Genomic DNA, 72,089 nt, shown 5'->3' on the forward strand with positions numbered 1-72,089 from the left:
ACTATAGTAACTAATAAGTGAGGTAATATAGGTACTTATCTAAGAGTTTCTTACCAGGCCGTGTCTACTTAATATTTTTCGGGGAGATTAGAATATAGTCCCTTACCTTAAAACGCTATTAAGTCCGCCTAATATTATAAAACCTCCCATAGGACTCTTAAGCCCTCCGGATAAAAGGCTTTATTACTTAACGGTTAGCGATTAGGTGTTTTACCCGTTATTTAGCGGATACTGCCCTAATATCTAACTGTAACGAATAGAAAGTTTATAGACTTTAGTGAAGGAAAAGATATCACAGAAAAGGCTTAATAGCTTAGAATCGCAGAGTAGTCGCAGTATATTGAAAAATTAAGCGCTGACTTTAAACTAAGACTTTAACTTAAGGAATTAAACTATATCCCTTAACGTATATACAGGGATAGGTTCGGATCGGTGGTCCGTGCGCGGCTATTAGTCCGACTATATACCGACGGCTCTATAATCGTCTTATTATACTACCCCCTTTTAAACGAGTCTGTAACGAAAGGAAAGTCCGTAGACTTTAGTTAAGGAAAAGATATCATAGAAAAGGCTCGATAACTTAGTATCATAGAGTGATCGTAGTATATTCGTTAATTAAGCGCTGACTTTAAACTAAGACTTTAACTTAAGGGATTAAACTAATCCCTTAACGTACGCATAGAGATAGGTTCGGATCGGTGGTCCGTGCGCGGCCATCGGTCCGACTATATGCCGATAGGTCTGCGATTATCTCGTTATACTGCCCCCCCCCTAATAAGTCTGGTCCCGTAGACTTATATTATCGTGATGCCTTTAATTACGCGTTTATCGCGATTAATTGTCTTTATCTGGTTCTATACGAGCCCTCGTTAAAACCCGTAGGGAAAAAGAGTGGCCACTCCTTTATTTATTTCTTCGGCGTTCTATCGCCGACTATATACCTTATGATTTATCCGAATATTGCTATAGAAACTCCGCGATGCTTATTATTGTTGCCTGTGGTTATCTAACCTTTCGCGGATATTATGCCTAGCCTTAGGTAACCGTTCGGCGACGAGTATATAGTTCCTCGCGTGATTTTCCTTATAGTATTGATTTTCCTTCTATAACTATCTTTCTATTATTATAATCGCCGATTATTCGGCGATAATTTCTCCTCCCGCCTCTATTAATTAAATACGCCGTTTACTCGCCGCTATTATAACGGACGTTTTATTATAGGTGGTTATCGCTATAAGTAAGCGTTTATTTAATAAAGCTTAGGGATAGTTCGGCCTTATCGCCGATAAGGCGCCTTACTAGCGTTACGTTACTTAATTAGGTAGTTATATTAAGGTTAAATACCTTAATAAGTCTACCGACCGTGTAGGCGCTAGCCGCTGCGTTACTTACGCTTATAACTAGTAATAATACACCGCCGTATATTCGATAATCTTTCGGCGTTTTCTTATTTTTATACTAAATTTTTTTTATTAGATTCCGGAGTTCTTAATAGGTATAGCTTAGCTGCTTTAGAATTATAATAAGCGTATACTTAATAAGAACGACGATCTAACGCCGATCTAGCGTTAATATGCCCACGCCCGTATCTCTAATACCTATAAGTGGTTCCGGGCGGTCGTCCTACGCGGCGACCGTGAGCTTCCTATTAAAGCTATGAGTTTTTTATTTCCGCTAAGCGTTCGGCGACCCTATACTAATTATTAGTAGAATTAGCAGCTTCTTTTAGATAAGGTTATTTCTCTGCGCTCCGTTATAACGCTAGAGTTTATATATCGCCTTAGTCGTGTTACTAAAAACGACGCCGCGGTCCTCCTAGACTAGATTCGCCCTCCCCGCGAAGATAACTTATAGGATATTAATTCCTTCCGGCGTTACCTTACCGACCTCCGGGCGATATATCGCCGCCCTTATCCCGATAAGGATAATTAGGAAGGTATTAAGGCCTTCCCGGCCCTGCCTAGTCTCGCCGCTTTATTAGCGGCTATTAACGAGCCTCGCCGCCCCCTCCTCGGTTATCGTTTTGCCGGCCGTATAGCGACTCCTCGCCGTAGTTATACGCCCCGGGTTAGTCTGTTTATTAGCTAGCTTCCTGCTATCGAGTCGGCGCCTAAATCTTCTTATCCTCCTTATCGATATGCTCTCGTCTCCTTACCCGCTACTAATAATAACGATAAGGAGGAAGCGGTCCCCGGACCCTTCCGTTCTAACCGCCGTCGTTATTCGTCCGGCGCCACCTTAGGCGTAAAGACCGATTTCTATGGTTTTAACGATTAATTTCTTTTTTTTTGCCCGCTAAGCCTTTAACGGTATTAATCGCCCGTAATAGCGTTAAACTTTATACTAATAGTTTTAGGATTTAGGACTAGTCGGGGTTTAACCCTATTTATTTAGTTATTATAAGGAAAAGGTCCTTATAACCTATAATTAAGTTCTTATTTTTATATCTAATAACCCTTTAGCGCCTTCTACCCTCTTATAGTCGTCCTACTTTTTATATATATGCTTTTTATGCTTTTAGTACCTTTTCCGGATCCCTAGAGCGTTTTCTAGGTGGTCCTCTGGTTCCTAGGTATTATACTCTACCGGCTAGCCTACCCACTTTATAAGATAAAACGTTTTTCCTTATTCTTCTTTATAACTAACGATATCTTTTACCTCCTATTTATCTTACTCCTCCTTTAGAAGCGGGAGATCCTTCGCCGATAGCTCTACGGCCACTCGGTCTTTCTACGGTTCTAATAAGGATACCGGGAATATATTATATATCCTTATATACTATAAAGGAAGGCGAACCCTATACGCCCACTCGCCGATCCTCTTAGTTACCTATACTCGAATATATTATAGTGCTAGCTTCGACCCTTACCGGAATCGGAAGTTCCTTATAAATAGTCTAACGACATCGCCTATCTTATACTATTACGGTTAGTAGCGCTTATTATAGTACCGGGCCTAGTATTCCGTGGCACGCGCCTAATAATCGCGGACCTTCCGCTAAACCTCCGCTAACTTTTTAATACGTTCTTAAACGCCTTATACCCGGGTATTATCCCTAGGGCGAATATACTCTACTATATATAGATAGTACCCGTATAACGCTTTATACGGCGAAATACTAAGCGAGGAATACTCGCTATTATTATAGGCGAAACCTGCTTTTAATAACTAAATAGGCCACTATATTATCGTATCGCCGGCGATCGTTTATAGGTACTTAATTAGGAACTAATATATTCGTTCCGTCTAACTATGCGTCTACGGATAGTATACGGTGGATAGTCGCTAAGTATTCGCCCGCTTATAGTAGAACTCTATCTAAAACTAACTAGTAAATAGCTTATCCCGGTCTATTACTATACCCTTTAGCCTACCGAATTAATACTCGATTTCCTTATATAGTAGCGCCGCTAACTAGGGTGCTATTAGGTCTTTCCGTGTTAGAATAAATAAGGTATACTTTATATACCGGTTAACGACCACTAAAATAGCGTTATACGTTTACCTATTAGCCCCTTTTATAGGCGGTAGACCCGTAATATAATCTATACTAATCTCTTAGAACGGATATATAGGTAATAGCAGCGTTTATAGCTGGCTATACGGCTTATATCGCGGCACCTATACCCCTTAACACGCCGAATATACGGCGACGTAATCGCGGACGTCCGCCGCTAAGTCTACTTAGTGGAACTTTCTTAAAATCAGCTTAAGTGTTTTATTCGCTCCTATATACCTAGCTTCGGGGTTATCGTGATACTATTATAGGACCTCTGCCCTTAGGGCGCCTTATATAGGTAGTACTAACCGTCCCTTAAATAATAGCACGTCCTTATCTTTAAAAGAGTACCCCGCTCTTTTTCTGGTCCCTTAGCGAATATTCTTAATTAAGGATATATAATCCGGGTTAGTAGTCTATAGCCCCCTAACTAGATCTTCTAGTTCCTTACTAATAATACGCCGACCTGCCGTTTTATTCCTAGCTAGCTCTTTAGCCACGGAACGTAGGATATACTAATCCGGTATTATAATAACCCTAGCCTTAGCCTCGGGTATCGGCGATATCTTATCGGCGACCCTTCGCTAGGTAGTCGCCCTATACCCTATATCTTATATTTAGAAGCGGGTAATAGCAGTAATAATAATATACCGGGTACCGTCGATAGGACGCAGGGGTCGTAGCCCTCTTCTATCCTCGTATTCTCTTAAGCTAGGTAGGGCCCCCTCCTATAAAGTCTATACCTATTTACGTTTACTAAGCCTATATTCGGGTAGCGTTACCTAAGCGGCTTAAACGTATACGATCTTTACCGCGTTACTTATTAGGGTAAAATAAATACTCGCGATCCATTAGCGAACGCTTATTAGGAGGTCGCTAACTAGTTATAATCTTTATAATAGGGTAGGAAGCATATTATTATATAGCGTCTTATCTATTATATAATCCGGCTATCTTAATAGGCCGTTTACCGGGTTTATCGTACCCGGGCGGTATTAAACCTTAAAGTCGAATAACGATAATAGGTATACCTATTTAGTAAGCCTTCCGTGAAGGTCCCGCGCCGGCGCGTTCAGCACGCCCTTAAGCGCCTAATAGTCCGTTAACACCGTAAACGCCTATCCCGTGCCTTTAAGATAGTAGCGCTAATACTTAAGGCTCTCTACTATAGCTAATAGCTCCTGCTATCCTATACCCTATTATTACTCTGTTTCGGAAAGCTTCCGCGAGAAGTAGGCGACCGGTCGCTATCTAGTCTCGTACTTCTGACTTAGGATCCCGGAAATAGCCTTATTCGAGGCGTCCGTTTCGACCCTTATATCTAGCACTAGGTTCTAGTACCGTAGAATAGTCGCTAACCTAAAGGCGACCTTTAATAGTTTTAACGCCCGCTTAGCGTTATCCAGGAACTTAAAAGGTCCTTTCTTTTTACCCGCCTAACTACCTTTTAATAGCGTAGTTAGCAGCGTTATAACTCTAAAGTACCTTTCGATAAACCTCCTATAGAAATTAGTAAAACCGAGGAAAACTTAGATATCCCGGAATAACTTAGGCGCCGGCTACTCGGCGACCGTATATACACGTTCCGGATTTATCGTAATACCGTCGCGGGTTACTATAAACCCTAAGAAATCCACTTAGTCACGGTAAAATTCGCACTTTAATAGTTTCGTGTATAGCTAGGCCTTATAAAGCCGATCTAAAACCTTCTTTAGGTCCTTTGTATACTATTCCCTTAATATAGAATATATAAGGATATCGTTAAGGTAAGCGATATAATATATATCTAATAAACCGGCGAGTACTTAGTAAATATACGCCTAGAAGGTAGCCGGAGTACTTATTAGCCCGAATAGTATAACCGTATACTCGTAATAGCCGTATCGCGTTCTAAACGCCGTCTTCTAGCGGTCCTTCTTCTTAATCCGGATCCTATAATAGGTATCTCGGATATCCACCTTAGAAAAGTACTTTGCCCCGGCGAGCTTATCTAATAGCTCGCTAACTAGGGGTAGAGGGTACCTATTCTTAATCGTTATAGCGTTTAACCCTTAATAATTAATATAGAGTCGTAAGCTACCGTGCTTCTTAGGTATAAATAGCACCGGCGAGCCTATAAGGCTCGTTAACTATTAGATACGCCCGCTCGCTATCCCTTCGGCGATATACTTCTTTAGCTCCTTTAGCTAGGCTTAAGACAGGGGATATAACGGCCTAAACAGCGATTCCTTCCTGTCTTATAAGTTAATCGTGTATTCGGCGTCCTTTAGTAAGGGTGGCTCCTTTATAGCCCGCTCCGAAAACACATCCTAATAGTTAGCGATTTCCGGCGGTAATTTAACGATTAGTCCGTATATCACCTTATCGTTATCTATAGACGGAATAGTTATATCCGGTATCCCCGGTACGATAATAGTAGCGGTAGCGATATATATAATATACGCCTTTACTTGCTTTTCGATAACCTCGCGAGCCTATAGCTTAGGGTCTATAATTAAGATCGGCCCGTAAATAAATATTCGGCGAGCTATATTAATTAGAATACCTTCCTGACTTATACTATTATTTAAAAGCAGTAATTATCCGGTACCCTTAGGTCGATCCGTATATAGGAAGACCCTTTTTAATAGGTATGGCCATCCCTCTGCGTCTAGTAGATAAAAAGCTAGGCCGTACGCTCCGCGAACCCTTACCGGGCTATTATCGAAGCCTTTAATCTCCGGGGTCTCGACCTTTAAGAGTAGTATTATCCCTAGGCGTTCCACTAACGCCGGGCTAATAATATCTACCTATATATAGGTATCTAAATCCACGCTAAACTCAATCTCCTTTCCGTAACGGATTACTATCGCTATAGATCTCGCCACCTCGCTAACTACGATCGCCGGCCGGTTATTAGGTATAGGTTTAGCCTCCCCGTCTAAGCTAACTCGTTTCCCGATAAATAGAGTTTTCGGACCCGAATATCGTTATTAAGGTTATTATATATAGTATATACGTTACTAACGCGGGCGTGACTCTTCGCTGCCCTATTATCGGCTATTATCCGCTATTCCTTATTACTATAATAGTCCTTAAAACGGTAACCCTTTTTACCGTAGTTATAGCACTCGCCTATAAAGGTATACATACTAGGCTACGCTTATAAAGGCTTTAGGCCCGAGCCTAATACCTTTTAACCCGTTAAGGGCGCCCCCTTTAAGTCCGTTTTACCTAGCTCGGCGGGCGTACGCCGACTAGTCGCCGGGGTGCTTACCCGACTTAAGCGACCGTCCGAATACTGAAAGTTCGATAGGGTCCTTTTATAACCGGTATCCGATCGCTTACTGCTCGCCTTCTTAATAGGGCTTATATCCTAGAATAGCTACGCCTCTTAAGCTAGCGTCACGGCCTTATCTAGTTTAGTTCTCCGCTCTTATATCTTATCCTTAATACGTAAAGGCAGCCGACTAAAGTAGTTATAGGCACGCTTTTCGCTCCCGCTTATCTCCTGGCCTAATAGCCTATATAGGTTATCCTACTATTCGAATAGTTTTATCGGCGTTATATCGCCGGTTATTCGTAGCTTATAAAGTTCTTTACGATAATAGTACCGTTATATATCCTAGGATAGATACTCTCACCGAATAAACACCGTAAAGTCGTTCTAATTCGGGTTAGCGATCTTCCGGGTATAGTGCCTCTAGGACGTCTAGAAGGTATATTCGAGCTTCGTTAAAGCCTATTCGATCTGCTATAGCACTAGGGCACCAGGCCTAAACTAGTTCCTAGCCTCGATCGCTACTAACTAATCGTCGATCTCTATAACTATAGATAACTCTCTAATCAGCTTATAATTATATACCGGCGGTTTTTCGTAATCACGCCAGGGCGCCGGTTATTTAGCGAGCTTCTCTATAATTACTCGATTAATCTCGCTTTATTACTAAAGATACTACGAAAATATTATAATTAACGCCTCTTATATCGATATCGAGGGGCCGGTAACGGATCGTTAATCGACCTATGAACCACTATCCTTAGGACCGAGCGTAACCGGCGTATCCGTTAACCCCTTATTTTTATCCGGTCCCTGCTCGGGCACTATTATTATTAGTTTCGGTATAACGGGCGCCTACTCGGCGTCCGCCTTATTAGGTCCCCCCGGGGGAACGCTTATTCCTCGAGTCCTTCTTAGTGGTATCTTCGGCCTAACTACCTTAAAGGTATAGAAGTTAAAGAATTATAACGAAAGGAAAGTCCGTAGACTTTAGTTAAGGAAAAGATATTATAGAAAAGGCTTAATAACTTAGGATCGTAGAGTAATCGCAGTGTATTTATTAATTAAGCGCTGACTTTAAACTAAGACTTTAACTTAAGGGATTAAACTAATCCCTTAACGTACGCATAAAGATAGGTTCGGATCGGTGGTCCGTGCGCGGCTATCGGTCCGACTGCATGCCGATGGGTCTGCGATCATCTCGTTACAGAGTCTAGTCCCGTAGACTCGTATTATCGTGATATCTTTACTTACGCATTTATCGCGATTAATTATCTTTATATAATTCTATACGAGCCCTTATTAAAAACCCATAAAAAAAAGAAAGTAGTCGTTTCTTTATTTACCTCGGCGTTCTATCGCCGACTATGTATCTTATAATTTATCTATATATGATTATAGAAACTCCGCGATACTTATTATTATTAGCTATAGTTATCTAATCTTCCGTAGATATTATACCTAGCCTTAGGTAACCGTTTAGCGATAGGTATATAGTTCCTTCGCGTAATTCTTCTTATAGCTTCTAATCGTTCTCCTATAACTATCTTTTATTATTATAATCGCCTAATATATAGCGATTATTATATTATCTATTCCTTAATTCTATTATCCTTATTATTATTATTTTTATTATTATTATTATCGTTATTAATAACCGCTCACTGTTATATCATCGATTAATTCATAAGTTATTATAGCTCTCTAAGAGCTTAAATACAATACTAATAAAGGTTAGGAATCAGCTATTAGGGATAAGGCTCCTTATTTATTTTATATTTCCCGCTTAGATTCGTATATTAGTATTAATTATCTTAATAAGCCCGCCGATAGGGTCAGAGCTAGCCGTTATATAGCTTATAACTGCGGTTACTAGTAATATAGCACTATATATTCGCCGACTCTTAGGCGATTTCTATACTAATTAATAGTTAGATTCCTAACTTTATACTAGGTGCCACTTAGTTATTATAGAATAATAATAAGCTTATCCATATATCGGACGATACTTTAATGCGGATAGCTCGGCGTCGCGCTTAGAAGCGTATTTCTAAGGCCTATAAATAGTTCCGCGTAGTTATAGACTATAAGGAGAAGAAGTTTTCTCCTAAGAATATAAGTCGTTAATTTATCGCCGACCCTTCGGTTATATACTAATAGTTAATAAATTTAAACGCTTATTCTAGAGAAGATCTTATCCCTATACTCGATAATAACGGTTAATTTTATATATCGCCTAGGTCGCCTTAATAACGCCGAAGCTTTAGTGTTATTAGATTAGACTCGTCCACCCCCGTCCCCCCCCCCCCCCCCGGCGAGGGGGATCTCCGCGACGTTAAATCGCTTATTTTATCCGGTAAGGATTTAGCGATAAATAGTTATTAACTATTTAAACGGGAGGGCCGCCTTATAGGCCTCGAGGCTTTCCCTTCCCTTAATAGTCTAGCCGACCTTCTAGTAGCCGTTAATAACTCTTAACGCCCTATCCTAGCGCGTCGTTATACCGGGCAGTCCATAGCTACTCGCTATAGTTATACCGCTAAAAGCGTCGACAACCCCTTCGCCGATAATATAAATAATAAAGCCGCGCTTATACCCTGCCCTACGGTTTATCGTATACCTTATTATCCTATTTAATATACCCCCGCCACTTTATTAGCCAATAACCGCGTTACGCCAGCTAGCGATACCGATTATATACCGCCTAGCTAGGCTAATACCTCCTCCGATAAGGAAGATACCCCTTATCGTCGTATCCGTACGCCTTATTACTATCTATCCACTGTATAGTCGGCTTCCACTAATAATAACGCTGCTAACACCGATATCGATAACCTGCCTGGTTCTTTCCGGCCTAGTAACCGCTATATATCTGGTATATTATCCGGTAACGAAACCGACTTCCACGGTTTTAACAACTATTTTTTTTATTCGCCGAGTATTGGCCGGTAAATCCCCTAAAATAATATTAAACTTTGTACTAATAGTTTTATAGTTTTAGGATTAGTTAGGGCTTAACCCTATTTTATTTAGGTATTATTAAGAAAAAGATTATTATAAGCTATAAATTAAGTTCTTATTTTTATATCCGATAAGGCTTCGGCGCCTTATACTATCTTATAGTCATCCTACTTTTTATATATATATATATTTTAAACTTCTAGTACCTTTTCCGGATTCTTAAAGCGTTTTCTAGGTAGTCCTTTAGTTCCTAGGTATTATATTCTACTAGCCACCCCGCCCACTTTATAAAATACAACGTCTTGCCTTATTCTTCCTTATAATTCACGGTATCTTCTACCTCCTATTCATTTTACTCTTCCTTTAGGAGCGGGACATCCTTCGCCGATACCTCCGCGGCTACTCGCATTTTCTGTAGTTCTAATAAGGGTACTAGGAATATATTATATATCCTTATATACTACGCAGGAAGGCGAACCCTATACGCCTACTCGCCGATCCTCTTAGTCACCTATACCCGAATTTATTATAGTACTAGCTTTGACCCTTACCGGAATCGGAATTTCTTCGTGGATAGTCTAATAATATCGCCCACCTTATACTATTATAGCTAATAGTGTTTATTATAGTGCCGCGCCTAATGCTTTATAGTATAGGCCTAGTAGTCGCGAACCTTCAGCCGAACTTCCGCTACCTGTTTAATATATTCTCGGATATCCTATACCCGGGTATTATCCCTAGAGCGAATATACTCTACTATATATAGGTAGTACCTATATAACGCTTTATATAACGAGATACTAAGTAAGGAATACTCGCTATTATTATAAGCGAACCCTGCTTTTAATAACTAAATAAGCCACTATATTATCGTATTACTAGCGATTATGCATAGATACTTAATTAGGAACTAATACGTTTATTCCGTTTAACTATTTATCTACGGGTAGTATACGGTAAATAATCGCCGAGTATTCGCCTGCTCATAGTAAAACTCTATCTAAAACTAACTAATAAACAGCTTACTCCGGCCTATTACTATACCCTCCGGGCTACCGAATCGGTACTTAATCTCCTTATATAATAACGCTAGTAGCTTAGGTACTATTAAGTCCTTCCGTATAGGGATAAACAGAGTACATTTTATATACTAGTTAACCATTACTAGGATAGCATTAAATATTCTCCCGTTAGCCACTTTTATAGATAAGAAACCCGTAATAAAAACTATACTAATATCTTAGAACGGATAGATAGGTAATAGTAGCGTCTATAGCTAACTATACGGTTTATATTATAGCACCTAGGCCCCTTAACACGCCTAATACATAGCGATATAATCGCGAATATCCACCTCTAAGTCTACCTAATAGAACTTTCAGGAAACTAGCTTAAGCGTTTTATTGGCTCCTCTATACCCCGCCCTAGGGTTATCGTAGTACTGTTATAGGACCTCTGCCCTTAGCGAGCCCTATACAGATAATACTAACCATCCCTTACACAATAGTATATCCGTTTCTCCGAGAGAGTACCCCGCTGTGTTTCCGGTCCCTTAGGGAATATTTTTAAGTAAGGATATATATCCCGGGTTAATAGTCTATAACCCTCTAACCAGATCTTCTAATTACTCGCTAATAATATACTAACCTACTGTTTTATTACTAGCTAGCTCTTTAGCTATAGAATATAGAATATACTAATACAGTATTATAATACCCCTACCCTAGCCTTAGCCTCGGCCGTTATCGATACCTTATCGGCGACCCTTTACTAGGTAATCGCCCTACGCCCTATATCTTATATTCGGGAGTGGGTAATAGCAGCGATAATAATATACTGGGTATTATCGGTAGGACATAAGGCTTATAACCCTTTTCCGTCCTCGTCTCCTAAGCTAGGCAGGGCCCCCTCCTATAAAGTCTATACCCGTTTACGATTACTAGGCCTATATTCGGGTAGCGTTACCTAAGCGGCTTAAATATATACGATCTTTACCGTATTACTTACTAGGGTAATGTAAATACTCGCGATCTATTAATAAACACTTATTAGGAGGTCGCTAACTAATTATATTCTTTACGATAAGGTAGGAAGTATATTATTATATAGCTTCTCGTCCACTATATAATCCGGCTATCTTAATAAGCTATTTACCGGGTTTATGTTACCAAAGCAGTATTAAACCTCGAAGTTGAATAACGATAATCAGTATACCTATCTAGCGAGCCTTCCGCGAAGGTCCTACGCCGGCGCGTTCAGCACGCCCTTTAGCCCCTAATAGTCTATTAGTATTATAAACGCTTATCCTATACCTTCGAGATAATAACGCTAATACTTAAAGGCTCTCTATTACAGATAGTAGTTCCTATTACTATATACCCTATCATTACTTTATCTCGGAAAGCTTCCGCGAGAAATAAGCGACTAGTCGCTATTCTATCTTATATTTATAACTTAGAATTCCGGAAAAAGTCTTATTTAAGGCGTCTGTCTCGACCCTTATATCGAATATCAGATTCTAATACTATAGAATAATCGCCGACCCGAAGGCGACCTTTAACCACTTAATCGCCGGTTAGGGTTCTTAAGGAACTTAAACGGCCCTTTCTTCTTACCCGCTTAACTGTCTTTTAAAGGCATAGTTAATAGCGTTATAACCTTCGAGTACCCCTTAATAAATCATCTATATAAATTAGTAAAACTAAGAAAGACTTAGATATTATGGAATAACTCGGGCGCTAGCTATTCAGCGACTATATATACGCGTCTCGATCTATCGCGATACTCTCGCCGGTTTCTATAAACTCTAAAAAATCCACTTACTTATAATAAAATTCCTACTTTAATAGTATCGCGTATAGCTACGCCCTATAAAGCCAATCTAAGACCGTTTTTAGATCCTTTATATACTATTCCATCGATATAGAATATATAAGGATATTATTAAGGTAAGCATTTTAATATATATCCATTAAACTAATAAGCGCTTAGTCAATATATACCTAAAAGGTAGCCGGAGTATTTATTAGCCCGAATACTATAGCCGTATACTTATAGGAGCCGTACCGTACTCTAAACGCCGTCTTTTAATAGTCCTCGTTCTTAATCTGAATCCTATAATAATAGGTATCTTAGATCTCCACATTCAAAAAGCACTTTACCCTAGCGAGCCTATCTAATAGCTCGCCGACTAAGGGTAGAGGGTACCTATTCTTAATTATTACAGCGTTTAAACCTCGGTAATTAATATAAAGTTATAGGCTATTAGTCTTTTCAGGTATAAATAATACCGGTAAGCCTATAGGGCTTATCGACTATTAAATATAACCGCTCGTTATCCCTTCCGCGATATACTTCTTTAGCTCCTCTAGCTAAGCTTAAGATAGGGGATATAACGGCCCCAATAGCGGTTCCTTCGCGTCGTATGAGTTGATCGTCTATTTAGTATCCTTTCATAAGGGCGCCTCCTTCGCGGCCTATTCCGACAATATATCCTAATAGTCGGCGACTTCCAGTAGTAGTTCATTAACTAGTCCGTATATCACCTTATCGTTATTTATAGACAGAATAGTTATATCTAGTATACCTAGTATAATACCAATAGTAATAGCGATATATATTATATACGCCTTCGCTTATTTCTTAACGACCTCGCGAGCCCATAGCTCGGGGTCTATAATAAAAATCGGCCGATAAACGAATATTCGGCGGGCCATATCCATTATAATACCTTCCTAGTCTATATTATTATTTAGGAGTAGTAATTGTTAATGTTTCGAGATAATCCAAGAGGATATAATAGTTATCGTAGATAACTTTCGTGTATGTTAAGAATATAGTAAATATATTAACTAGCTTAGAAAAAAACAAAGAGAGGAAGAGAGAGGGAAGAAGCGGATATATATAGAAAAAGGAATAAAGAACAGAAGGACACCGTATTACGCAGTAGACTTAATATAAGCTTTCTGCATTACGCAGTAAACTGCGTTGCGTTACGCAATAGACTCTTATCTTCTCTTTCGTATTTCATATTACTAACTTTATATATTAATAATCAAGCCATAAATGCTTTATTAATATTATGAATATACATAGGTTAGTATAAAGATATATATATCTTTATGCTCCTTATTCGTCTGCCTATAACTATATAATGGTTATTAATAGCAGATATAAACACCCCCTCGTAAGCTAGACAATCTAGCTTAGATAGCAGTTATTGGTAAATTAATAGCTGCTAAAAAAGGTATTAAATTAAGCCTCTTCTTTTCTACTTTCTTTCTTTTATATAAAAAATAAGTCCATAGCATGTTATGCATACTATAGAAAGTATTTAAAAACCCCTTTTTGATTTAAAAAGTTCTCCGTAAAAGGCAGATAATTCTTTAACTTGGGCAAAAACCCTTATAATAGGGAGAAAATACCCTAAGTATAATAGTAGGAAAACCTATAGAAAAACACTATATAGGTAAGAAACCTATTTCTGAAGTAGCTCTCTTATAATCTAAGCAAGAGATCCTAGGACCTTTTAAGATAGGCAAAAAGTTTGAAAATCCTTACACCTAGGTAAAAACCCCATAATTTAGGTAAAAACCTTCTAGGTTAGAATGTGGGAAAATAATATAGTGAAAAACCCACTGAGCTTTTTATGATAGAAAAAAAGCTTGAAAATCCATATAGTGAGAAAACCTAGAAAGATGAAAAACCCACTACCCCTATAATACTAGCCTTTTTGATTTAATGACATAAGTTATTAATTAACGCTTATAACTCTGCGAGTTTAGTTAGAAATACTTATATACCAGTTATAGTCTTCTGTTATATAATTAAGAGCCCTGGTTATACTAATAATACTGTATTAAATATACAGTTATTATATTCCTATTGCAATATAAATACTAGTAGCGATTATATTATCTGTTAATATCTCTATGATTTTTAGGGATTATAAGTAAATCTGTTAGCCCCCTCGTTATCTTATAAGCTAATAGAGGGTTAATTGGCTTTTCTGTACCGGAATCTGAAATAGGATCCTCTTAAGTATAGATATTAAGAACTTCTTAGGCAGTAACTGAATATATATATACGTCTTATACAGACTATATCAGGATAGCATTTTGCCTTGGCCCTCTTTTTAAAGCCATAAGGTAGTCTTCTTAATGGGTCATTTTAATACCTAGTATATACATACCGTATAGACTGATATTAGTCTATTATGTAGTACTAGGTAAAGTAAGGCACCTATTTCCTGTTAATATATCTTATATCGGCCTTATATACTTTTTCTATAAATGAAAATAAAGTATTCTTTTGAGTAGTAATAGGAGTATATGCCGTTAAAGACTTTAGTTATAGACTACTATAGCTTTGGGTAGTATAGGCTTATACTTTCTTTTCGCAATTAATAGTAGTTTAATAGCCTGGACTAGTCTTTAAAACTCCTTATAGTTAGGGATATAAGCTTTAATAAGTATGTAACTAATTATTTAAGTCTTTTTATAGCAGGACTTATAATGTTATAGGCAGCTTTACTTTAGACGATATTATATTTCCTAGAATACTAGGAATTTTATCAGGTAATTATGCTAGTGATACGGGCTTTTATAGCCCGAATAATATCTTGTCTTTTAGCCTGTATTAACGGCTTTAAGCCTTATAATAGTCATAAAGATTATTAGGCCACATAGATAACTTAATATCCATTTTAGTATAAATATACTGTATCGCGTATATTAGTTGCTTTGTGTATACTCGCTGATTGAGTTTGCAGTAGATCATAGCTGAATAGTATCTAACTAAGATAAACTCTAAGGATATAGCTTACCCTATAGCTATATCCTTTGTAGGTAATTAATTATAGTCTTAAGATACTAAAGTGCCCGTTTTTAAAACCATATATAACCTACCGGGCCTTATATTAGCTTTCCGGTATAAACATATTTTTCATATCTTTTAGACCTACCCCCCCCCCCCCCCCTTTAAGTGTATAGGCAGCGTTATATTCTCTTTAGGAGATAGTATATATAATACGAGGTATTCCAAGTTTTTCTTAGAATCTTAGCTTCTATAGCCTATATTCTTTATGATTTATTCGGGCTTTTATAGGTTTTATTTTAGATAGCTGGTTCGTATATAATTGATAGTTAAGAGTAAATACTCTATAATAAAGTGCCAAAGACTTTCTGAAGGGTATCTTCTGATTAATATAGTAAGGCCTTACTATTTGGATCGTAATCAGATTTTTAGAACTTATAGATAAAGTTCTCATGGCGTCCCTTTTTATAAAAAGCTAAAAGAACCACTTCTGGATTAACTAGAGTGTCTCTGGAATTTACAAATACCTTTTTACCTCTTATATTTATAGATATATCGAGGAATCTTAACGATCCTATCAATACGACGGGTGTTTGTATAGGAGACTAAGTCTTAGTTAGAGCCCCTGAGACCGCTATAGGTTATAGCCCTTTGAATAACCTTTGTTATTATTATTATTCGTCTTCTTTGGATAGAGGAATTTTTCTTTTGCAGGATCACATTTACGGAGAAGTTATAGTCTGTTATTCCTAATTTAGAATAATTAAATTAGACTCTTCGCGCTGTGTTATACCCTTTCGGTGAATTACATAATAAATATAAACCGATTATTATTTATAAACGCTTTTAAGTTCGTTATTATTTCTTATGGCAATCGAACTCCGTATAGTTAAATCAGCCTGTTTATAGGCCACGTAAAAATCGTAGTTCTGATTTTATGAGATTAAGGTCCGTATAATGCTATACGTTATAGACCAGTAAAATCATTTTCTCTTAAATATCGTGCTTTTTAATTCAAAAGGCAGTTTATAGCCATATAATTGAATTAACAGGATATGCTTAATAGCTTTTACCCTAAAGGTATTTCTTACCTATATAAACAGTCAGGTCTTGCCCTTTATAACTATACTAACTATAGCTTATGACTTAAGCTATATAGTTAATGCGTATAGGGGACTTCTATAAGTTGGGATAAGCGTAATAGCTTTTACCCTAAAGGTATTTCTTAAACCTGTACAAAAAGTCAGGTCTTCACCTTTATAACTCTACTAACTATAGCAAATAACTTAAGCTATATGGTTAATGCGTATAAGGGACTGTTATAAGTATAACGTCCATAATAAGACGTCTTAGTAAAGGGAATACTTCGCTGCCCCCAATTGTTTTTAAGCAATATAGTTCTTATATTCTTAGCCTGTTCTGTTGATATAATTCATCCTTTAGTAAAGTACCGTAGTTTTAAGTAAACAGCTAAGGCCTTAGGCAAAATAACCTAACCCTTTATGCTTTAAGAATATAAAGTCCTTTCAATAAAATCTTTTCTTTGCTTCTATATTGCTGTTTTCTACCTGGTCTAATATTGGATATATAAGTCCTAGACCTTTTAAAGGGAGAATTAGATCTATTTATGGATATATAAATCCTAGCTCTTTAATACGTTCTTCGCTTAATTCCTTTTTAAGATATGGAAATCTTTGACTTTTAACGTGGATAGTTATAAGGTGTAATATGACCATTATAGGTATAAATATAGTATATATCTAAAGAGTTATAAAATAAAGATATTATTATTAAGTCTTTTATTCCTTATAAAAGGTAGGAAGGGTTCTAGGCCTTAGAAAGGAAATATATCTAAGCAGTTCTTTTTAAGAAGGCTATATTCTTAGTTGCTTAAGGCTATAAGCTCTTTATTGATATTTTAATACTATAAGCCTAGTATCCACTTCTGCTATTAATAGGATATAATAGATATAAATAATGCCTTTTTGGATTGGAGTAAAGTAACTTCACTATTAAAATAGTAACTCTGTTTAATATTATAAGGCCACGAAGATAATACTTCGTTTTATTTGATTTATTAACTAATTTTATAACCAGTTTAATATAAATAATAGAAGGTTTATACTTCTTCTATTTATTCCGTAATGACCATCACTTTTTAGATAGATATAGTAAATAGAATAAATATCCTAATACTGAAATAACTACTTATATTACTAGGATAATCTAGATGTTATAGTCTTTAAGCCAGTAAAGTTACAATATATTCCGAATTTATAGAGATAAGATTTATAATCTTTTTATCTCTTTTAAAAATTAAATTTCTTATTAGACCAAGATATAGAACCTTATTTATCTTCTTTTAGTAAGAGATATATATAAAGTCTTTATTACTTCTTTCTTTTATTGAGAAGATAAGAGTAAGGCCTAAAGATATAAAGTCTTTATTACCTCTTTTCTTTATAAAGAAAGATAGGAGCGAGGCTTAGAGCATTAATACTCTTTTAAAGGACGTTTCTTTTAAACTGTCTATAACTTAACTCTCCTTAACCTAATAGATATTAGGGTATTATATAGGGTACATAACCAAGCAGAGGCATCTTGCTTTAAAACAGTTATTATTATATTATTATATCGTTTCTTTTTAAGGATTTTAAGGCTTTATTTTAATAACTTCTTTAGATTAAGAAAGAAGTAGGGTGATAACTGTTAACTATTTCTTCTTATTAAGAAGTATAGTAATAACCAGACTTAATTCCACTTATCGATTAAATCGATATATAAAGTTGTAGACAGAGCATTAAAAAAATTACATTACAAATTTTATTACATTACATGTAATGTAATGTTTCTAAAATAAACTACATTACATATAATGTAATGTCTAATGTAATTTTGTAATATAAGGGGAAAAATTATACTTTTCTTAGTATAGTTTTTCTATATATTAGACGATATATACTAGTTAAATTAGTACGTCTTCTGTATCCTAAATAGGCTATAATATACTATATATATTTATAATTAGATATATATATATATAAGAATACATTTAATAGTATACATCCTATATAATACAGCTTAAGATACTCCTATAACTAGCTATTCTAATACTAGATACAATAAACACTCAATATAAAGCTAAAATATTAGCCGAGATATCTGTTAATATAACTTATACTAATCAGAATAGCTTAATAATAGCGCGGGATAGTATATATTCTAGGGAACTATACGTTATTAATAGTTTCCTAATTTAAATAAACTATCAAAATTCGTACATCTAGTATTATAATAGTTGCCTTTTTATCTTATTTATAGAATCACATTATACTTTCCCTAATTAGAACTATTAGTCCTATAGTCTCAAGTATAAATTTATAATCTTAAAATGATAATTTATATAGCGTAGCTATAGAATTAGTCTTATTACTATTCTTTATTAAACACTATATCTTTTCCCTGACGTATATAATATCCACTTAGCTTTAATCCTAATAGTTCTATAAAACGTATATTCACATAGTATAATATTCTTTTATAATATTATATATCCATTCCTGAAATATTATATACGCTAAGGCTATTAGGAGTTAGAAGAAAATAAGAATAAATAATATAGTTATAGATATAGAATAGCCTAATATATTAAGATTAAATAAAAATTAGTTTTAAGATATATATAAGTTTTTATACTATCTTAACTAACTAAGATAAAAATATATATAAAGAGATCTGATTGTTTTAGTTTATATAGGGACTCTCTAGGCAGACCTTATATTTCTATAAAGAGACCTTACACCTTACTTTTTATAGGGCTATAATAAAGCTATAAAGCTCCCTAAGTATCCTATATAATTTACATATGCCTCTATAGTATAGTAGTGGCACACCTAGCATATAGTCGAGGTGACTAGGTTGGTTCGAATCCGGCTAGAGGCGCACGCAAAAGAGAAACCCCTTTTTCCTTTGTTACGCTACTCGGATCCTCTTCTAGGGGGCCCTTATCTGCCTTAGCACGTATAATAGAGGTTAAATAGGGGGCCCGTTAGACCCACCTTCCGCCCTGCTTGGCTAGTCGATAATAGGTGCCACGGGGGAGTTAGTCGCCCTACTATAGAAATAAGAAGACGGTATCGCGCTGTCCCTAAGCGTATAAGTAAAGAGACCCGTTATTCCGACTATACCACTTAGTTATTCCGACTATAGTTTATATATACAGTATATAGATAGACCCTTCGGAATACTAATCGAGTACTTCGTAACTACGGTCTCTAACGTCCTTTAATAAGTTAATTAATTTAATCGCTCGGATAATTAATTGCGTTATATTACTGGATAAGCTTATCAGTTCGATCGAAGCTAATAGCAGCAGTAGTAGTAATGCCTCTTCTTCTTCCACATCCACGTCCATATCCACGCCGCCCACGCCCACGCCCACGGCTATGTTATTCCTATAATAAGACAACGAACGCGCCGCCTCCTATTCCATAGATTAATAACGACATAGATTAACGATATAGATTGACGACGTAGATTAACGACGTAGATTGACGACGTAGATTGACGACGTAGATTGACGACGTAGATTGACGACGTAGATTGACGACGTAGATTGACGACGTAGATTAACGACGTAGATTGATAACGTAGATTGACGACGTAGATTGACGACGTAGATTGACGACGTAGATTGACGACGTAGATTGACGACGTAGATTGACGACGTAGATTAACGACGTAGATTGATAACGTAGATTGACGACGTAGATTGACGACGTAGATTGACGACGTAGATTGACGACGTAGATTGACGACGTAGATTGACGACGTAGATTGATTATGAAGATTAAAGATATAGATCGATAAGGTAGTAGGAAGATTGGGTCTGATTGGAACTATAGTCTGAATAACCAAGTGGTATAGTCGGAATAACGGGCCTTATAAGTAAAATACGCGGCGTCTTTTCTACGATACGGAGGCAGCCTCTTACGCTATTATATAAGCGTTCTGCGTAGGCACGTAGTCTATATTAGCTCTACCTATAGCTATAGAAAGAGCAGGGAAGCTTAGGAGCTTTAAACCCTAGGAAGCGTATATAAGTCGCCTATAGTGGGCCCGTAGGGGTTAGCCCTAGGGCACACAGGAGGCGCATAAAATAAACAGAGACAACCACGCGCGCGCCGTTAATCGAGCACGTAGTCGGCTTTAAAGCCGCTACTAGCAACGTTATAGGCTTCCTAGTATCGAAGCCGCGAGTTTCGGATATATATCGAGTCACTACCGGGGCTATTAAAGTCCCGACGCGGCACTAATCCTTAAAAGAGGGGAGTATAGGGGTTTTTATCTAAGTCTTATACCAGTTCCCTAAGTTTTATACTATGGTTTTCCCCCTATAGGTATTAGAGAAGGACTATATAGTCATAATTCTGGCTCCTAGCTACTTAGGTAGGATAAGGATAGCAGAGTAAGTATAAATAAAATGAAAAAATACAAGTTTATATATATTGCTTAAGTAGATACCTATACTTAATATTTCTATTTACAGGGATATTTTTTAGATTATTCCCGCATTGCCTAGCTATAGTGCTTTAGTAGCTACGATTCGAATCTACTAGTAAGTACTATTATTCCTGTGTTCCTTTCCTTCCCTATACTAGATAACTTAAGGGCCAGTTTTAGGCTGCTTATACCTTAAAAAATCACTGATGCTAGGGAATATCGAGTAGTAGTGTAAGACCAGTATAGTATAAGGCGTGTATATAAAAAGAGGTGCGGTACTTAAGCGGCCTTATAGCTTTGTTATAGCCCTATAAAATCCCACGAAGAAGTCACGTGTGAGGTTTCTCTATAGAAATATAAGGTCTCCCTAGAGAGTCCCTTTATATATTAACGCCTCTATCGCTAATATAAACGGGCACCCTACTAATATCTCCAAGCTAACGGCTATAGGCAAGGCCGCCTACACCGAAGACTACCGTCGATATAAAGAGGATCATGAGGACTACGAGACCTATTAGAAGGGTATTAACGGTATACTTAAATAGGTAGAAGAGTTAATCGTAGCGAAGAGACGGAAGGCCCTAATAAAGGGCACGACTCCTAAAGAGATCTTTGTAATAGTATAAGCCGACGCCGCGCCCTATATCGCGACCCGTATAAAGGACTCCTAAAAGAACTATAACCTTTATAAGAATAAGCCGCTTATTAACCTAAGGAAGGTGGCCGCCTAGCTAAACGATTAGCAGGACCAGCTTTAGGACTATTATAACGTCAGGATATATAATAACCCCCGGGAGATTTAGATTAACGATTTCTTTAACGCTATACGACCGGCCCTAGGTAGCCAGGTGGATATAAAGGAAGTAGTGCTAGACCTTAAAACAGTAACGGCGATAACCCTTATCGAGGAAGGGAAGAAAGCGGCGGAATAACTTAACGGGCTGCCTACTCGAAGCCATAGAACTATAGCGTTCCCGGCCCTAAACCTAAGTAAAGATGACGATAATAACGGGCTATAATAGGCCGGGAGGGCTAACCGGAGCGGAGCCTAGCGGGGCCGTATCGCCTACCCTAAAGGAAAGTTAACTAACAGTATAAGCTCTAAACGCAGATAATCCCTTTGTAATAAGGATAAGTGCCCTGCGTATTACCGGTATAGCTATAATCTATAGGGCTGCTAGATACTATTCCCAGAGTTAGCGTCGGAGGGCTTTTAAGCCAATAACTCTATTAGGAGGCTCGTGGAGAAGTCCCTTAGGATAGCCCGGGACCTAAAAGGCGCCGTAGAGAAGATTAGGTCCCGAAATAAAAAGAAGAGGACCGCTACCGATAATAATAAAGAAGTCGGTGGTAATAATAAAGCCACCGATAATAATAATAAAATCACCGATAATAATAACGAAGTCTTAGAGGAGGCGTGACTATATACGGAGTCACGCCGGCTAGAAGCCCCGGCGGCCGCCCTCTCGGCCGCCGTATATCCTTTATAGTAGTCCGCTATATTAGACTTAGGTACCACCTCCTACGTTTTTAATAATAGAAGCAGATTCTCGGATTATGGACCGGCCCATCCTAGTAACGTTATAGTCGCCGGTATTATAACGGTGCCGATTTAAGGATATAGAGACGTTATTATTATAATAGAAGGAATAGCCGGCCCGATTAAGTTCCAGTTAAAAGACATAGCCTACTATAAAGATTTTATCTATAACTTAGTCTCTAATAAGAAGATATATTAGAACGGTTCCTAATAGGATCAGGAGCCGCTAAACGATTATATACGGCGCCGCAATTAATTAATCCTCTATAAGCTAAGTGTCTACTATAATTAAACCGTTATAGAGCTCTTTCTAGTCACCAACGCCCCCGCTACTACTCTTCCAGGTCTAACCCTACTAATCCGGAAACCGATTAAAAGAAAAGCCAGCTAAGCCGATAATAACCTATAGCACCTTCGGCTAGGGCACGCTAGCCCTGATATAATAAAGTAACTGGAAGAGTAGTTCTAGGACGTTAAACTAAAAGGACCAGGAACGGTGGATTACCTCGCCTACGTCTAATCGAAGATCCCGTATTAGATTAGCCGGCGGACCCGAACAGCTCTAAGCTACGCCAGCGAGAGGTGGGCGATCGATTTCACGGACTTCTAGCTAACTACCGAAGGCTATATACGGATTATATTCTTTATTCATCGATATAGCGGCTTCGTTACTTATTACGTTATAACGTCGAAGAAGGCCTCCGAAAGCTATATAGTTATAACTTAATATATCCGATAGGTTTAATACTAATTTAACCGCTGGGTACGGGTCTTAAGTATAATAACGAGCTAATATAATCGCACGAAAGACAGGGCTTAACTAAGGGATTTAGTAACTAACTAGAGTCCTCTTTAGCAGAGACCCCCGTATAGAACGGTGGTGCCGAAAGATCTAGAGCCGTTATTATACTAAAAGCATAAGCTGTACGAATCCACTCCCGATTATCTGATTTCTTATAGGTTAAGGTCGTCCTATCTACCGCTTATATATAAAACAGAACACCTAAGTAGTGCCTTGGTTAGAAGACCCTGTTCGAAGTGCTTTATTAACGTAAGCCGTAGCTAGATTATCTTCGGGCCTATGGTTATAAGACTTTCTTATACTCACTGTTCCTAGACCCGTAAAAGGCGGTTGCGCCAAGAGGTACCTTCACTATGCGCATGTCCCTTTTTGGTTGCTTTTCGCCCGCAAAGATAGTAGTCCATAGTATAGAAGTAACCTGCTGCCCTAATAAATAGTCTTTAATTGGCTTCATTTGTCGGACAGGTACTTCTATTTGTACAGGAACACACCCCTATTTAAATCTTAATCCCCGATAACGACCTGAACGTGCGCAACGCTTGCTACCATACTGTCCTGTTTATACTAATCCTGTTTATAATAATCCTGTTCGTGATAATCCTATTCGTAACTAATCCTATTAGTAACTATTATTAGAATTATACTTTAATTTTATAAGAATCTACTGTTAATTATAATTATATATTATACTTTAATAATAACCTAAATATATATATATAATACTTAATTATATTATATTATTAAAGTAAGTAAAGAGTATTAAGGAAATATATATATATTATTATTATTCTCTTACTCTGCTATCCTAACTAGTCTAGGAGCCCGGCTTAGGCTATACGGCCCTTCTTAGCTAGTTATAGGAGGGAAAAACCCGTTTGGGTAGAAAAACTCCTATACTCTCCTTAATAGGATTAGTGCCGCGTCGGGACCTTAGCGGTCCTAGTAATGACTCGATATATATCTGGATCATACCTCTAGTCTAGTGGCTAACAGGAAGGTAGCAGGCTAGGGATTTCGAGTTAGCCTAGGGTACGGTATACTATATAGGGGGCCGAAAGAAGTCCGCGGCGGTTCCGCGTACTAGGAATCCACCCTATATCGGGGTGGCCGGTTTTATTTATATCTTCCTTTTACGCGGGGGGTTTTAGCAGGGGCTCCTGCCTTTATTATATATACCTGCCGAATTCGGCAGCCTTCTATAGCTATAGCTAGGTTAATGGAAAATTTTAAGGGCCTCCGCCCTTCTTCTTGTTTTTCCTCCTTTAACCCTCCTATCGCGATATTGTAGGTTCCCCTTTAAGCCGCCCGCCCCTCCACTCCCGTCTCTATTCCCGGCCCTATGCCGCAGTTACTAAAGAAGCGTTAGGTGGTTTGTTAATAGATAGAGTCTCTTCTTTTTCGGGGTTATCGATTTATAAGTGGCAGCGCAGGTGGGAGGTCGGCGGTTTTGGGATTAAGGAAATATAATAAGGTAATATTAATATTAATAAGAATAAATAAACTTTATATTTTTAATAAAAAGGAAGTAAAATAATAATTTATATAGTAAAGTATATAAAGTAAATTCTAAGAATATATATAAGTATCTATATTATAAACAGTATAGGTAGATTAGTAATAAAGAAATTAATATATATTAGTTATATAATACTTTAGAATTAGCTAATATAAGACTTAGTATATAGTATAGTATATAGTAAAAGAATATATATTAAGATAGAAAATTAGCTATAGATACTATAAGACGTATTTATTTACTTTATTCTCTTATAAACATCTTATACATAACTATATAGCTTTAATAAAGTATTTAAACTTATAGTAAGATTGAAATATAAAAGAATTCTAATACTAATAATAATTATCTATAGTATATAACTATATATTTATATGTTATACATAGTTAAAAATATCTAACAAATTATAAATAATAGATAGCTATATAAAGCTAAAATAGTAATAAGAAGTATATTCTATAAATAAGTAATGAAATTTTAAACTAAGAACGATATTATAGTATATAAATACAGGGAATATAAATATAGTATATATATGGCTACTATATAAAAGGAGAGTAAATAGGGGGAGGGTAGATAGTATATAACGAGTTATATAACGAGTAATAGTATAAATAGCCGGGCTATAGTCTATACCTTAATCGAAATCTAAAGTCGCTACTTTATAATAGTAAGTAGTATTGAAACCCCCTTAAAACTATTAGAGTTATTATTAAATTTGCTTACGTATATAATAAAACTAATACTGAAAGTTTGATTTATTATGCGGAGTATAAGTATATTGAATTAGAAATAGAAGTAGGATTAGTAATAGAAATAGATATATCTTGGTTTTATAATAGCGTAGATATAGGTTATTATAGGTCTTAGTATTAGTATTATTAAAAATGTATATACGATAATAGAGAAAGTTACTTATAGTATTAAAGTATATATAAGTATAATATAATAACGCGGTAAAAAACTAATAAAGTAATTATTAGAGGTTTATACCAGTAAATAATAAAATCGAATCAGTATAAATCTAGTACTATTTAATCCAATTAATATTAATATAGTATAGTAAGTAGACAGGAAGTATATATAGGCTTTAGAATAGTTATTCTGTAATAATAATTTAGTAGTAATAAGACTATATTATAACTATTTAACTTCTTCCTATACTTATATACTTATAAAAATAGTATTATCTTTCAAGGTATTAATAACAGATTAATGAATTTAAACTAATATTAAGGATAAAGAAAATTAACTAATAGATAAAGTCGTATAATGTAAAATAATAAGACTAAATATATATATATATATATATAGATATATAGTAAAGAGCTTTACAGGTAAAAATTAAGTTTATTAGTATACGACCTTTATTTTAAATTTTAATAAGCTAATAATATATACTATATATTATAAATACTCTAATTACTTATTCAGCAAAACTAATTATAATAATATATTCGAATAATAATTTATTATATTAGGACCTTACTTATACCTGCTAAAGTAAATCGGACTATATATAGTTCAAAGTAGCTGTTCTATAATAGCAGTTAGTATTAAGACCTCTTTAGAGTTATTTGACTTATTTTTATGCTTATTTACTACTATAATAGTATTATTCTTTAAGTTATTAATAAGCATTTAATTATTATTAGTTAGTATTAAGAATAATAATAATTAATTAATGTATTAAGTCTTGTAACCTAAAAAAATACATAGGAGAAAATACTATTTAGCTTTATAATAAAAGGATAGGCTTGATTATTAGTATATACCCTTTATTTTCATAAGATAAAAATACTCACTATACATTAAAAATAATCCACTTAATTATAAGAATAACCAATTTACGGCTATACGGTCGCTTAATAATCTATTGTATTAGGAGCCCACTTAAAATTAACGTATAGGGAGCCAGCTAAAAATTGCAGCCGCGCCTGAAGGGCGAGATCTTCTCTCCTCCCCGTAGGGGGAGGGGAGAAATCTCGTTCCTATAACCAGAGCGGCCCTAATAAAATCTAGAAAGCTTTAAAATCGACTAGCGCCGCGGGCGTATATCGGCTACCTCGTAGGATACGATTTCACTAATATTTACCGTATCTAGGTCCCGGGCCTTAGGAGTAATCGTATCGTTCGCACAAATAACATTCTCTTTAATAAATAAGACTATTTTAACGGTAGTCTCGAAGCCCTAAAGGACGATTTACGTTAATTAACTGAAGAAGAGCTAGTAGATATTATTAATCAGACCCCCCTACTAGATATACACGTAATTAAATAAGGCGAGCCGTTATCGCCTAAGATATATCTAATAGTATACTTCGAGCCTATTCTCTAGTCGGGTAACGAGGTTAACGAACCTCTCCTAAGTACTGCGGCTGCCGGCCTCGAGGCTCGGGGGGTGTCACCGTTTATAGAGCCCGAGAGGCCGGAACGGTAGGAGGAGCTTATAGAGCCTACGAGGCCGGAGCTAGAAAAAGACTCTTCCACGGCCACGATTAATCACTAACGCCTAGATAATAGTCACCTTCTAACTCCACCAGAGACCCCTCCTTAGGCAGGGCTTACGGCCGCTATATTCACGGGCTATATGCCTATAGAGCAGGGGAGAGCCAAATTTCAAACCTATACCAGTAACCGCGTTTAGATCTCTGTGTTTAACGCACTAAGATATACCCTATTAGTCCGTAATTTAAAGCAAGCCGCTAATAAAGTTAAAAATCAGAAAGGCACTTAAAAGACCCCGTAAAATACACCGTAAATAACTGCCGGCCCGTCTAAGAAATCAATAAGACCTTAAAGGCCACCTATATAAGATCCTATTCCGATAAGCCTAAAGGGATCACCTTAAGAGTTATAAAGAGATAGGCTCGTGGATCACGGTGCCGAAGGATAGGGTAAAGGGGCACTAGGTACTTAGATATATATAGGTGATAACCTATAAGTTTAATAAGCACGGCTTTTGATAAAAATATAAGGCCAGACTAGTAGTCTGTGGAGATTAATAGTATTAGGACTCGTTAGAAGATATATATACGGCTACTCTTACCGGTCGCTCTTTTAGATCGTTAATAGCGATCGCCGCCCGCTTTAATCTATCCTTAATATAATACGACGTCGTTAACGCGTTTATACACGCCCCTCTGCTATACGATATATATATACAGTTCCCCCCCAGGACAGCAGTGCCGGGTTAATTATTATTACTAAAGAAGACGCTATACGGGCTACGGGAGTCTCTATTACTATAGCAAAAGCATATCATAGAAGTGCTATAAAGGGACGGATTCAAGATAGTGCCGTAAGAGCCTGCTGCTTTATACGCCGTGGGCTAATCCTATTCTTCTACGTAGACGATATAGTGATCGGCTTTAAGGAAGATTTTAAGACAAAGATAGAATAAGCTATCGCGACCCTCCAAGAGCACTACGCCCTATAAGGCGGGCAGCCACTATAGTGGTTCCTTAGTATTAAGGTTATTCGGGACCGTCCCTTAAGGAAGATATAGCTATTATAACGCGATTATGTCGTGAAGGTAGGATATCTATTATTAACGGTATCCAACTATCAGCCTATAAGCTCTATAAAGCCGGTAGAGCTGCTACCGTACGCAGGAAAGTCCACCACTATTAAAAGCTATTAGTATAAGATAAGATCCGTTCTATACGCCGTAGTAATATCACGTCCCGATATCGCGTTTATAGTATCTCGACTCTATATATTTAATATAAACCTAAGCTATTAGTATCACGAAGTAGCCTATTATTTAATCCGATATCTATTAGCCACGTAAACTTATGCCCTGGAATTAGGTAGAGGCGGGTCTATCGAGGTGTTTACCGGCGCGTCCTTCCCGGATAACTTAATTAATCGAAAGAGTAGTTAGGTATTTATAATACGCCTATATAGAGGCATAGTAGCTTAGCGAGCTAATAAGTAAGTAATGGTTATAATGTTAATAATAGAGGAGGAGCTGCTCTCGCTTATATGAGGTATAAAGGAAGGGATATTCACGAAGAGGTTATTAGAGGCGATAGGCATGATATTTAATAATCCATGATTAAGGATTCGATACGATAATAGCTAAACGATACGCCTACTAACGGCGGAGATCGCTTAATTAAGTACACGATTACAGCACGTGGATATATATAATAGCTAGTTACGAGAGGCGTAGCAGTATAGAAGGATTAAAGTCAGCTATATAGTAAGCGCTGATATAATCGCTAATAGGTTAACGAAGGCACTAGCTAAAGAAAAGTTTATCAGCTTTAGGAAATAGGTAGGAGTAATAGATATACAGGGACGTCTCTATATAAATAAGCTAAAGGAGATCTTACTAGAGTATTTAAAAGAGCTAGAAGAGAAAATCGATAGAAGCTATATAGACGTTGTAAAAGGGGATATAGCAAAAGAAGAAGCCTGTGAATAACTTTAACTAAATAACTGCCGAATAGTTATTTAGTTAGTGGGGTGTGTCGTATAGGCTGGCCTAAGGCAGGTTCGGAATGGGTTATTCTGGGCCTGAAAATGGGATTAGACCTGCCGCAGGAATAAGGGCAGGATTTTAGCACTACGATCAGAGATTTCCACAGAGTAAATGGAATCAACAGATCGATCGCTTATTTTTACGCAATTAAGTTATACGCTGTTTGCAACACTTTATATTTAGCTGGGTTTTATTAGCACCAAATAAAGCTATCGACTTTTCAATACCGATAATAGCTTTATAGTCAGTAAAGACTATGGTCAGGTTATAATAAGCGGACTAAATAATAGTACGGGTCTTATAAGCGGCCTATACTAAATAAGCGACCTTAAGTTCTGTAGGCTAGTACTTTTCTGCGGCGGTATTAAGCCCCTTATTAATATTGAGTATTACTCGAATATCGGTTTTCTTAAAGGTTCTTTTAGTAAGCTATTTAGTTATATCAGCTAGATAAAAGAGTATAGCGGAGAACCTATACCTTGTAGAGGCGTCTAGCTAGATAAAGACAATCTTAGTAGGGATATACTAAAATAGGTAAGTGTCTAAGGTAAAAGCGCTAGTAATATTATAGAATATAGCTAACTGTTTAGTAATAGCCTCGAATATTATACGTTTAGTATACGCTTTACGGGCCTATCCTTTATCTTTCCCGATCTAATACGCTTCGGCGAGAAAGGTTATTTTCTATTACTAGAAAGGAGCGATTCTATAAAAGAATCGGGGAATAGGATAGCGTAGCCACCCTATTATCCCGATCTAACGTTCTAAGGACCAAAGAAAAGTCGGAGGGCGAATGCTTTATAAAACCTCGGTATATTCTTTAGTATTCGATAGCCCGAGGGCGTTAACTTCGAATCCTAGTAGTTAAACTAACGGATATCCGGTAAAGGACTTATCGGGAGAGATACTAATCCAGTTTTTACTAAACAGTAAAACCATTTTATTTAAATACTTAGTATAGGTATTATCGGTATCCAATATAATAACGGTATTATTAATAAAAATTAAAATAAAGTCCTAGTATGGGCGAAGGAGCTGAGTTATATAGCGTTAGATTTACGCAGATAAGTTACGGAAGCCTATTAAGGTAACCTTTAGCAGTTCTTATCCCTATTAGTAAACGATACTAAACTGCTTACGGTACGGTTTATATACGGGGAACTAATAGAGGAAGGCCCGGGTATTAATAACGGAAATAAACCTTTTTCCGCGGAGTCGCTTAATAACTTTATCTTAAAGTAGTATCAGGTACGTATTAGGGATAATAGCCTTATTTAGAGCGCAGAGGCTAACTACTATACGGCCGTTACGTTTACCTTTTACCTTTTATTATATAATAAAAACTAGAGTACTAAAGCGCGTTAGCGCTAAGGTCTATTTTATACGGTCCTAGTCGTAAAGTCCGTCCGGGGTCTAGTCTAGGAAGGCTCGGTCCTTATAGCTAAGCGGGTATAGCTTCTAGCTAATCCTTTAGGTATACCACTTATCGATCAGGGGAACACGTATATAGTCCATTTTATCTATATCGATAACGTCCTAGTCGGTCTAAACCTTAGGATAATTATAGATAATCCTAGTAAAGCGTTATATAAAACAGGCTTTATAGTTATATATAGTACCCCTTGTAGAGTCACTTTAATCAGGGTATCCGGGCTTTTAGCGATACCGAGCTTTCCGTTAATAGATAAATAGACCTTAAAGATATCGCCTTATCTTTCCGGACTCAGAGACTTTATAAGTGCCTATAGTCGCTTTACTAGAATATCACGAGCATTATCCTACTCTATACTAAAGTATCCGTCCGCATAGAACGGATCCGTATATCCTAGCTTACTACTCCGGGAAATAAATAGCGGCCAGTCGTTACTATTATAGATTAGGATAGAGGTCCCTTCACGGATATAGTTTAGTAAACCCTAAATATGTAGTTAGAATACTATAGAATTTAAAGTTATATTCCGTTCCTTAACTAGCACGTATTTATACTAATATAGCGGGATAATACCTTTCTTAGAGGCTTTTAGTCGGTGTCTTACTGGTAAACGTTTTGCGAAGATATATACCGGGATAATAAGACCTTTGTAGGACCTAATCTGGGTAGCGTCTTACGAGTTAAGGATATCGACCTTATTCGAATAATTAAATCCAGCCGAAAAAGTAAACCGGCTTCTAGCTTAGATATCACCTAAGATCATATATATAGCCATCCGACTTAGGGCTGGCCGTGTATTAGGCCTTAAGCTAATAGGGTAAATACAGCCTATCCCAGGGTATCCAAGGTCCCCACGTTATAAAGTGTAGATCTCTTAGACGTATTAATGCAATGAAAGGAAAGTCTGTATACTTTAGTTAAGGAAAAGATATCATAGAAAAGGCTTAATAGCTTAGAATCGCAGAGTAGTTATAGTATATTGGTTAACTAAGCGCTGACTTTAAATTAAGACTTTACCTGAAGGGATTAAACTATATCCCTTAATGCACGTATAGAGCTAGATTCGGATCGATGGTCCGTGCGCGGCTATCAGTCCGACTATATGCCGACGACTCTACGATTATCTTATTATAATTAACTTATAAGCTAAGAAGGTAAAGGAGAATGTGCTAGCTTATAGCGCATAGTAAGGCACCTAAGTTAATATAAGCTTTAAAGGGAGCGCTATCTTAGCTTACTCGGACTTAGACCCTTATATATATATATAATCGTATAAGCCGACTACGAGGTCTATTATTTTCTATAAAGCGCCTTTAATTAATAAAGAGTCCTAACCGCCTTATTCCCTTATTAGAAATAAATAAGGATAAGAGTTTTTGCAGCGGAGGGCCTTATTATTAGATTTTGATAGTTATTTATACCTAGTATATTCTTATTATACCTAGTAAAGATCACGGTACTTAGGTATAAATCCGGGTTTATCGGTTACCTAGTATCGTTAATCACTACCTTTATCGGTCTCGGCTTTATTATCTTTAAGGTCCTCGGCACTCTTAGACTGCTTTTCGAAATAATATAGGTCCTCCGGTTCCTTATTGTTTTTACATCCTTTATCGGAAACCTTATTATCGGCGGTAGTATTTATAGGGTCCTAAGATTACTCTTAGCGAAAGTTCCTATCTTTATATATTAGTTAATCAGACCCGTTATTAGCTAAGAGACGTTAGCCACGTTTATTTCTATAGCGGTTTAGCGTTCCTAGGGCTAATAGGGTATAGTCGTTCCGGCGGAATTATCCCAGTCCTAGCGAGTAATATTCTAGTAATAGCAAATAACGGTCCAGTATTAAAGAATAGTAGTCGGGCTACGGCGAGCGGCGTGGAGATACGCTACTATGTTAATCCGGGTACCGAGTAAAAGGCAAATATACCTAGGGGGATTATTTTAACGTCGATATCCGTTCGATTTATAGTAGGGTTTATCGGGTACTAACCGCTTTCTGGGCTCTATTAATATAGTGCTAGTATTATCCCCGTATTATACTCGCTAGGCTATTTATATAGTCGGTCGCTATAGTTTCCGGTTCGGGGCGGGAAAAAGTATTCACTAGATTAGTATCTAAGCGGTCCTATATAAAAGCTAAATACTTACCTCTAGGTATATTAGCCGCCTTAGCTATTCGAATGACTTTATCTATAAAGACACTAATATCACGGCGGGTAACTACGTTATTTAGGGTATATCGCTTACGTCTTAGCTTATACTCGGCTTCTTTTTAAGGTAATCGGAACCTTTTTTATAAGGCTATCTTTTATTCCGTAACGGTTATTATTGTAATAAAATCTAAACGTCGCCCTTTATTAAGGCTTATAAACTATACTAAGGCCTTGCTTAAGAAATAGCGAGCTAGTACGCGAGGGAGGGATTCGTAATATTAAATACTTAGGCTAGTATTTTAATAAATTGAGCTACAAGTCGTAGGCTATTAGAGCAGAAGAGAGGAAAATCAAGCAAACAGCTGTTGAATTCGTAGAACCGTAGGATTACTGCTTCTTGCGCGTATGAAGCTGCGTGGGTAATTGTATATAAAGGACTGGCTTTCGGGATTTCTTCCTGGATCCGGGGCTAGCAAAAGACTCTAAAAGGTTGGGTGGCAACTATTACGTAAACAGCCTACGCGACGGTTATCAAGCTATGTTATTAGCTTGAGTAGTAACTAAGATATCGTATATATAATACTAAGTATATTTATATAATATATATTATAAGCTAAGTATATATACACGTATAATACGTATAGTATTATAGTATAGGTTAAGTTAGTTATAAAGTAGACGTCTAGTTATATAGCTATAACTATATACTATTTATTTTAGGGACTCTCTAGGGAGACCTTATATTTCCATAGAGAGACCTTACACGTGATATTTTTCTGGGGCCATAATAAAGCCATAAAGCCGCTTAAGTACCTCACCTCTTTTTATGTACACGCCTAACTGTACGTTATACACTACTACTCGATACTCCCTAAAGTTAGTGATTTTTTAATGTATAAGCAGCCTCAAACTGGCCCTTAAGTTATCTGATACAGGGAAGAAAAGGGGTATACCCTAAAGCAATTAGGTACTATGGCCAGGCACCGCGGGAATAATCTGAAAAAAGTCCCTGTAAATGGAAGAACTTAAATGGAAATATTAAGTATAGGTATCTACTTAAGCTATATATATAAATTGTATAGGATACTTGGGGAGCTTCACGGCTTTGTTATGGCCATATAAAATGCCACGAAGAAGTCATGTATAAAGTCTCTCTATAGAAATGTGAGGTCTCCCTAGAGAGTCCCTTATTTTAACCTAGATATTATACTTATTATTATTATAATTATTACTTATTATAATTATAATATTAACATAGTATACTAGTCTATTATATCTGTAAAGCGGAAGATATCTATATTAATTAGTTTAGTTCCCTTAGTCTTAAGATCCTAGTCGGCGGCGAAGTATAAGGCAGGCTTTAAGTAACCGAGATTATCGGCTATAAATGGGTATATCCGAGTATTATACTATAAGGGACTAACTAGAAGGCCTAGACGAATTAATATTCGGCCTACAATCATGGCTTTTTAGTAGGGTATAGCAAAGGCGCCAAGCTCCCTAAGTACGACACCTCCTGCGTACAATATATATCTTAGACAGTACTAGCAGGATCAGAACTCCGATTTTTTTAGCTGAGTTTAGGGGCAGAATTAATGCGTTAGTAAGGAGCGTTAAGACGATAAGGACAAGGTAGATGGATTAAATAAAGGGACTGACTAGAAGGCCTAGACGAATTGACATTCGGCCTATAATCGTGACTTTTTAGTGGTATGTAACAAAGCCGCTAAGCTCCCTAAGTACCACACTTCCTACGTATATACAACCTATGTACATACATCTTGAGCAGTACTCGCAGGATCATAACTCCGAGCCTTTTTAGCTACCTAGGTTAAGAGCAGAATTAATGCGTTAGTGAGGAGCGTCAAGACAATAAGGATAAGGCAGATAGATGGATTAAATGAATAAGAGATAGTAAACGCCTAAGTGATGGGTGATAAGGCTGGATGATATACATAGATAATAGGTGTGGTACTTGGGGCGCTTACTAACTTTGTTATAGCCCCACTAAAACGCCACGATTATAGGCCGAATATCAAAGTGTCTAGGTCTTCTAGACAATCCCTAAATAAATTAAAGGGGTAGTAAACGCCTAAGTAATAGGTAATACCTAAAGATATATAATATAGGTATATATAAAATAGGTATGCTACTTAGGGCGCTTAGTAATTTTGTCATAGCCCCACTAAAACGCCACGATTATAGGCCGAATATCAAAGTGTCTATGTCTTCTAGACAATCCCCACTATAAAGGGGCAGACCCGTGTTCAGGGTCAGGACGTTAGATATTATATAACTACTCGGTCCCAGGGATCTAGTCTTATATACGGCTAGTCTTCGGAATAGACCCACTCTATCTAGCTAGCTTTTCGTCTAATCTTTCACGATCGTCACCTATTACCTATCACCTGTTACCCACTATAATTATAATTTATATTATCCTTCCTTTTTTCGGATATCTAGACGATCCAGAAGAGCCGACTATAGGCCCGCCTGCCTATCTATAGCTATCCGTTCCCCTAATCAGACCACTGCCGACCCTTCTAAAGGCCCGGCGACCGTCTCCTGGGGACCCTTTAGCTCTAGATACGGACCCGTGACGAGCCTAACCCTCTCTTCGGCTAGCCTATTAGTTAGTTATTTGTTTTGGCCCTACGCGGAGCCATTCTGCACAGTAACGGCTTCGCCTTTTCTTAATACTAACTAAGGATAACGAGTAAATCCGATTAATATAGAGGTATAGTTCCGGGTTGCTACGCACTACTATCCGACACTACACTAGCACTAAAGCCCGTACGGCGCTAGACTGGTGCTAGTACTATACCGGCACTAAAGCCCGTATAGCGCTAGATTAGTGCTAGTACTATACCGGCACTAAAGCCCGTATAGCGCTAGATTAGTGCCAGCACTATACCGGCACTAAAGCCCGTATAGCGCTGGATTAGTGCCAGCACTATACCGGCACTAAAGCCCGTATAGTGCTAGAATAGTGCCAGCACTATCTAAGTCCTAGATAGACCGAGGTTTCCCCGTGGCTATATAGAGCGGGAACCTCGCCCTCTCCCTTAGATAATTTATCCTATTTATATATTATTTACTGCACCCTAAGGTTACCTAACTTAAATCCTTTTATAGGTCCTATAGTACTGGCTAGCCAGAGATATATACGGTTAGTATATATAAAATAGTAGTAACTAGAATAAGATTATTCGATCTTAGTAAGGTTCGCGTACCGATCCTATTAAATAACCGTAGAGACTATTCTAGTTATATAATTATAGGGTAAGTAACTATCCATCGTTAATAAAGTGCCTCCCCTTAAATAGGATTAGGCCATGAGTAGCGATTATTAAGCTATAGCCTAATAGCGCTAATAAGGAACTACTTACCTATACGCCCCTTACTACGTTTACTAGCTCTTTAGTATAAAGTGTAGAGGTCTATATACTAAACCCCTATTTAGTTAAATAGCTGTATATAGCGCCCTAAACGGACACGTAGCTAAAGCGGTACCGGTTACCCGTAGTCCACTAAGTAAAATACCTCCCCTTTATTAGGACTAGGCGAGTAAGCGATAAGTATAAGAGTCTACGAGTATTAGTTATCCGACGGGCCTATATCTAAAATAACCTATTAAACACTAAATAGCATTATCGTGGAACCCGCTTAGTAATAACCGACGCTCCTTACCCCGTTCTCCTAGACTCTCCCCCTATACTAAGGGATCTAAAAGGCGTATATCCCCTCGCCGTAATAGCGAACGCCTATCTAGATATAGCCGAAAAGGTTTTTACGCCCGAATATCGGCTACTCCTCTTTATAGCCGAGCGAGCAGGGAACCTCCCTGGTACTAATAGAGCTAGCTATACCACGACCTCTAGAGGAAGAGTCTCTAAAGCGGTCTTACCTCCTTAGCTAACCTATCCTACTAAGTAGGTTACCTGTTACGACTCTTTTATAAAGGTATTCTATAATTAGCTAAAAAAGGAACCCGAGTATATCGACCTTTATAAGTCTATAGTTATACCCCGTAGCAGCGTAATAAAGGGAAAGGAGCTAGCCCCCTTTACCGCTAGCTATAATTCTCCGCTAGTAGAACTAAAGATTAAGGTTAAGGGATAGGAATCGCTTTTAATCCGCCCGGCTATAAGTATAGTCGAACGGCTAGTTAGAAGTTTCCTTAAAGGTATAGCGGAAAGCCTTTCTTTAAAGTACGCTAAACCTTTTAAAGGAACGCCTAACTATACCCTAACGCCTAATAACCGTATACTATTCTCCGACTAGGAAAGTTATTAAGCCGATACTATAAGCCACCGCGATAAACGTATAAGCCCTACGCCCTCTAATATTATATACTACCCTCGCGATAAGATAAAGGATATTAGATCCGGGAATAGTAGGAACCCGGAACGCTAATAGCACCGGGTAGCCTCTCCGGGTAATAATACTCCTGGATATAATCCCCCCGGTATAGGTCCTCCCCTAGGGAACGCACCGGGTGCTAGCTATCCGGAACTATACCTATATATATAATAATCGGATTTACTTATTATCCTCGGCCAGCACGATAATCGGATATACCGGTTTAAGGCCAATAACCTAGACTATTTTAAGCCTCCCTTATACTTTACTACCGACTAGGATCTTAAGACTAAAGGAACTAAGCTAATCTATATAGACGTTTTCCGCTTTATTAACGTAATAGACTAATACGCTGGCCTAAGTGCCTAGCACCGCGAGTCCTTTCCCCGCGGACTAGCCCGCTATCTATTAGGCGAGGTATCCGTATAGTTTATAAGCCTCGATAAGAGACGACGTTCGTACCTTACTATAATAGCCACTATTATAGAATAGAAGACCGCCTTATAAGAAAGGTTCCGATTACCTTAAGAGGAAGCCGAGTATAAGCTAAGACGCGAGCGATATACCCTAGATAACGTAGTTACCCGCCGTAATATCCGTGTCTTTATAGATAAGGTAATCCGATTAGCGAAGGCGGCTAATAAACCTAGAGGTAAGTATTTAGCTTTTATATAGGATCGCCTAGACGCTAACTTAGCGAATACTATTCCCTATCCCGGACTAGAGACTATAGTAACCGACTTTATAAGCTAGCTAATATAATACTAGGATAGTACCGGAATTATATTAACGGAGCCTAGAAGGTACTTATTACCTAATAAACCCTACTATACCTTAAACGGATATCGACCTTAAACTAATCTTCCTAGGTATACTCGCCCTTTCCCTAGTACCCGGATCGATATAGTAGCCCGGCTCTACGCTACTTACCGTAGCCCGAATAACGTTCCTTAACGCTAGATCGTTATCTATTATTCCCGGAATATCGCTTACTAGGACTAGGACTAGGACTAGGATAATTTCGCCGGAACGACTATACCCTACTAGCCCTAGGAACGCTAAACCGCTATATAAATAAACGCGGATAACGGCTCTTAGCTAATAATATATCCGATTAACTAGCGCGCGGAAACCGGAACTTTCGCTAAGAATAATCTAGAGATCTAGTAAACACTATTATCGACGATAAGGTCTCCGATAAAGGATATAAGAATAATAAGAAACTAAAGGACCTATACTATTTCGAAAAAGAGTCTAATAGTTCCGAGGACCTTATAGATAATAAAGCCGAGACCGATAAAGGCAGTGATTAATTATACTAAGTCGCTAATAGACCCGGATTTATACCTAAGTACCGTGATCTCTATTAGGTATAACGATAATATACTAAGTATAAATAGCTAAGATCTAATAATAAGGCCCTCCGCTATAAGAAGTCCTGTTCCTACCTATTTTTAATAAAGGAATAAGGCGGTTAGGACTCCCCGCTAATTAAAGGCGCTCTATAGGAAGTAATAGACCTAGTAGCCGGCCTGTGCGGTTATATATATATAAGGGTCTAAGTTCGTATAACCCTACATAGCGCTCCCTTTAAAGCTTATATTAATTTAGGTACCTCGCGATACGTTATAAGCTAGCACCTCCTCCCTTACCTCCCCGATATAGAAGTCGATATATCTAAGAGATCTATGCTCCGTGGCGTAGGTACCTTAGATATTATCGGATAGGCTTTATTTACCCTGCTAGTATAAGGCATAGTGGACGACTAGCCCTAAGTCGGATAGCTATACGTGAAGGCTTAGGTGGTTCCTAAGCTAGAAGCCGGTCTACTCCTTGGGCAGGAATTTAATTATCCGAATAAGGTCGATATCCTTAACTCGCGGGACGCTATCTAGATTAGGTCCTACGAAGGTCTTATCGTCCCGGCACGTATCTTCGCTAAACGTTCGGTAGTTAGGCGCCGATTAAAAGCCGCTAAGAAGGTTATTATCCCGCTATATTAACATAGATTCGTCTTATTTAAGGAACGGAATATAACCTTAGACTTTATAGAATTCTAACCGGATATTAAGGGTTTACTAAACTATATCCTTAGCGAAGGGATATCCGTTCTAATCTATAACACTAGCGACCGGCCGCTACTTATCTCCCGGGGTAGTAAGCTAGGGTATATAGATCCCTTCTACGCGGACGGATACTTTAATATAAAGCAGGATAACGTCCGCGATATTCTAATAAAACGGCTAAAGGCCGCCGAGAAGTCCCTAAATCCGGAAGGATAAGGCGATATCTTTAAAGGGTATTTACCTATTAAAGGGAAGCTTTGAATTACTAAGAGCCTAGATACCCCGACTAAAGCGGCTCTAGAAGGCGTGACTATCTATAACCACGGACCCCGCTTTATATAGCGCTTTACTAGGATTATTAGTAACTACCCTAAGGTTTAGACGGACTAAGGCGTTATCGATATAGATAAGAAGGACTATATACGTGTTCCCCTAATTAACGGGTAGTATACCTAAAGGATTAGCTAGAAGCTATATCCGCTTAGCTATAAGGACTAAGCCTTTCTAGACTAGACCCTGGACGGACTCTATAACTAGGACCGTATAGAATAGACGTTAGTATTAACGCCCTTTAGTACTCCGGTTTTTATTATATAGCGAGAGGTAAAAGGTAAACGTAAAGGCCGTATAATAGTTAACCTTTATACCCTAAATAAGGTTACTATCCTAGATATATACCCGATACCGCTTTAGGATAAGGTTATTAAGCGACTCTAAGGGAAAAAGTTTATCTCCGTTATTAACGCCTAGGCTTTCTTCTATTAGTTCCTTATATACGAACCGTACTATAAGCGGTTTACTATTATTTTTTAACGGGGAAAGGAATAACTAAAGATCGCCCTAATAGGCTTCCGTAACTCGCCCGCGCACGTCTAATACTATATAGATTAGCTCCTTTACCCGTACTAGGACTTTATCTCCGCCTTTATCGATAATATCGTTATTATATTAGATACTAAGGACGATTATACTAAGCACTTAAACACCATACTCTCCCTATTTAGTAAAAAAAGGATTAGTATCTCTCCTAATAAGTCCTTTATTAGATATCTATTAGTTTAACTGCTAGGATTTAAGGTCGAGGCCCTAGGGCTATCGAATACTAAAGAATATACCCAGGCTTTATAAAAGATTCGCCCTCCGACTTCTTTTTAGTCCTTAGAATGTTAGATCGGGATAATAGGGTGGCTTCGCTATCTTATTCCCCGATTCTCTTATCGAATCGCTCCCCTTTAATAACAGAAAATAACCCTTCTCGCTAAGGCTCGTTAAATCAGGAAAGATAAGGGATAGGCCTATAAGGCGTATACTAAACGCATAACGTTTAAAGCCACTACTAAAGAGTTAGCTATATTTTATAATATTACTAGCGCACTTACCTTAGACGCTTACTTATTCCACTATATCCCTACTAAGATCCTCTTTATCTAGCTAAACGCCTCTAAAGAGTATAGGTTCTCCGCTATACTCTTTTAGTTAGTCGATAAGACTGAATAGCTTATTAAAGGAACCTTTAAGAAAACCGATATTCGACTAGTGCTTGATATTAGTAAGGGGCTTAATACCGCCGAAGAAAAGTACTAGCCCACGGAACTTAAGGTCGCCTGCCTAGTATAGGCTGTTTATAAGACCCGTACTATTATTTAGTCTGCTTATCGTAACCCGACTATAGTCCTTATAGACCACGTAGCTATTATCGGTATTATAAAGTCGACTATCCTATCTAGTATAGATAAGACTAGGCTAAATATAAAGCTTACCCTTTCCTCCGAGTTTCTTAGCTAATTCTAGTTAGATTATCGATATATCCTAGGTAAGACGAATATAGTAGCCGACGCTTTATCTTAGCTGCCTATTACCGATAGCCCCTTAGCCGAAGGCCTAGGCGAATTAGACCGAATTTAGGAAAATAAGGCTATATACTATATTAGCGAAATCTAAATAAAGGACGATATACGATAAAGGTTTATTAAGGGATACGCTAACGATTCGAAGTAGGCACCTATCCTTACCTAAACCAACGACTATAAGTTACTAGTTAAGATCCCTTTTAAGGTAGATAATAGTCTCCTATACTAAGTGGATTTAAATAGGAGAAAACGCCTTTATATCCCCTTCTCCCTGCGTAAGGAATTCCTTTAGGCCGCCCACGACAACTAGTACTATTTCGGAGCTAAACGGATATAGTACGATTTAGTTAGCCGCGTTATAATCCCGCGACTCTATAAGGAGGTCGACTTATATATCGCTTAATATAAGATATATTATACCCACTAAACGGATTAGCAGGCTCCCCTTAGCGAGATATAGCCTATCCTAACGCCCCCTATCCCTTTCTATACTATCGCTATAGACTTTATTATCGGGCTACCCGAAATACCCTCTATAAGGACACTATAGCAGCGCGAAGGCTTCCCTTTATTCGATACCCTCCTAACCGTCACGGATAAGTTCTTAAAGGCCTCCCTGCTTATCCCTGGCTATAGCACCTATACCACGGAGGACTAGGCGTCCGTGCTTTTTTAAGCCCTCTAGATAGGTAACTAGGGTATCCCCTACGCTATTATCTCGGACTAAGACCCTAAGTTCTTATTAGACTGCTAGATAACTCTATAAAAGGTAGCCGGAACTAAGCTAAAGTTCTTAATAGCCTAGTATCCCTAAACCGATAGTATTTCCGAGAGGAAGAACTAAACCGTTAAGATCGGGATACGTATATACTTAGCGGATAACCTAAACGCCTTATAGCCGAAGATAATTATACCTTTATAGTTTAACCTAAATAATGCCTTTAATAAGACGCTTAGCTATATACTAAACGAAATACTATACGGTACTAAAATAAATAGCCCGCTTAACCTAATCGGTAATATTAACCCTAAGTTTATACACGAGATATTCTAGGAGGATACGAAACTTATTATCGTAATAGTATAGATATATATAAAGCGCTTATATAATAAGAAACGGCGTAATATTCGGTTTTAGCCCGGTAACCGCGTATATATCCGCCTTAGCCGCGGATACTCGCTCCTAGGCAAAGCTAGCCCTAAGCTCGGTGCTTAACGGATAGGCCCCTTTAAGGTCCTTAAGTAAGTATCGCCGCTAGCGTACCGATTAGATCTGCCTAAGACCCTTAATATACACCCCGTTATTAGTATTACCTAACTCTAAACGGTTAGATTCGCGGAGACACCTAAGACCAGAGGACCCGTCGACGTATAAGATAGGGACTAAGAGTAATAGCGAGATCTATACGAGCACTACGAGATTAAAGCTATCCTAGATAAACGGATTACTTATAAGGAAAAAGGTAAGCTACGCACTGAGTACCTTATTCGATAAAAAGACTAGCCGGACTAGTGGAACGTCTAGATACTAGTAGATGTAATAGAAGCTACGGATTTAATAAAGGAATTCGAAGAACGTTAAAGAGCTTTAAAGGTGCTTTATTTAGTATTAAAGGGAATAAAAGAAGTTAAAAGGCTAAAGCCCGGCGAGCTTTAAAGAACTAAAGGGACCTATTTAGCCTCGTAGCGGAGCCAGGCTAGAGCTAAAGAACCGTCCCCCTTAATAACGGAAACACCTTTAGAAGGTATAACCGATATAAAAAGAATAATACTATCTAATCTCGAACTAGTAAGAATAAAAGCCCTACCGGCTATATAGCCCTAGCGTATACGTAAATTAGTATAGCTAGCTCGAAAATAAAAGATTTCTCCCCGCTACCTATAGCCTTACTATTTCCCTTTATCCTTTACTATAATCGAGCGATTATAATAACTATCTTAACTATAATCCGCTTAGCTATTTTTTTATAACTATTCCCTATCACGATTAGTATATCCCTTATAATTAATCCCGCCCTAGCTTTATCTACCTATTGTACCTTATTTTCCTTATTTTAATCCGCCCCTACCACCGCTAGCGCCCGATCTATAGCTAATAACCGCTAACGTCTTATATTTCGTGGCAGCTTACCTATTTAATATTCACCGGTTAAAGGACTAGACCCTATAAGACTCGTTTAACCGTTACTTTAGAAATAGTAAGGATAGCCAAGGACTCCCCTTTACCGGCTATTTTCGGGCTATCTCCCTTTTCGGGGATAAGAACGGGGTTAAGACCTAACTATAAGCTATCGGTCTAGCCTTTGCCGACTAAAAGAATAATAATAGCGGTACTATTACCTGATATAGGTAAGAAGCTATATCCAAAGGTTACGATTACCCTAAAGATAGAGGGACTAACCGAATAATCTTTACCCTAAGCAATATTACTAACCGTATAGTAAATAAGGAAGAAGGCAGAGACATAGTGCTTAACTATCCGTAGCCCTAATTCTTATTAGATTATAGCCGTATTATCTCGTAGTGGACCTAAGCCGAATAGAGCTTTAAGTAATATCTCGTAATAGCCAGGTATAATACCCCGTAAGGCCCTAATAGGTAATTTCTCTAGGGTAGCGCCTCTAGAGTAACGCCTAGCACTATAACCGCCACGGGTTCGCCTATACTAAGGCCCTCTGCTATTATAAACCCCCGCTAGTAAACCACTAACCCGCGCGTTACTAGTTTCGATAAGAATATAGTTAAGATAATTAACTAAGTAAATAAGCTTAATTTAAAGATAATTACTATTATCCGGTACTTTAAGAATAGAATAATTAATTATTATTATTATTATTATGTGTTACGCTGATTTTACCTAACTATATAGGCTAGCCTTCTAGGCGATAGTCCTTCTCTGATTTAGGAGGGGGGAAAACCGATTAGGACGAAAACCCCTCCCTTTATATAGTGTATTATAGGTAGCCCTGGGGCGGCCGCTACGCTAGCGCTATACGGCCGTATATTAACTCGGTGCGTGTTCCGGATCTTACCTCCGGTATAGTGGTTCACGGGGTGTCTGCTATCGGGTTCGTAATGTACCCGTGTTAGGGCGGTGCGTTACCGCTATAATAGCCCCATGGCCTTCTAGCCTAGTCCGTTCTGTGTTATATAGTCGTTTTTAATATATTCCTCCCTTATATAGTCTCTTTTATTCGATATATCCCTGGGTAGGGTACGGCTCCTCTACGCTACCGCTCCGCCTATCCATGACTACCTTATTATAGGCACCGGGGTAGCGGTCGCGCCTGCCTTCCTTTATAGCTATAGGGCTGCTAGAGCTTTTAATAGAAAATCCTTTTCTAATCCTTTTCCCTCTTCCTTCCTCTCTCTTCTTCTTTAAGCTATCCTATTAAAGTAAGTCCGGCGCTATCTTTACGGGTAGCCTATATTACCTATATACCTAGTTCGAGTCCGTTTTATCTAGGCTAACGCTTATTAGTATAGATAACCTTTATTATTAACTAAGCCGCCGCTAATAGCGCCGCTAGCGCTAAGGATACCCCCGCCCCCGCCGGCCTTACCGGTAAGAAAAACATGCGTTCTCCGTGTATTATCTCTACGTGCCTAGCGCGTCTAACTTAGGTAGGAACTAATTCCTACGACTATTCGGGCCTCGCCCTATACCCGCTATATCTCCGCTATCGCCGTTAATCTATTAGTCGATAAATACCGTAACGTTACTAGAACAGGAGCGCGTTATTACCGCTATACTAAGGGAAAGAGAGGTGGCTATAAGTCGGTGCCGGTAACCTATCGTATAGCTCTAAACCGCCTAATATAGGCCGTCCGTTATATCCGGGCTAAAGATACCGCCGCTATAAGTATTAAGCGCGGGGTCGCTACGTGGGCTTCTACTAATTATTATAAACTCGCCGTGTTTATAAGGCCGCCGGTAAGCGTTAGTTATAGGCTCTACGTGCTAGCTATAGCTCCTAGTATCGGGCTAACGCCGCCGCTAAAGCTACGGCTACGAATAATCGACCCGTAACTTAAGTATAATTCGCTAGGGTTAAGCGTATAGTTAAGAATATTAGCCGTTAAATAGTGGGTTAGCTCTATTCCCGCTATATTCCCGCTACTAACCTGTCTAGAACCTCGAGGTCCTTATCGCCGCCGACCCTATTACCTCCGGCGAGGATAAGAATACTAAAGACGATAGTAGCGAGGCTAATAAGGCTAAGAATACGTAAGATACCGGTAATAAGGCTACTTAGAGAATAGCCGAGATAGCGGGGGGTTAGCCGTGTATAGGCACGGCGCCCCCTAAAGAACCTATTAACGCTTATATAACTTACTTTTAGCTATATTACTGTGATAGTCCTTATACCGTTATCGTCCCCTTAGGATCTAGGGCCCTTGCTAGGCGAAAATCCTAGAGCCTACCTATCTATAAGAACTATTTCGCCACTACTCCCGCCCTTTTATCGTCTCTAAGGGTGCGGAGCTAGTCCGCCTTACTCCTTAGCTCCATACCCGCTACGCTTTATAGTCTTTCCCGTATTAGGTCGTCTATATCCGTGTATTATAGTACGATATGCTCGGCTATTTCTATTCCCCTATCCTTGTAGGAGTAGCGTGGTGTTACTATACCGGGGACGCCGTATTAAAAAAGGAATTTACGGAGGCTAAGCTTCTCCGTCTAGATCTATATAAAGATTAAGCTCTAGGGTTTAAAGAGTCCCTTATATTTCTTAAGTGCCGTCTTCGAGAAGCGGGGCGTCTATACCGCGGCCACGCTACTATATTATCGTAGGCTCGTGTTCTCCTATCTATACCGCCACTTATCGCGTAGTCTGCGTCTTAGGCCGCGTCCTAGGTGCTACGTTTATACTTAGTTCTTTAGATACTCCTAGCCCCCCGGCGTATACCTCCCGGGGCCTTTATACTTAATACGCGTAGCCGCGTCGGCTATGGTTCTGACTATTATTAGGAATTCCTTTACGGGGGTTCCCTTTATACGTTCCCCTATTTTCGCGACTAGGAGGTTACTATAGAGGTTAAGGGGGGGAACGCCCGATTCTGTCTCTAGAACCTTAGTCGCGGTGGCCCTATAGGCCCCGGTAATAATATATAGGCACCGCGCCTATTCGGCGGCGAGTTATCTTATAATGCCTTTAGGTGTCTTACCCTTCTCTATAAGGGTATAGAAAACCGGCGTAGCGTATATAGCTACGCTTTTAATAACGCTTAAATATAGCTTGCGTGCGTCTTCGATGCGGTAGCCCCACGCTAACGCGGTGAGGCGGGTAAGAGCGTATTTCTATACCTGGATCTTCGCCTTAAGGTGGGTTAGGTAGGCTCGGAATATCAGTTTACGGTTAAGGGAATAATTAATTAAGCGAGCTTCCTATCGGCTATAATACTATTCTGCGATACCCTTTAACCCTAAGCTAAAGTAATTAAAGCTTACCTAGAAAGTATAGCTACTTAGAATATACCACCGATCCGGTCCGTAATAGATATACTCGCTAATACGTTAATTAATTAGAACTCGCCGGTAGCCGCTACTATAAGCTCTAACTAGCTTACGCTATTATATATAGCCGGGATTAAATAGCCTATAACGGATAACTCTAACCTGCCTATTACTAAGCGCCTATTCTTATAACGTATAGGTAAAGATAAGGTTTAGGTTTAGGTAGCTAAGAGTTTTATATCCCGCTTATATAACGCCTTAGCCTAGCCCTATATAAAGGAATTTATAACGGGCGGCTAGACGCTCTGTATTATCCGCTAACGCGCCCACGGCGCGGTACTTCCCTTACCGGCCAGGAAGTTCGTAGAGTAATTTATCTCCTAGTATATAATAAATAATACCGTCTAGAATACCGCCGACCTCTTACTACTAGTAGCACTTTAGCGTATAGAATCCTAGGTTTATATTACCCGTCTAGAGAATAACGGCTTGTTAAAGGAGAGTAAAAGAGACGTAATAGCGTAACGCTTTATCGACGATCTCGACTTAGGTATTATATTAATCTCCTACGCCGTAACAATTTAAGAATACTATAATAACCGGGCCTATAGAGCTATCCTGGCGTTATACGATATAATACCGGAGGAGTTCGAGGCTAGACGTAACGAGATTATTATAGAAGACGTGACGGCTATTATAGGCCTCGAACCAGAGGTATAGGGAATCCTAATAGATAAGCCTAAGGAACCCACCGTTATTATCCTATAGCTATCCGGCTATACTAGTAAATAAAATGGACGTTAAGCACTATATAACGGGATAATCCGGTATACGCCCCACTATACCCTTTATTATTCTAAACTATTCTTATTATTAGCTTTCTTGATTTTCCTTTTTACGAAGTCCTTAGTTAGTAATTCTATAACGGAAGGACGGGTAGCCAGATATACTTACTAAGATTAGATATAGAACCCACGGAGTTAGTAAACCGCGGTAAAGAGGCGCTATCTTATATAGTAAATTTTTTTTTAATAATAAAGAAAGAGAATACCTATGTCTATAATATATTATTAGTATAATAATCGGTATAGCCGAGTCTAAGCTGGACTACGTAGACTTAAAGCATAGTTAGAAGCCTGCGGGACATAGGGCTTTATCCTTCCTGGGGCATATACTACGCACCACTATCCGACACTATACTAGCACTAAAGCCCGTATAGCGCTAGACTAGTGCTAGCACTATACTAGCACTAAAGCAGGTATAGCGCTAGATTAGTGCTAGCACTATACCGGCATTAAAGCCCGTATAGCGCTGGATTAGTGCTAGCACTATACCGGTACTAAAGCCCGTATAGTGCTAGAATAGTGCTAGTACTGGCTAAGTCCTAGATAGACCGAGGTTTCCCCGTGGCTATATAGAGCGGGAACCTCGCCCTCTCCCTTAGATAATTTATCCTATTTATATATTATTTACTACACCCTACGGTTACCTAACTTAAATCCTCTTATAGGTCCTATAGTACTAGCTAGCTAGAGATATATACGGTTAGTGTATATCACGGGTAGTTACTATCCGGTGGGTTCCTATTAAAGGGACTAATACTAGGAGGGCCGTGTCCGGGGGTATTATTACCTAGAGGGGCGGCTCGCTACTATTAGCGTTCCGGATTCCTATTATTCCTGGTTCCGATTTCCTTTATTTAGTCGCGAGGGTAATATATAATATTAGGGGGCATAGGGCTTATACGATTATCGTGGTGGCTTATAGTATCGGCTTATTAACTTTCTAAGTTAACGAATAGTATACGGTTATTAGGTATTAGAGTATAGTCGGGTATTCCTTAGGAAGATTTAGTATATTTTGAAGAAGGGCTTTCCGTTTTATCCTCGGGTAAACTACTAACCGGCCGTTTTACTATACTTATAACAGGGCGGATTAGAAGCGATTCTAACCCCTTAACTTTATTCTTTAGTTATATTCGTAGAGAGTTATAGCCGGCGGTAAAGGAGGCTAGCTCCTTTCCTCTTACTATACTACGGGGTATAACTATAGACTTATAAAGGTTAATATATTCGGGCTCCTTCTTTAGCCAATTATAGAATACCTTTATAAAAGAATTATAATAAGTAACCTACTTTACGGGGTGGGTTAGCTAAGAAGTTAGGATAGCTTTAGAGGCTCTTCCTCTGAAGGTCGTGGTATAGCTAGCGCCGCTAGTACTAAGGAGGTTACCTGCTTACTCGGCTATAAAGAGGAGTAGCCGATATTCGGGTAAAAGGACTTTTTTAGCTATATATAAATAGGCGTTCGCTATAATAGCGAGGGGATATACGCCTTATAGACCCCTTAGTATTAGGGGAGAGACTAGGAGAACGGGGTAAGAAGCGCCGGTTATTATTAAGCGGGCTTTATAATAATAATATTTAATATTCGATAGGTTGTTTTAGATATAAGCCTATCGGATAACTAATACTCGTAGACTCTTATACTTATCGCTTACTCGCTTAGTCTTAATAAAGGTGGAGCGCTTTACTTAGTAGACTATGTTGATATTATACTTATAATAAGTAATAATTATAATAATCATAAGTATAATATCTAAGTCAAAATAAACAGTATATAGTTATAGCTATATAACTAGACGTCTACTTTATAACCAGCTTAACGTATACTATAATACTATACGTATTATACGTGTATATATACGTGGCTTATGATATATATTATATAAATATACTAGGTATCGTAAATACGATATCTTTGTTATTACTTAAGCTAATTACGTGGCGTGATAACCGTCGCGTAGGCTGTTGACGTAATAGTCGCCACTCAATCTTCCAGGGTCTTTTGCCAGCCCCGGATCCAGGAAGAAATTCCAGAAGTCAGTTCTTTATACACGTTTTTACACATGTTTTGTGAAACAAGCAGTAATCCTACGGATCTACGAATTCAACAGCTATTTGCTTGATTTTCCTCTCTTCCGCGCGTACAGCCTACTACTCGTAGCCCAATCTATCAAAAGACTATACGCGACTGGTACCGCTCTAGCTGTATATCCGCTTAGGGGGCTATATATAGATGTTTAACCTAATAGGGATTAGGTATATATACCTTATACGTATTATACTAGAGGGCTAGTAAGCGGTGTAAGGGGTATATAGGTACAGTAGGTAATCAAAATTGACGATTAGAAATACCCCACCAACGCGTTACAGCGCGTTTTCCTCCTTTAATACCATCAACCCTTCAACTTTAAAAATTCGTCAAAAATCAGAAAATGCCCCCAATTACGCCGCGCGTTGAGCATTCGCCTTATAAACCGACCCTGATTGCGCACGCCTATTTTAGTGGGCTTAGTCAAAGGGAGGTAGGGATCAAATTCAATATATCACTAGGGTCAGTATCTAGTATCGCGCGCCGCTACGAATCATAAATATCAGCCCGATTAAGACCATGGTCTGGCCGCCCCCAGGCCCTCGATACGCACTAAAAAAGGCGTATTATACGTACTATCGGTACTAACCCTTTTATATCACCCACGGATTTAAAGGTTTAACTAGGTCTTTCTTATTTAAAACTCACTTTATTACGATACCTTCGTTTAGAGGGCTTTAACCACTTCTGCGCCCTACGTTAACCGACCCTGACCCTAAGGCACGCGCAAATACGCCTAGAGTGGTGCGTACGCCACGCCACTAAACCCCTAGACTAGTGGAAACGGGTTATCTTTTCGGATAAAACCATAGTCGCGCGCGGAGAAGGGCAGAGGCAGAAATGGGTTTTCTGCCGTGCTATAAGTCAACTTTATTAAGAGTTTATACCTTTACTAATAAATTTATAGGGAAAGCGACCTTAACAGGATGTTATTTAGCCTCGTGATAAGCCTACGCGCTATTCGTAGATATTCTGGGCCGGCTTTTCGTATAATAAACGCACCGAATTAATCGCCTTTTACGGGGACCCCTCTGCACCGCGTAGAGGCGTTACGGTAGCCGTTATTAAGCGTATACTTAAAGAAGCGCTTCCTATGATATACGAACCGGGCAGCGTATTCGTTTAAGATAACGCTGCCGTATATAAGGCGCGCCTTGTTTAAAATTGGTTGCTGCCGTGGGGTCTAGAGAATGAGGTTACTATTCTGGATTGGCCGCCGTATTCGCCTGATCTTAATCCTATCGAAAACCTATGGAAAATACTAAAAGAGAGGATCTATTTACGGAATCCTAGTCTAGCACGGATAGGCTCTACGATAACCTTACACGAGCTACTCTGCCGGGCCGCGGTGGAGGTGTGGAACGATTTTAAAGAGGAGCTTCTATAGCTTTAATTAAGTCGATGCCGCGGAGGGTTAAGGCTTGTATCGAGGCTAGGGGGTGGTATATAAAGTATTAAAAAGATATAACTAGATATTCCTTTTATACGGTTATTCCCCTCTATAAATCTGATTTTTCCGAAATTTTATAAGTAGTATTCGTAAAGTTATTTGTATTCGTATTCGAAGGGTTAAAATGAGGTTCTGGTGATGATATTTGGATATGGGTCGCCTAATCGCCACTTTTGATTACTTACTGTAAATAGTTGCTTATCGGCGCTATTTAGCTATAGCTTTATAGTCGCTGCTCGTTGCCTATGCCTAATTAAGGGGAGGCACTATACTAATATAGTCGCTTAATAGGATCGGTACGTAAACCTTACTAAGATTAAAAAATCTTATTTTAGTTACTATTATTTAATATACACTAACTATATATATCTCTAGCCAGCTAGTATTACAGAACTTATAAGAGGATTTAAGTAAGGTAACCTAAGAGTATAATAAATAATATATAAGTAGGATAGATTATCTAAAGGAGAGCGCGAGGTTCCTGCTCTATAAAACCACGGGGGAACCTCGGGCTATCTATAGCTAGGCGCTATACTGGCTATAATGCTAGGATATTACTGGTGTTAGTATAGCGCTATACGGATTTAGTGCTAATATAGTGCTGGCCCTAATGCAGCGCTATATAGACTTAGTACCGGTATAGTGCCAGCACTAATCCGGAGCTATATAGTTTAGTTCCTGGTATAGTGCCGGGTAGTAGTATATAGCACCTATCTATTTCCTGAAACTTATAAACCTTTCTTTAGATAGGACTTTCGTTAATCTATCCGTAATTATCTTAAGAATTATAACATCGCTGACTTTAATTCTTCCGATGTATTACGCCTCTCGTAACCAGCTATTATATATATTCATATACTATAAACGCGTATTTAGCGTTACGATCTCGGCTATTATAAGACGGATCGTTTAACTATTATCGTAGCGTATCTTTAATCATGGATCGTTAAATATCATATCTATCGCCTTTAATAACCTCTTCGTGAATATCCCTTGCTTCGTACCTTAAATAAGCGATAACAGCTCCGGCTCTATTATTAACATCGTGACCGTTATTTACTTCTTAGCACGCCAGGCTATTATACCTCTAAATAGGCGTATCGCGAAGGCTTAGCTCTTCTTACGGTCAAGTAAGTTATCTGTAAAGGAAGCGTCTATAAACACTTTAATAGAGTCGTCCCTACCTGGTTCCAGGGTATACGTTTACGTCGCTAATGGATATCGGATTAAATAGTCGGCTATCTCGTCATACTAACGGCTTAGATTAACCTTAAATCTACAGAGTCGAGATACTATGAATACGATATCGGGGCGTGTTATTACTACGGCTTATAGAACAGATTCTATCTTTCGTTAATAGCTTTTAACGGTAGTAGACTTCCCTTTATATAGTAGTACCTTTACTGGCTCTATAGGCCTTATAGGCTTATAGTTAGATATAGTAGATGAAAGATGTCCTACCTGTATAATATAATCGCATTATAATAACTATATCTTGTAGGAGGGATAGTCCTAAATAACCTCGATACTAAGGAACTAAAGAAAGGCGAAGCTGTCACTATGCAGAACGGCTTCTATAGGATAAAACGAATAAACCAACCTATAATAGGCTAGTCGAAGGAAGGGTTAGGCTCGTTACGGGTCTGTATCTAGAGCTAAGGGTCCCGAGGAGACAGTCGCCGGGCCTTTAGAAGGGTCGGCAGTGGTCTAATCAGGGGAACAGATAGCTATAGATAGGTAGGCGGGCCTACGGTCGGCTCTTCTAGATCGTCTAGATAACCGAAAAAGGAAGGATAATATAAATTATAATTATATTCGGTGATAGGTGATAATCCTGAAAAGATCAGATAAAAAAGCTAGCTAGATAGAGTGGGTCTATTCCGTAGAATAGCCGGAGATAATACCAGATCCCTAGGACCGCGTATATAGTCATATAATATCTAATATCCTAACCCGGAACACGGGCCTACCCCTCTATAATCGGCCCCAAATTATTAAGCCACGCCTTATAGTCTTAATAATTTTAATATAAATAAGTAAATGATAAAATAACTATCCTAAATATATCTTTATTACCCTAATCAGGGTATCTATAAGTAGTCCTTCTTTCCTCGCGCCCGTATTCCTAAAGATACCTCTCGAAGATATAGGCTAGGTAGCGGCGGCGGCGGTTTCCTTAGTTTCGTATAAAGAATAAGTAACGCGGCGGCGGCGGTAGTTGGTAGTAGGCGGTAGTAAATAGGCGGCGGCCCTAACGTATTCTTCGAGGAGACCGTAATGTAAAAAACGTGACTATAAACGTATATAGGGTAGGCGGCGGCGGCCTCTTCGGTTCCTAGTCGTGACTAAGGAATAAGGTAATATAGCTGCGGCGGTGATAAATAAGCGGCGGCCCTAATAAAAGATTAATAACGCAGAACGCAGAACTAGGTGGGTAATAGGCATGAAGATTATAATAGGAGAATTAACGGCGTAGCTTATAAAAACAGGTAATAAAGAGTCTTGAGGTCTATAGACTAATCAGGATTTCAGGACTATATATTCTCGGGGTCTATAGGAAGATTATAAGCGACGGGCCTATGTAAAGGTATGTCGGTATTTCTATATCTCTTATAGAGTATATCTATCTTTTTCTATTGAATAGATCCAAGGCAGTCTATTTCGGTTCGTAGGCGTAAAGTATACAGGTTAGGTCTTTTTGGCGGTGTAGCACGGCACACAGGAAGCAGGTCGATTTGTTAAAGGCAGGAAGGTATCGTGGGCGGCAGGACTCTTCGAGGCGGTAGTATTATAGCCGGGCTTAAAGGAATAGGTAAAAGAACTAGGATTAACGGGATTAAGTATAGTCAGGTAGATTAGGCTCGGGCCGATTGGAGGAATAAAGATATCGGGAAAAGAAGAGTAGGAACAATAAAAATAAATAAGAAACATTTAAATAAGGTATGCTCGTGGTAACTACTAGCAGAAAATAATAGGTAGGATTGGAAAGAGTAAACGGGATTAATAGTATATAGTCTGCTTCGAGAAAAGGCGACGAAGATATCTAACGCGTACTATTAAACTAACCTAAAACTTAATAACTAGCGATCTAAACTAATTCAAATCGGAGCTATTTAATTACTCTTCTTCTAATTTAGCTAATATAGCTATAAGTAAAAGAAATAATAAAAAACTATAAAAGATATAATTAAAAGAAAAGCTAAACAATCTGTGGAGGCGGCTCCTACAGACTCTCAGCTAGGCCCCCGGGCCCGGTTATCTATGGGCCCTAAAGCTATATAAAGAAGCTCCTGTGTGTATAGCTTTCTAAAAGGAAAAGAAGAGAAGAGAATAAAAATCAGGTAGGGTAAAATCAGGGAAAGGGCAGGACTCTCTCTATATTAGCCCTAAAGCTATACGAAGAGGTCCCCCTTAAGGGCAGCTTTCTAAATAACCTAAAAATAAAAATAAAAATAACAATAAGAGGTCCTGATTAGGTTAACGGAGCAGCTTCACGAAAACAAATCTGGCTCTAGGGCGTAATTAAGAAGAGACGCGGCCCTGGATATAAGTCTATAAAGACAGCCCCCGTTAGGAACTAGAAAAGCTCCTATAGACTCCACAAATAACTTCTGCTTCCGAAAACGATTTTATTACCTAATCAGGTAAAGGTAAAGGCGGGAAAAAGGAAAAGGAAAAAGGGAAAAGAAGGTAGGTAGAGGGGTAAGTGGAGGGAAATTAAGAATGAAAAATAGGATTAGAAATCCCTTAACCCTAGAGGTAAATCCACCTAAAAAAAGATGTTAACGTCTATTCGGGACTATAAAGCTAATAGGGCTCTCCTTTACCGCGGAGTCCACGGGTATAGGAGAGCTAGTATAAGAGCTTTACAGCGGAATAATAGGCGTCTTCTTCTTTATAGAGTCTGTAGAGGGACTCTGGACTAGAGGAATAGTAGGAGAGGCGGTAGGCTCCTTCGTCGTGGAGTCTATAGCAGGACTCTTTAGAAGCGGTGCTATAGAATCGGTAAAGGCAGGGGAGCTAGCACGGGAGCTCTTCGAAGCCTTAGACGTAATAGAGCTAGTATAGGAGCTCGGCGCCGGAATAATAGCATTAATAGAACTAACACGCTAGTTCTTCTAAAACACGGAGCTATCACGGGGGCTTTTCCAGATTATAAAGCTAATAGGGCTCTTTCTTTCCGGGTATATACGCTAACGGTGGCTATTCTAACCGTAGAAATAGTACCTAATTAGGCGAATAGGAATATACTGAGCGGGATTCTTTTCCTGACTCTTCCCTGGAGTTATACTTTTACCGCGGCGATAGCTTTTCCGACTACTATTTCGGCTACGACTATATAGACTACCCGGAACGGTGGGCTACCCACGGGTAATAACGTTACCAGTAATCTAATTAAATAAACAGGAAGTAAGGGGTAAAGAGGTATCGTGATTATCGCGGTAGGACCTTAGAGTATAAAGCCGTTTAAGAGCTGCCTTATATACCTTTAGCGTAATTCTTATAATAACCTTAAAATAGGAGGTTAACCTGATTAAGAAGAATAGGAACGTATCCTACGTGTAACCACTAGTATATATCCTCCTTTTTCTAAAATATCAATATTATAATACCTTCCGCTATATATTCGACTATTAATCTATAGGCAGTCTCTATGTTAGGTTAGACTATTCTTTCTAAGCAGGCAGTCTTTGCTTTTCCGGAGACTCGGGCCCCGGGATATTACTTTTAGTATTTTTATTATATATAGTGTTTTTATTATTTTTATTAATATATCGTAACCGGAATTAAAACTCGAACTCGAAACAGAATTGTCTCCTTTCGGACCCTTTATTACTCTGGTTACGTCCACGTAACGCAATATTCTTCTAGGCCTTATCCTAAGCCCTTCCCCTATTATTAGAGGACTAATTAAAACCGTGCCGTATTCGAAGCTATATCTAAAGCTATATCATATCTAAACGTTCTAGACTTAAAGGCTTAAAGCATAATAAAGAAAACCGTGACTATATCGCTAACTAATAATGCGTCAGTAGGCTATTCGTTTAGGTAGGCCGCAATTACCCTTATACGCAGGAATCCTGTACTGAATATATACGCCTTCGAGTATTAATTAAAGAAAGACGAAGCCGTTACCATATAGAACGGCTTATATAGAATCAAATAAATAAACTAGCCTATAATAGGCCAGCCGAGGGAAGGGTTAGGCTTATCACGGGTCCGTATCTAGAGCTAAGGGTCCCGAGGAGACGGTCGCCGGGCCTCTAGAAGGGTTGGTAGTGGTTTAATTAGGGGAACGGATAGCTATAGATAGGCAGGCGGGCTTACGGTCGGCTTTTCTGGATCGTCTAGATAACTGAAAAAGGAAGAATAATATAAAGCATAATTATATTCGGTGATAAGTAATAATCGTAAAAAGATCGGATAATGAAGCTAGCTAGATATGGTAGGTCTATTCCGAAGAATAGCCAGAGACAAGACCAGATCCCTGAGACCGCGTATATAGGCATGTGATATCTAACCTGCTGACCAGGAACACGGGTCTACCCCTCTATATAACTACTAGAGCGGCTACCCGCCTTATAGGGCGTAGTGCTTCCAGAGGCTCGCGATAGCTTCTTTTATCTCTTTCTTAAAGTCTTTCTTAAGACCGATTATAATATCGTCCACGTAAAACAATAAGATTAGCCTATAGCATATAAATCCGCAGAGCTCCTATAGCACTATCGTAAACCTGTCTCTTAATAACACTTTTATAATACGCTTTCACTATAGTAGTAGAGACCCCCGTAATCCGTATAACGCCTTCTTTGGTAAAAGTAATTAACCTGGTATCGCGGTCCCGGGTAGGAACCATATATATATATATATATATATTGTATTGTAAGGGCGCGTGAATAAACGCGTTAATGATATTAGACTAAATAAAAGATAGATCGAAGCGGGCGGCGATCGCTATTAACGATGTAAATAAGAGACCGGCGAGAGTAGTCGTATATATATCCTTTAACGTGTCTTAATACTATTAATCTCCGCGGACTATTAATCTAGCCTTATATTTCTATAGAAAGCCGTGCTTATTAAATTTATAGGTTATTACCTATATATATCCGAGCACTTAATAGCTCTTCGCTCTATTTTTCGGGACTATAATCCACGAGCCTATCTCCTTATAACTCTTTAGGTGTTCCCTTTAAGCTTATAGGAATGGGGTCTTATACGGGTAGTCTTCGAGGTCTTACTGGGTTTTTAGAGGGGCCGCCAGATACTTATAGTGTATTTTACGAGGTCGGGGCATAGGAGTTGCAGTCTTCGGCGTTGCCTTTTATAGTAGTCTTTTAAGTGCCTTCTTAACTTATAACTTCGTTAGCGGCTTACTACTTAATTTATAGACTAATAGAGCATATCTTCTAGTATTAAACGCAGAGATCTAAACGCGATCACTATTATAGCTTTAAAATTTATCTTCCCCCTGCTTTATAGGTATATAGCCAGTGAAAGTAGCCGCCGTGAGCCCTGCCTAAGAAGGGGTTTCCAGTGGAGTAGGAAGGTGACTATCCGGGCATTAGTGATTAATCGTGGCCGTGGAAGAGTGTGTTTCTAGCTCTAGCCTTATAAGCGCTATAAGCTCCTCTCTCCGTTCTGGCTTTATAAGCCCTATAAACAGTTCCACCCCCCGAGCCTCGAGGCCGGTAAGCGTAGCCCTTAAGAGAGGTTCGTTAACCTTATTACCCGACTAGAGAATAGGCTCGAAGTGTGCTGTTATATATATATCGGGCGATGATTTAGCCTTATTTTATTTAATTATATATATATCTAGCAGGCAGAACTAATTAATAATATCTCCTAGTTCCTTTTCCTTTAATTAATCTACATCTTCCTTTAGAGTTTCGAGGCTCCTAGCAAGCTATTCCTGTGTCTTAGAAGGGATATTATATATACGGATAATACGGCTACTTCTAAAGCTAGGCACCTAGATATAGTAAATATTAGTTAAATCGTAGCTAATAAGGTAGCCGATATAGGCTTATAGTGCTAGTCGGTTTTAAAGCTTACCGGATTTAGTTACGGCTGCTAGGGTGATAGCACAGGCCTTATAGGCATAGGCTTAAAGGTGGGCTAGTTACGGCTTACGTTAATAAAATACTTTAAAAGGGGTCTTCTAGCCGAGCCGTTATTTAGGTATTCTGTGATATACGTAAGCGGTCGATAAGACGATTTTAACCTCTAGGAAATTATGTAATCGGGAGTATATTCGTATAGCTCGTGTCTTAAGCACGATAATAGCCCTAGACCTATTAGAACCACCGTTTTAGGCGGGAGTCTCTGCTAAAGAGGATTTTAATTAGATACCGATTTCTATAGTTAAGCCCTATATTTCGTGTAATTATATTAGGGGTTTTCGTATAAAGAGTGAAGAGACGTTATAAGATAATTAAAAAGGCAATATAAACTAATAGGTCGAATTAAGAGTTAAATTATTCGCTGAACCTCTAAGTCAGGAGTTTAGCTTTACCTATCCCTTTTATAGATAACCAGAGCCTCTTCCCTAGGAACCTTATAGAATCCCCTTGAAAGTATTCCTAGAACTATAATCTATCCGCCGGTAGTCCTCCTTATCATACTACACCAGACCGGCCCGGATAATACTAGTCCCGGAGCCGACTCGACCGCCTATCTCCGAATACTATACCCTATCTAATCCCCTTTATAAGTATTAAGACACATTATTCCCTCCTATTTAAGCTATCCCTGGCTTCGATGAATTATACCCGTAACAAATTATATTAGTTTATTATTATACTTAAGAACCGGCACCTAGTAGTTAAACTAGCGCTGAGATTATAAAGTAAATTAAGTGATAACTATATAGATCTTAGAAGCCTTCTTCGATATTCTAATATAGTAGGCGATAAAGCCGCTATATCGATCTATAAATCCGCCCCCCGACTAACCGCTCACCCTACTCTCCCAATCACCTTTTCCTCAACCTTTCAACCCGTATAATGCTATAATCCAGCCACGTTTTTCCTACTATAATATTAAAAATCTCCTTTTTTAATTAGATATTCGTATTCAGTATACGAAAATATATAGAATAAGACAGCCTATAATAAGCTTACCGAGATTAGGGAGTGCCCTTCTCTACTCTTCGAGGCTATATAAACGGCAGCGTAACGCGCCGGGAGGCTGCTATACCCCTATAAAGGCTTTCCACCGAAAAAGAGACTCTTTTAGCTAATTAGATTATTATATGGGGGTCCGTTAGGATAGCTCCAACCTATACCCAGATTTACGAATTCGCCTCATGTCTCTTATATCTAAACAGTAACAATATTCCCCTTAGAAAGCGATAGATAAAGGGCTTTCTTACTAGTAATCCCACTATAAAGACACTCCGAGGTAAGGTAATTACGAGGAACCGCGTTAAAGGCACAATAACGAAGATTATTCAGGGATGCTTCGACCTAGTCGAGGCTCCGGCCCGCCGCGATATCCCCCTATACCTTCGGTTTAATATAAATAAGACTAGGATATAGGAGGAGCTTAGTATTAACGGCCTTATTATTAGAGAGTCTAAGAGGAAGTCGATGTATTTTAAAGTAGCCGAAACGAAGATCTAGACTACTATTATTAAGTATATCTCTATAACAGGAATATCCTTACCGCCGCTTAATTGTATCTAGCGAAAACGGGTCTAATAGTAATAGTTTCCCTAAGATATAGACTAATACGATAACTAGCGCTTTACTATTACTAAAAACGGCTAGACCCTAAACGATATAGGCCTGGATTAGCTTAAAAATATCTTTAATCCTTTTATAGAGAGGGTAACGGCTTAGGCCGATTCTCTATACCTTCTTATCATGGATAGATATAGGAGCCATGTCTTAACTAACTTTATATAGTAATACTTTAGTAGGAATGTTATAGCCTTATTTCTACTAGTCTATTCTAGTTATATTACTTAACCTCTTAATATATCGGTCTCTACTCCCTTAAAGTCTTTCTATCGGAAATATCTAAAAAAACATAGCTAATCTAGCAGACTCGTCGCCTATCGTTAAACAGGTTTTTCTGGAATATTATCGGAAGGCACGGATTAACGTGTTAATAGCTTAAAATATTAAGGCGGGATAAAAAGCTATAGGGCTATAGCCTATTAATCGAAGGTAGGTCCTATTAAGTTCTTAAGTAATAGACAGGAATCCTGTACAATCCTAATAACCCCCACGAAGCGGGTAAATCCATTAGATATATAGTAGATAACTCCTCGGAGCTCGAGGGAGCTTAGGGGCTTATAGGCGTTAATATCCACGCCGTTGGAATATACGAGACTTAGGGCTATAACCCCGCGCCAGTCTAGGCGACTGCTCTAGTAGGCAGGAAGGGCTATTAAAATGAAAAACCACTAGTTAGCTGTAATAAAGACTCGGATTCATTAGTTAAACTATTTAATAGAGCGCCTAGGGCTATGCAAACGGCTAAAGGTAGTGCCGGATCCTAAAACTCGATTTATTAGCGACTTGTCTAGAACGACTGTAAGTCCTCCTACCGCGACTGTAACTAGTGGACTAATATGAGCGTCTAGTCACGAGTTGTTTATAAAGTGAGGCCGAATAATTGAATTATCTAAAGCTAAGAAGAAAAGGAGGAAATAGGAGTAATCTCTATAGGTGCTTACGACCTAAATATAATATCGCGGCGACTCACCGGGTGCACGATATAATTAGTCGGTAGATCCAGTGCTTTACCGGATTATATCCACGGGCTTAACCGGTAGTACTCCCCCCTCCTCCCCTTAGTAGGTCGTTATTTTTTAATATAGGTTAGTGAAGTATTATTATTTAATTAAATAACGACCCTGTATCGATTAGATAACGACCTTTAATAACTCTTTTCCCTTTAAAATAACCCTTTATAGTTCCGTTCATCTATTAAAGGGTACTCGAGGCGAGCCTCTCTATGCTTATACGATTGATTAACGTTCTAAATAAGGGTAGTGTTATTATTCATAGCCGGGCCACGTAGTCGTTCCTTTTATAAAAGGTCCTTATAATATACCTTCCCTAACTATAAAACTTATTTATACCGATAATATTCTCTTCGCCGTCGCCTCTATAGTTTTCTTTTTCTTTTCTTCTGTAATAATATCTATTACTATTAATAGTATATTTCCTATCGACTGTAGCTTTATCTCGTATCGCTTTATCGTTCTAAGCTCTTATTCCTTTTTATAAAAGATATTTAAATTTTTAGGATTATCTCTAGCCCCTAAGGTACGTCTTCTTATTCTTCTTATAAGCTTTACGAGACTTTTACTAATTTATATATAATAATAAGAGGCTAATAATAATAATAATAATAATAATAATAATAAACCGGCGAGAAGGCACCTACTCCTGCCCCGGCTAATAAGGGGATTACTATCCCTAGCTTAGCTATGGACTGCCGTGCCTAGCTAGCCCGACCTGCTAAGGCTAAGGGTAAGTGTTCTGCGGGCGACGCTTGTATAGTAGTTAGGAGCCCCGTAAAGCGCGCTTATAGAACAAAATATCCTCCTAGAGGAGCCCGCGAGGACTTCTACTATACTTATATAAAAGAAGTTACCTCCGGCTAGGATAGGCGGCGCTATGGCGATTAGTCGGGACCCGGAGCCAGCTTAGCCGACCTAAGTCCTATAACTACTTAAAGAGCAGTTATAAGTGCTTTCCCTTTCCGCCTAGGATAGCTAGGATATATCGTCTTTATGGTAAGTACTATTACTCTATGCCGTGAAAGTGCTTAGCAGATACGCGATGTTTATAGAGGAAGAGGTCTTCAACCGTGGGACTATATAATAGCATAGGTTCCTATATTAGTGTATAAATATAGGGATAATCTCGAAAAGATCTATTATATTATTTAGAGTAAACCGATAAAGAGGGATTATAAAGAGACGGTAGAGTGGTATTATATTCTCTTTATATCTGGGGCTTAGGTTTAGCAGTATAAGTCGGAAGTGTATAGCCCGGTAACGGTGACTATAAGAGTAAGCTAGAGTAAAATATAGATAGATAATTCGGGTAGTAATTATTATAATCAGGGTAACCTTAGTGTATTTAGGATATTCTATTTCGGTGCGCGGCGTAAATAGAGTAAAGGAAAAGCAAATAAATAATAAATATATTTAATAGATATATCTTTACGGTATCTACTTAGTTAGTATATATAAATAGAAAATAGCGATAGTAAAGTATAAATAAAAGGGATTAATAAATAAAGTATTCGGTGGAAGGGCATAGAATAGGGTGATTAGGGTAATAAAGGGTAAATAGAAAACGAAAAGGAAAAATATAAAGTTAATAAGTTCTAAAAGTGGTGTTTTAGGGGGTAATAGTTAGTTTGGTTTTTAACGATAAGTAGATAGCGGTGTCTTATGTATCCTTAGCCCTAATACTATATATAAGACTCTTATTAAGGATAGTATTACTGCGATTAGGTTAATTAGGTAGAAAGTAATAGTAGGGAATAAAGTATAAGGTCCTTATATAGTCCTTATACTTACTTACGTTAAAGTCGGGATCTCTAGGGATATAAACTTCGACTCTTCCTAACTATATCGGTTTCCGGAGCTCTACCTCTAACCTCTTATAATACTCGCCTAGTATATCCCGAAGTCTCTTTAACCGTTATAGGAGTACGTTTATAATCTAATTAAGGGAACCTGCATTATCTCTACGCTTATTGTCCTCGGCCTTAGTATCTTTATTAGGGGATTTACCCGGGAGAAAGAGTGCTTCGACTAGCTCCTTATTAATAGGAATACCGCGCGCACGGTATACTATTATTAACTCTTTAGCGTAGTCCCTTTCTAATATCGTCTAGTCTTCTAGCTCTTAGTATCCGTCTTTATTCTGGATAAACTTTTTAAGATAGTTAGTAGTAAAAGTAACGCCCTAGAGCTCTTCCCTTAATAAAGTCGATAGCCTAAAGGTCTTATTATCCTGATTAGACGATATAATACGAAATAGGCTATTCTAGCGGTAGTGTACCTTTTTATTACGGCTTATATCGATAACTAGCTTAGTATCGTGTATAAGGATAAGGTCTTTTACTCGGAGCTTTTATTTACGTAGGGTCCTAACCCTTAAACGGTTAATAGAGTCGGTCTTCTGCTATTATTACTTATTAACTATATCGATAATAGTCCTCTAGTCGGCTTCTAACTAAGCGAAGGCCCTTAGGCGCAGTAATATCTCTTCCTCCGGGGTCTTAACACGGCCTTAGTTAAGTACTCGCTAAGTAAGACAGGTTATCTTAATAGGCGTAATAGCTTCGTAGCTATAGAGGAGGTAAAAGAGAGTCCTCTTAGTAGATACTCGGATAGTCGTGCGGTCTACAAAAAGGACTATAGACAGGATCTTATATAATATACCGCGATAAATCATTTATTAGATAGTAACCGTATAGTCGATAGGCTTATATCCTACCTTATTTAGACTATTAGCGCGGGGGTAATAGGCAAAGATAACCTTTCTCTTTATTAGGTATACCCGATTTAGTTCGATTATATAACCCTTATTCTTAGGAACTCCGTCTATAATAATATACTAGTATAGCCTATACTAGTAAATAACATCTTTCTATAAGAATATCGCGATAGCTTATAATATATTTTTTTATAGTAGACGGGCTTAACCTATCCTATAAATATATATCGGGCCTCTACTAAGTAGTAGCCTTTAAGATACTAGATATTAAGACTTACCCACGTAAAGGGGAGGGCTTATTAAGGTAATTAAGTGAATATTAGGGGATCCTTATATACTTTGCCTTAGCGGCTCTAATACTCGGCGTATACTTTAATAACCTCCTTAGTCTACTTATAGATCCTATCCTAGGTGTATAGGGGGGTAAGCTTTTAGTATATCCTATCCCTTATATAATAGCCTGACTCGTTATAGGCCTTCCTAATTAGGGTAACCGAAGTCTTTGTATTGTTAATCCACCTCTTAGGAGTTAAATCTTTCTTAGTAACTCGTATCTATAATAATCCGTCCTTTACGAAAATACGGGTTAACTAATCTTTAACACGGCGGGCGTTATAAGTATCTATCCTAGAGGGTATCCGTAGGCTTATTAAGTATAAGGCCACTTATTAGGAGAATAGGCTCTAGGTAATATCCGGGTCTAAAACGTCTTCAGCTAGGGTAGGGTTATTAAACCTTTTATCCGCGTCTATAAAGAAGATTCGGCTATTAATAAAGTCGTTAATATCTTTTTTATAGTTTTATTAGCCTAATTAGACGGAGTAGTAGGTATCCTTAAAGGTTTACCGGCTATAGTATTATTAGTCCCTTTAATATACTTAACCTTAAAGTCGAAGAGCCGGATCTAGGTAATCTACTAAGTAATAAGTGCGCCGGGTAGGTCTATGATGGAACCACTAAGCTAGGACACTAAGGCTTAAGTATCTATTTCTAACATAAAGCGGACTCTGTAAAGGTAGTTACGGAGTTAGCGAAGTACCTTTAATACTCCCCTTAGCTTTAGCTTACCGGTATCGTAGACCTTCTTTACCGGGTTCTATTTACCACCTTTATACTAGGCGATAGCTTTTTTCCTATTAATATACTAGCCTAAGATCCCGCCCTAGCCCTTAATATATATATTAATAATTATATAGATAATACTAGCCCTTTTATTATACTCGATAATAATTAGGACTAGTATAAAGGTTAGGATAACCTTAAGAGTGTTTATAGCGTATTACTAAGGTTCGCTCTATAAGAAGGTGGTATTCTTTTTTAGTAAGTCTAGTAACGGCCCCGCGATAATAGCGAAATAGTAAATCCAGATATAGTAAAAGGTAGCGAAATTAAGAAAAGAACGGACTTCGGAAATAGTCTAATACTTCTACTACTTAGCTAACTTAGCCACCTTAGCCTGCTTAGGGGAACGGCTATCAGTTCCGTATATAGCCTATAATAATAGCCGCTTTCTAATACTATTAGCTTTTATCGCTAGCTATAATACCTCTAGTAAGCTCTATATTAAGAAGGACTTTATCGATATTTTTAATATACTCGGCTATATAGCGGCGAATTCTAAGTCTAATTAGGGTATCGTTATAGGTAATAGTTAGCTCTTTAACCGCGATATCGTTAATAAAGAGTCGATAGCACTAAGGAATAAGGTTATAAAGGATATAGGTTAGTAGCGTAGCGACTAATATCACGAAGTTCTTCCCCGCGACCCTTAAAACCGCCTAAAATACCCTAATACCCCTAACCATAAAGCCGGCCACGCCCGCTAATAAGACGGGAATATAGCGGAACCACGATAAACCGATACCGGAAATAATAATAATAAGGGCTACCTAACTAAGGCTAAGCCTGCTTAAGGCCGCTTAACCCATAATAGTTAAGATAACGATAGATATAGGGCTAAGCTTATTTTAATAATTATCTAAGAATTAGTATGTTATAGTGGAATATCGGGGCGAAGGTAGACGGGATATAGTAGGCGCTTTATAACCGTTACGGGTATAACATAATAGCGATCACGGAACTAGGACTAGACCGGAGAGGGAGGCTATCCTGCCCGAAGAGATACGATTATAGGATAATTTAGGGAGGAGGAAGAGCCCTCCTTTATATATATAAGAGACACGAGCCTATTATATAGATATAGCGGGCTAGAGACGACTAGGCCTAAGTGATACTAGGGGAAGGGGCCTAGAAAACGAATATATAAGTAATTTACTTTATAAACTATAAAGGCGCGGGATAGAATATCCTAATCCACACGCTAATAGCGGAACTGCTATAGGGATATACTATCCTTATCGGGGACTTTAATCTTAAGCATATACTCTAGGACGGCTATAATAGATATAATCGATAATCCAAAGACCTACTCGCTGTAGCGTACTAATAACGCCTTAACCTTATAACGCCGAAGGGGTATCTAACCCGGATAATAATAGACCCGGGATAACGCTATAGTATACTCGACCTAACCTAGATTACCGAGGATATATAATATAACTATAAGGGTAACGACTATAACTTTACCGGATCCGACTATATCGTATAGGCGGTGTTAGTCTATATAAAGCGGATATAATAAGGGCGAACTAAAACCCTAGGATAGTAGTAAAGGAAGATAGACCCGGTTAAGGTCCGAGCCGAGGCGACTAAGATATATATTAACCCGATTAAAATAGACTTAACGGAGATCGAATAAGCGACCTAGTAACTAACCTAGGACCTTTATAATATCGCTAACGCTATAATACCGCGTAAAGGACTGCCGTGGTTATAGCCCCTGCTATTATAATAGAATCCTAAGATCGCCGTAGCGAATAAAGAGGTTACGCGCCTAACCGGTGAGTTCTACGCGAGGCGATTATAGGGGAGGTAGCGGGACCTTTAGGAAGTAACTAAGGAAAAAGACGACCTTATTAGGAGGGAGAAGCGTAGATATTAGTATAGCGTAGTTAATTGGACAGCGCTAGACTATAAAAGGCTTTAGTTACTCTAGAAATAAGTATTAATAGCTAGACACGAATAACCCGAGCCTCTTTTTATCCTGGCCCTATACCATAGCGGGGCCAAACCGGTAGCGTAAATATACTCGGAGAAAATAGATATCCTAGCCTAGAAATTCTTTTTAGCACTAAACGCTATAGACCCTAAGCCCCTAGGCACCGCGGCGTACCTAAGAACTATACGTATTAAAGCCTTAGTAACGGAAAAGGATATTAAGTATACTATATAATATACCGCTAAGTAGAAGCCGCCCGGGGAGAATAGCCTACCTAATAGATTTCTAGAGGCCTATATATAGCCCTCCGCTCTAAAAACGCCTCGCCTAAATCTACTCCGCCTACCTTAGGGCCTTATACTTCCTGTGGCGGTTTGGTAGCGCGGATATTATAGTCCTTAAGAAACCTAGGAAATTATAAAAGGCGTATTATATAGCGTCCGCATAGCGGTTAATCTCACTCCTTAGCTCCGTGGGGAAAATCCTTGAGAAGATCCTGGCTAAACGCGTTACGGCTACTACGGAAAAGCACCGATTACTTCCCCCTAGCTAGATAGGAAACCGAAAATATAAGAACACGATAATTATTATAAGAGCGGTAGTAGAAGGAATCTAGATAGTATAGGGCTATAGCGGTATAGCAGCGATGCTTAAGTTTAATATCTAGGGAGCCTTTAATATAGTCCTATACCCCCGCCTAGTAGAAGTAATCGATAACCTAGGCTTTCCGACTTAGTTTATAGAATAGCCCCGAACTTACCTAAGCGAAAGGATAGCGTAGCTACGCTTTAATAGCGCGATAAGGCCGTATACCGAAATATAACCGGGGTCCCCCAAGGATCACCCCTTTTATTTATCGTCTTTATCCTATATATCGGCACCCTTTACTAGGAACTTTATAAAGTAGCTAGAATAGCTATAGTAGGCTTCGTAGATAATATAAATATTATTATACTTAGACGTAGTACTAGAGCTGTCACGGCGCGGGTATAATACGCTTAGGATATGTATAAAGACTAGTTAGTAAGGAGCGGGCTACGCTTTAAGGCTATAAAGTACGAGCTTATACACTTTATACGAGCTAGGAGACCGGAGGCGCTTAACCTCCGTATCGAAGGCGTTTAGGTACTATAAAGCTGAGAGGCCGCCCTGCTTAGGGTAATCCTTAACTATAAACTATTATTCTAAGCCCACCTAACCTACCCTAAGGCGAAGATCCAGGTATAGAAATACGCTCTTACCCGACTCACGGTATTAGTATAGGGCTACTATATTAAAGATATATATAAGCTATACTTAAGTGTTATTAGGAGCGCGGCTATATATGCGGCGCTAGTGTTTTATACTCTTATAAAGAAGGGGAAGACGCCTAGAGGTATTATAAAATAGCTTACCATAGAGTAAACACGGTGCCTACGAATCGTTATAAGGGCCTATAGGGCCACTACGACTAAGACCCTAGAGACGGAGGTAGGCGTCCCCCCACTTAACCTCTACGGTAACCTCTTAATTATAAAAATAATAGAATATATAAAAGGAACGCCCGCGAAAGGAATTCTTAATAATAACTAGAATTATAGCCGATACGGCTACGCGTATTAGGCGTAAACGGCCCGGAGGTATACGCCGGGAGGATAGGAATACCTAAAGGACTAAGTATAGATATAGTACTTAGGGCGAGACCTTATGCGTAGACTACGCGATGAATAGCGGTATAGATAGGAGAATATAAGCCCGCGATAATATAGCAGCGTGGCCGCGGCGTGGACGCCCCGCTTCTTAAAGACGGCGCTTAGAAAATATAAGGGACTCACTAAACCCTAAAGTTTAATCCGTATATAGATACGGATAGAGAAGCTAGGCCTCCGTAAATTCCTCTTCTAATACGGTATTCCCGGTACGGCTATACCGCGCTGCCTTTACACGGATAGGGGGGTAGAAATAGCAGAATATATCGTATTATAGTATATAGATATAGATAACTAGACACGGGAGATACTTTAGGACATAGCGGGAGCGGAGCTAAGGAGTAAGGCCGATTAGCTCCGTACCCTTAAAGACGATAAACGGGCGGGAGCGGTGGCGAAGTGGTTTTTATAGGTAGGCAGGCTATAGGATTTCCGCCTAGTAAGGGCCCTAGAGCCTAGGAGGATAATAATAATCTAAAGATAGGATTATAGGAATATAGTAAAGGGTATACTCCGTATAGGCGTTAACGGGTTTTTAGGGGGCGCCGCGCCTATACACGGCTAACCCCCCGCTATCTTAGTTATCCTCTAGGTAGTCTTATTACCGCTATCTTATTAGCTCCTAGCACTATTAACCTTACTCTTATCGTTATTAATACTATTCTCCTCCTCGCTAAAGGTAATAAGGTCGGCGGCGGCGGGGATTTCGAGGTTCTAGGCAGGTTAGTAACAGGAGCGTAGCGGGAATAAAGCTAACCTACTATTTAATAACTAATATTTATAACTATTCGCTTAACCCTAGCAAACTAAGCCTGCGTTATAAGACGATTATTTATAGCTATAGCTTTAGCGGCGGCGGTAGCCCGGCGCTAGGAGCTATGGCTAGCACGTAGGGCCCGTAGCTAGTATTTACCGGCGGCTTTATAAGCATAGCGAGTCTAAGATAATTAGCGGAAACCTATATAGCGACCCCGCGATTAACACTTATAGTGGTATTATTATTATTTTTAATATGAGAGACGGTTTATATTAGACGAGTTAGGGCTATATGGCAGGTTGCGGGTATAGATTTATATCCTCCCCTTTTTTTCTTAGCGTAACGGTAATCACGGGCTTTAGTACCGGTAACGTTATGGTATTTATCGACTAGCGTGTTAACGGTAATAGCAGAAATATAACGAGTATAGGGTGATACTGGGATAGTTATAGGAATTAGCTCCTACTTAAGTTAGACGCGGCCTATATATAGAGATAATACACGGAGAATATATATTTTTCTTACTAGTAAGGCCGGCCGGGGCTAGGGTATCGCTAGCGTTATCGGCGCTATTATTAGTAGCTTAGTTAATAATAAAGGTTATCTAAATTAACGGGCGTTAGCTAGAATAGAATAACTAAAACCAGATATATAGATAACGCAGGCTACCCGCGAGGATAATACCGAACTTATATTAATAGGATAACTTAGAGAAAAAAAGCGAGGTATTAAAAGGGCTCCTATAACCGGGCGGCTATAAAGGAAGGTAGGTGCGATCGTTATTCCGGTGCCTGCTATACGGCAGTTATAGATAAGCGGAGCGGTAGCGTAGGTAAACCGTACCCCGCCTAGGGGGCGTATAGGATAAAGAGGACTATATAAGGGAGGAACATAATAAAGAATTCGGAATAAATAGTGCTAGAAGGCCGTAGGGCTCTAGGGCGGTAACGCACCGCCCTAATATAGAATTACGAATCCGATAGCAGATACCCCGTTAGCTATTATACCGGAGGTAAGATACGGAACACGCACCGAGTTAATATACGACCGTATAGCGCTATCGTAGCGGTCGAGGGGCACTTAAACTATATTGTACGAGGGGAGGGGTTTTTATCCTAACCGGTTTTCCCCCCTCCTAAATCAGAGAAGGACTGTCGCCTAGAAGGCTAGCCTATGTAGTTAGGTAAAAACAGCGTAATATATAATAATGATAATAATAATAAAAGTGGCTTAATCTCCTTAAAGAACACGAAGGCTATTAGAGACGCTATATTAGCGTCCCCGATTATATATTAAATCTTATCGCCCTCTTCTAGAACGTCTAAAGAGTAATAATTAGCCTTTTCCTTAATGAGTAATAAGGCAGCAGCCCTAGGCTAATAGGTAGGGTCGTTATCCTAAAACTAATATTAATTAGCCTAATTAAAACAATCATTATTAATCCGACGCCTTTTATTAGCCTCGAAGTTCGGCTAGCTTTAGTTCCTTAGTATCTCGTCGATCTACTCGCGGTAAGCGATAAGTATAAGAATACAGGCGTTACTAAGCGTAAAATCGGTATCGATCTAATTATCCCGGAAAGAAAACGACACTCTAATCTGCTGGATCTATAATATACTAAGTAGTATATCGGGCCCTAGACCAGGGAGAACTTAGAAATTAAAAACGCCACTTTACTTACCGACCTATAAGCGCTCCTCGAGGTACCCTATATACGGTTATCCCTCCTAGTTAGTAACGCCTTTAAATCGGATCTTAGTCTAGCTAATACGATACTCTACACCGAAGCGTTTTACGGTATCTATAAAGATAGTGTTAAAGGTAGCCCTTATATCGATAATAGCCTTAATAAAAATATTAGAATTATACGTTAAGGCACCCTTTTAAGTAAGCCTATACCTTAGGATTATATACCGGGTAATTACTAAAGGGTTATCGGTTTTAGGGACTGCTTTCCTTTCGATAATAATCAGGGCGTTCGAGCTAGTATTATCGGGTTAAGAGAATAAAACGGTATATCCCTTTAATAAAGGCGAGGGAGGAGGTATATTAGGGAGACCTTATCTATTAAGGAAGCAAGCTTTATTAGCGGTTAGATAAATAATCTCGCGCTGTATTTAACTAGTCTCGGCGGCGCGTATCCTCTTATTATGTCTTAGTCTTATATCCGGGTCGTTAATAAGGTAGTATTATAAGGAACTTTTAATCCGGAGATCCCTAATTTACTTATCTAGGTCTAGTTTACTTAAGGTTATACGAGTAATCCACGGAGTAACTAGGCCTGCGTTTACTAATAGTCTTAAGTTCCTATAGGTCGGGCTATATTGGCGCTTTATCTATCTCTATTTCTTTATTAATAATCTCGGTTATTATTAGAGTTAGGACCCAGTAGCTCGGACTAGGGTTTAACTTTAGCAGGCGCTATATAATAACCTGATTAGGGACATGGATAACCTTAGGAGTGGGTTTAACGACTCTCCTACTCCTAGTCGTGTAAAGAGGCTATAAAGGGGGCTACTTTTTCCGAGTATTATTTAACGCAGCGTAGACTTCCGGCTAGTAATAACCGGAGGTAATAGAGACGAAATTAATACTAATACCCGTTATAGAAGCCTATAACTTTACTTCTTCCTCCTTTAGCCTAGTATAATATTTAAACGTTACTTTTATAACGTCTGCTATCTTAACAGGGAGGCTTCCGGAGTTAGTATTAATATAATGGGCTTTAGCCAGGTCTTTATACTTCCCTTAGAGCCGCGTGCTAAGCTAGTAGAGGATAGACCACCGGTATAGCTAGTCTTGCTACTTAAGGTGTATATCCTAGGGGCAGGGCTACTACTTATTATTCTAATCTAAGGCGAGGTAATCGGGGTAGCGGAATCTAACCAGGTACTAGGTCTTATCTAGCTATAGTACCGCGTACTGCTCGCGACGGTAATACTCCTATCTATAATAAAATTAACGGGGGGGTTAGTTATTAATAGGGTAGTATTATAATAGGCCGCTAGAATAAGGGTAGGA

The 72,089-nt window shown here is 38.6% G+C and overlaps 1 non-coding gene across 1 annotated transcript; it reads left to right on the top strand.

Annotated features, from left to right (window-relative positions):
• Positions 1-19,400: 19,400 nt before the first annotated feature.
• On the top strand, positions 19,401-19,475 carry ACRALDRAFT_t38. Its single transcript has one exon. It is a non-coding gene; the product is annotated as a tRNA-OTHER (tRNA).
• The last annotated feature ends 52,614 nt before the right edge of the window (positions 19,476-72,089 follow it).

Source organism: Sodiomyces alcalophilus (genome assembly GCF_042370955.1).
Source record: "Sodiomyces alcalophilus JCM 7366 unplaced genomic scaffold ACRALscaffold_1, whole genome shotgun sequence".
Lineage (NCBI taxonomy): Eukaryota > Fungi > Ascomycota > Sordariomycetes > Glomerellales > Plectosphaerellaceae > Sodiomyces > Sodiomyces alcalophilus.